The 72,089-nt window shown below is 44.5% G+C and overlaps 1 protein-coding gene across 1 annotated transcript; it reads right to left on the bottom strand.

Annotated features, from left to right (window-relative positions):
- Positions 1–12,288: 12,288 nt before the first annotated feature.
- LOC308308562 (actin, plasmodial isoform-like) lies at positions 12,289–52,155 on the bottom strand (the record flags this gene model as incomplete). The annotated part of the gene is made up of 11 exons (XM_080753979.1): positions 12,289–12,432; positions 18,154–18,335; positions 24,472–24,657; positions 24,907–25,059; positions 27,475–27,529; positions 29,343–29,394; positions 43,590–43,723; positions 44,016–44,147; positions 44,287–44,394; positions 45,878–45,994; positions 51,997–52,155. The coding sequence occupies 11 exons, from the start codon at positions 52,153–52,155 to the stop codon at positions 12,289–12,291; spliced, it is 1,422 nt and encodes a 473-aa protein (XP_080610105.1).
- Between the last annotated feature and the right edge of the window lie 19,934 nt (positions 52,156–72,089).

Raw genomic sequence — 72,089 nt, 5'->3', positions numbered from 1 at the left:
TCATTCTGGACTGAAATGACCATATATGGACGTGGGGGACACACATTTATGGACAGATAAAACCCGTTCATTCTGGACTGAAATGACCATATATGGACGTGGGGGACACACAAAGCCACTCCTTGGAAGCGGCTTTCACCGCTTCAAAAATGATTTAAACTAGTGAAAACAGCCGATCTACAAGCACACAACGCCTCGCGGTGCGAGGCGTTGTGTGCTTGTAGATCTGCTGTTTTTTTTTTCATGCATGAAATGGGGTTTCCGGTTGGCTGTGTTGGCTAATCATATTACGAGTTTCAAATAGTATTAATCTCACAGCTACGGGTACAAAAACAGTTTTTCGATTAAAGCCATCAGAGGGTGACCTCTAGTCTAGTCTATGGCAAATGTACGTCCGTCGGTGAGTCTGTGAGTCCATGAGTCAGTGTATACGTCCTTGAAATAACAGAGTGACGTCATTAATGGGGTGATGACGTCATCATCATCCACATCCACAACGGCCAATGAGGGACCAGCATTCTTGGTGACGTCACCATCAACAAGTGCGGCCTGATATCAATAACAAGGCGCACTCTGCTGGTGCATACAGTAAGTAGGCCATAAGGGGCCATACAAATCTACGTATGTCTGTGTGTGTGTGTCTGTGTTTATTCCCGTAGCCAATAAGCCTTATTCATGGCCCGCCCACTCAGCAAATTTCTCAGCATCCCCCGGGTGCTGACATCAATTTAGAAGGGGAAAATATAACAGAAATAGCTGGACTTAAAGCCAACAAATCATTATTTTGTACGGTAAAGTAAATTATAATGCTTTGTGCCTTTTACTATCTTGTGTTCTTGATCATGCTAGCCGTATTTTATACTTTACTATTCGGAAATTGCATTAAATTTGCGATTTCTGTGTTAACTCTATAGGCTATAGTAGGATTTTCCCCTTCAAAATGTGACTTCAGCACCCGGGGGATGCTGAGTGGGCGGGCCGTGAATAAGGCTAATCACAGGCTACGAGCCATGGGCCCGTAGCAAATTAGAGTATAAGGGTGATGGCATAATATCGGGGCATATCCCACTGAGCATTTTGAGGTATATTAGTTGCCTAATAGTGGTGTTTTTATCTTCAACACCACGCGTTGAAAATCAGTGTTGTAAAGGTCTAGATTTGATATTTTTTGCTAGTTGTTTAGTCGGCTATATTTACACGGGTTGCTACACTAGACCACTATTAGTCGGTTACAAAAAGTCTACATTTCGCCGTTAGCGGCCGTCGAAAGTAGTGAAAAGAAGGGCGACAGTGGGATTCGATCCAGCGATCTCTGACACTCAAGTCGGCGACGCTATCCACTCGGCCATCAATGCTGATATGATAGTAAAGACTTTCTGGCCGTATTAAAAGGTGACATTGCCCACCTGTGTTCATTTTAGGGTAGTGCGCATTGTTGAGGAAACTACATGTATTGGGCGCCTAATAATTATTTTGTTTAATCAATACGTATTGAATGATTTGGCGGAGGCGGCGCCGCGGCTGTGTTTGACTGTGTGTGTTGCTGTCAGAAATGTAATTCAGAGTAGCACGCTGTCTGGACGTTTCCACTTTACAGTGAGTGACCACACACAATCACGGTAATTAATTAACACTCTACCGGCTTACCGCGCCTTAGTACCAAGGATAACTTTTACATGGTCTAAAGATAGTCGTTGAAAAGCTGTATTTAAAACGACTACACCCAGACCGTCCAGACGTATACCTTATAGTGATGAATGGCTATTAAAATAATTTTACACCAATATTTGGCTATCAGTTCTGCAACGTGAAGTTGTTTTTGTAAAGAATGTTTATTGAAATATGGATTAAATCTAATTGTCTAAATTCGGTGTAAATATAAACGTTGATAAGGCGACTATAATTAGTTGGCTAAATCTCGGCTAGATCTAAACTATACTTAATAATGATCAACGGATATTATAATTATGTTAGTCCAATATTAGGAGATCAGTTAAGCACCTTACTGTTGTTTTTTTAATAAATTGTTATCGAATCATGGAATAAATTGCAAAGTATATTTTTGGTGTGAATATAACCGGAATCTAGCCGGGTGAAATTAAGGCTAAAAAAAAACTAGTCGTGTAAAAAACGACTATTGCTCAGTGGGATATATATAAGGGCCACGAGAGGGGCCGTCTATGCCCGTAGCAAATCAAATGGGCATAAACAGGAATATGTCCAAAGATCTTGAGGATTGGTGAATTGGTGAGCTAGTGTAGTCTAGGTCAGTTTTCCAAATGTCTTAACCCCAAAGGCAAATCGTGTTAATTCATTTAGTGCGCATCCCGCGATGTCTCGCGAAATATTAAAAGATGTCCGGAGTGCCCAACCTGGGATGTCGCGCGAAATATACTACAGTAAAGCTGGTGTGGGCTCACCTTCGGTCCGTCTGTCACTGTGGCACTGGTGAAGTCGTTTCCTTCGCACGTCCACGTGCACGCAATAGTGATCCCATCCCATAGAAAAAAACGGTCTTTCTCATCTTTACAGTCCATTTTCTCCAAAATAGACTTTTGATGCCAAGGATGGCATTGGATTCTCGCTAAAATAGCACAAGCATGAAGGCATCCATCTTAGATCTTTGTTTACGAACTAGTCACGGCTGAATCTTGAACATCGTCAAGTAGGAATTGTGAGCTCGATCTACTTCCGGCCTTCAAAATAAGAGAGTGGCCGCGAACGGGACAAAATGCGGGCACTCTGGACAACTTAACCCTTTCTTGTCCGGGCTTTAAATGAATTAATTCATGGCATACATGTTTCCTAGGGGTATTACGGCGCGCTAAATCCAAATCTGCTGTATATGCCCATCAGCACATAAATGGCCACTAAGCCTCAAAATGGACCAGTTAAAGTAGAGATGGGTTGATCAGTTTTTTTGGAACCGATCACCGATCACCTAAGTTTGATACCCGATACCGATCAACCATGTCACTGTCTTTCAATTATGTTCAATAACATTTCTGCTTACTTGGTTAATAGCATGTTTCTTTAAAAGTTGTTTAAGATTGTTTTTCACATTTTTTACACATTTGGGGTCCTTGCTCTTGGCATGAACATGTTTGAGAACCACTGCCCTTAAAGGAGTAGTTCACCCCCAAAAAGACTTTTTTTCTATTGATTACTCATGCCATGGAGACTAGAGTTCAATAATATTTTTTGGTTTTTGTCACATTCCTAAGACAAAAAATTGATTTGAGTAAATTTACCCCCATTGATTCCGGATGGTGACCCGTTTCGAAACGGGTCACCATCCGAAATGAATGGGGGTAAATTTATTGTTATCACATTTATGTCTTAGGAATGTGACAAAAAACTAAAAGTATTATTGAACTCTACTCTCCACTCCTTTAAACGATATTAGAGAATAACGTTTGACTGACCTTCCCCAGTTGCTTATTTTTTATAGACCTGTTTGCTTGTTGCTCTTGCAAAAAACAGAATCTGGCAACACGCTAGCTCATGTGCTGCTTTGCTAGCTCCAGTGGAATTCATCGTTTTGAACTCCATTAAAGGGAACAAAAAATGTTAACCTTAGATCGACAACAAGTGTTGTCCAAATCTACTCCAACTAGCCCTTACCCGTTCAAAGATATGAGCTCCGAAATGATGTGCAGTGTGTGGGTTATGGGATGTGCACTGTGCACACAGTATATGAGGGATGGAAAGTAACTTTAACTGGTGCTTAAATGATAATATGTAGGAGCATCAATGTAAGAAATACCCGTTTCGTTTAATGGCTACAGAGATACTGTGTTCCCGCCCGCCCGCCCGCCTGCACGCACACACACACACACACACACACACACACACACACACACACACACACACACACACACACACACACACACACACACACACACACACACACACAGAGAGAGCTGGTTAAACATGTTGCCTCATGCTAGATGCAGAATAGATATGCCTCATGCTAGATGCAGAATAGATAGTAGATACACCATAAAATGCTAAAATACAGCATATGATTTGTGAAAGTGACAAACGGGCTTCACAGTTATGTCAGGTGTGTTCATATGCTAATGGTGATGCGATTTCAGATCAATTGCTCCAGCCACTGAGGAGAAATGCTGTTTCAGACAGACAGAAACTCACTCACTCACTCACTCACTCAGACATTCCGAAAATTATATGTTTGATGGACTGCTTTGTTTGGAATTATCGTTTTTGTAACGAGGTTTAACAACAACGTCAACGTGAGTTATCTCTCACACGCGCACACACACACACACACACACACGCACGCATGCAAGCACCCACGCACACGCACGCATGCACGCACACACGCGCGCACGCACGCACACACAAACACACACACACACACACACACACACACACACACACACACACACAAACAAAGAAGTGGAGCGACACAGAGAGTCTCTCTCCTCTCTCGCTCTGACACACAGAGAAGTGGAGCGAGGTACAGCGCGACCATAACAAACCCTTGACTAGCGCAAGTATAATAAGTCATTGATCGGATCGGTGAATTTACCTTTTGATCGGAAACACCAATACCATAAATTACATCCATATCGAGCCGATCCATTGCCGATTATCGGCGGCATCTCTAATTTAAAGATGGCGGCCACCACTATGCTGGGGGAAAAAAAGTGTGCTGTCATTTTGTTCTGTTGCTGTTGGTAGTCATGGTTGCCAGTTCCCACCTGATGTCATGTGGCAGGTCAGACTTATCCAGACCATAATGAATAACTGATAGCTTGCATAACATCTTCAGGCTAGGACTTAAATCTAAGATGTACAGGTCACCAGTGATTGTGTAATATTCTTGTGGATATCGTCTATTGTATCCTCCAAAGATGATGATACAACCTCCCACCATGCAACAGCACATCCCATACATCCTACAGGGGTCTTTCCCCTTGGTCTCGACCTGCTTCCAGAAAAAGGCCTCCGGACTGAATTTCCACAGATCATTGAAGTTCTGTTTCCCATTCCAGCCACCGAATACATACAGCTCTCCATTATAGGAAAAGGCTGAATGACTTGATCGTTGTTCTGGGAGAAGCGGTGCAGAAAGTGTCTTCAGCCAGCAGTTGGTCTCTGTGTCAAACGCAGTGTTGTTGTTTAAGTTCCCATGTCTCCTCTTGCCCCCGAATACAAACATCTTTGTTCCAATGATGGTGGCAGAGTGACCTGCTGAAGCAGCTGGAGGAGTTCCTCTGGTGTTAATTAAAGACCAGACCATTATGGTGGTGTCCAACGTGTAGATGTCATTGGTGCGTCCAGTCAGCTGGGTTTTTCCTCCATGGACATACATGACCTTCTCCAGGACACAGGCTGAGTGGAGCCTCCTTGCTCCTGGCATAGTTCCAGAAATATTGGGTGTGAACCAGCTGTGGGAGTCAACATCAAAGGCATAAAGCACATTGCAGTAAGGATAGCATCCTCCCCAGATGTAGACTACTTCTTCTACCTGCACAGCTGTGTGGCCCCAGCGCCTGGAGGGAACCTCAATGGGCCTTTTTCCTCTTCCATTTGTCACTGGGGGCAACTTCCTCCAACGCAAAGACACTGTGTTGAAGATGTGGACTTCAATCTGATTGTCACTGTTGTTCTGGTAGCTGTATCCTCCAAATGAGTACAGCTTGAGTCCGACTACCACAGCAGCATGGTAGTACACTTTAGGTCCTCCTTTCAGACGTATCGTCCAGTGAATCATTTCACACTCCAGCACCAACGTGAATCAGTGCAACAGATTTTGAGGATTTGCTGTTAAAGGGCCGTTTAATTTGTTGGAATAGTTGTCGAATGACATTTGGTTTATTGAACGTTTACTTTTAAAGTACACTGGTTGTGATGACAATGTTGTGATGTGTGATGATGTAATTATGTAGTATTTGGAATTTCGTTCCATCCAGACTAGTACAGAGCCCTTGTGGATCCCTTTGATGAGATCACTGTCTGAACCAGCCACACAGATATGGCATTCCCATATGAAGTTAGATATAGCTTAATATTGATTACACCCCCACACATTGTGAAAATGTTGCAGCGTTGAAGTGACTTAACACCAGATTATGTCTTCTAAATCCAAACAGTTTTCTGAAAAACATAATTATGTTGCTATATGAGTGGTGCTCAAACCGAAATTTTAAATCTATATTTGGCAGTGGACCCCCATCTGAAAATGTTTGGTTCCATGGACCCCCAAGACCCCCAAGAGATATTTTTTTCACTTAAGAAAAAATACATATATTCAAAGATTTGCCCACATTTTCACGATTTGTCAAAAAATAGCAGACCTACAAGCTTATTTGTGGCACAAAATGACGCACTACGACATAGTGGCATAGGGCCACGTAGGAAATCGGACCAATTACCCGGCAGCTTGTTCTGACCAGCCATCTTCCGCTGTATCCCTTGCCTCTTCTGACTTATTTTCCAGCCGTAGTTTCTAGTCAGGGGCCTTAGGAAGATAGAATGGTATTTTCGTGCTAATCAGTCTAAAAGCGGCAAATTTTGCACAGATTTAGCCCAGGGCATGCTCTAATGATTTAGCTAGGGCGCCCGAGTCGGCGACCTTCGGGGTCGCCACAGCAGCCAAATCAAGTTGGGCTCCCATCGACTTTCTATACAGGAGGAAAATACCCAGAAATAAATCTGCTTTAAGTAGGATGTGAGGGGTTTAACTAGGGGTTTGTCATGATGCTGAATACATTGCAAGCATTTGTTTGGCACAGGGTTAGGGTTAGTGGACGTTTTCTGGGGCCATTTGTAGCCCAAGGGATGTTTTCTGTGCAAAACAAATGCTTGCAATGGATTCAGCATCATGACAAACCCCTAGTTAGACCCCTCACATCCTACTTAAATACCCAGAAAAAAAGAATTTGGCCGCTGTGGCGACCCCGGCCTCCGACTATTCCCTTTATCAGACAGAAAGGGATGTTGCACTGTTGAGGTGTTGTATTTTGTTTAAGAAGAAAACATATTATTTTTATTGAATGATACAAATTCTTTATTATTCATTTTGTGCCATGCAGTCATCCAGGACACATAAATCACAAAATACATTTAGACAAATCAAACAATACATCAGTGGTAGCCAACATTACATTGGCACAGCTAGGGGAGGGGATAACTGGCACACTGGCACAAGTATGAGAGAGAGGCTTTTTTCTGTTAAAATTCAATCATTTAAAGCTTCAACAGGAGGCCCGAGGGGGTCCCCAGAGTTACTACAGGGGGTCCTCCAAATCTTTGAGTGATAGAAACCTTTTTTCTCCTTTTTTATATTAACCACTTGAAGTGAACCCTAGCGTCCATATTCTGAGAACTTTAGCCAAAAATAGCCGATCTACAAGCTCACTTCGTTGTGAGCTTGTAGATCGGCTATTTTTGGCAAAGAGCTTTGTTGTAGAGGGGGAAAAGAGCAGACTAAGTACAGAGTGAAAGGTCAAGTTTATTAAGTATTGACGGTTCAAGTGGATGAATATCTGAAAACACAAATTGACATGAATCCAAAATACACTGATGAGTGCGTCAAACGATGAAACTATATGGAATCTATGAACAGGTTGTGGGGGTCCCTGCTTCATCTCTTTCTCAACTAAGGGGTCCTTGGCCTGAAAACCCTGAATTAAAGCATGTAGTCAATTAAATTAAAAGTCCCCTCACATCTTTATGCAAATGTCATCCTGCACACAATTCTACATTCTTTCACACTCTGAATTCTGACTGTGGATATACCGGTATATATATATAATATATATATATATATATATATGTATATATATATATATATATATATATATATATATATATATATATTATATATTATATATATATATATATATATATATATATATATATATATATAGGCTGGGACTTTAACTGATTAATTGCGATTAATTAATTACAGAAAATTAACGCGATTAAAAATATTAACGCATTTTAATCGCACTTAGTTTTTGCACCACAGAACCTTCAGTTTTGGGCATACCGATCATAGCGATGCACCAACCAAGAAGAGACAACAAACGCAAAGGGAGAAGTAGCCGATCAGAGTGCTTTGCTTGGCCCAGTGGATGCGAAATTTAGATTTAAAAAACGTGTCGATTCACTTGTACAACAAAATGTGTTTTATATATTGGTTCAAATATTGATGTGCGAATTAATCACAGAGCCTGTAATTAATTAGATAAAAAAAATTAATCGCATCCCAGCCCCAAAAGAGGCAACAACCCCCCCCCCCCCCCCCCCCCTTGTGACGCCCCTGCTGCTTACCAAAGGGGTAAGGGGTTATGTTGCCCCTCCCGTTTGTATGTGGTGCATGGTGAAACATTTCTGGGAACTTGGATTAGCGTTATGGTGGGAATTATAATGAGGGAACATAGACCCTGGGAACACTGTAATCCAGCAGTGGCTCAGGGGTAGAGAAACTGTCATTAGAACACGGAGGGTTCCCAGTTCGAATCCCCAGAGTTAGTGTCGAAGGGTCCTTGGGCAAGACTCTGAACCCCTAATTGCTCCTGGTGAGCAGGTTGGTGCCTTGCATGGTTTCTTCCAGTGGTGGAAAAAAGTACTCACATTTTGTACTTACGTAAAAGTATCAGTACTCTGTGTTATAAGTAAAAGTGTGGAATTCTAAATGTATACATACTTGAGTAAAAGTACGAAAGTATTGGCATCAAAATGTACTTAAAGTACCAAAAGTAAAAGTACAAAATGTTTGAAAATAGCAAATCTACAAGCTCCCAACACGTCGCGATGCGAGGCGCTGCGACGCGCTGCGACGCGCTGCGACGCGCTGCGACGCGCTGTGAGCTTGTAGATCGGCTATATTCAATTAGCCAAAAATAGGGCTAAAGTGCATTAAAGTATGTTTAATAATATAATAATTTATATCTGCAAAGTAACTAGTAACTAAAGTTTTCAGATAATTGTATTGGAGTAAAAGAACAATATTTGGAACCGAGATGTAGTGGAGTAGAAGTAAAAGTATTGCAAACTGGAAATACTCAAGTAAAGTACAAATACCTCAAACAGCCGGGGAGCCACTGTGCCAAAATGAGAGAAGACCTGTGATGACATGACATACTCCAAATTTTAGTTTTTCCTATTAATTTCGTCAATAAGGTACACAGAATGAGAGGCCTGCTCTGCCGGAAACACTGCGAAAAAAAGTTTCCCATTGACTTCACTATAGGCTACTGGAAAAAAACACACCAAAAAAAGTAGCATGTGAGGGGTCAAACTAGGGGTTCTTGATGATTCTGAATCCATTGCAAGCATTTGTTTTGCATGAAAAACATTCCTTGGGCTAGATTTCAGCCTCTCAAACCTGTGAAAAGTGATGAGTCATCACTTTTCACCGTTATTGTGGGCCGTTTTCTAGCCCAAGGAATGTTTTTCATGCAAAACAAATGCTTGCAATGGATTCAGAATCACCAAGAACCCCTAGTTTGACCCCTCACATGCTACTTAAAGCATATTTATTTTTGGTGTGTTTCTTTCCTGTATAGTGAAGTCGATGGAGTGAATATACAAATGATATATAAATGACCATAACTTTTTTTCGCAGAGTTTCCGGCAGAGCAGGCCTCTCATTCTGTGTACCTTAACACATTTACTGCCATTTAAATATGCCTTCTTTGGGATCTCCCTGCCATAAGTCTCCATAGACTTCCATGTAATTTATAGTGCACAGATCATGCACGCCCATGCAGAGATCATGCACCATGTTTGTGCAGGCTGTTCACAGCTTTCAAACAAAAAAAAACAGATTGGAAATCCGTTCAGGCATTCTTGAGAAAATAGCCATTATGTTTTACATGTTATGTAAGCAAAGATGGCTGCCCTGTATGAAAGATGAGGTTGTATGGGGGTGGAACATGCAAAATCGCGATTGAAATCATGTTTACTAGATTTAATGGGGTCCAAAAATAATTTTTCATAAGTAAAAGTTGATTAAAGTCGCTTGGCAGGGAAGTCCATAGTGAGATAGTTGATCTGAAGTCGTTTGGCACTAAGTGAGTTAATGACCAAATGAATAGAAAAAAATAAAATAAAAAGTATGTCATGACGTCACAGGTAAAACCCTATTCTTAGAGCATTTGGGCCTGTGGCTTCCCGGCTATAAATGTGCTTAGTTACTTGGCAGGTGGCAGGTTTCTTCTGCCATCGGTGTGTGAATGTGTGTGTGAATGGATGAATGTAATGCACAATCTATGTAAAGCGCCTTGGATAAAGGTGCTATATAAATGCACCATTCACCAAGTAGAGGTTGCAGAGACCTTTGTTTTAATTTACGGTTGAAGATGAGGTGGCTTTTCATAGCGCCACCATGAGGCCGATTTGAGGAAGAGGTTTTTCCTACAGTAACTTCCTTCCGTTATGTACACAGATGCCAGGTTAGTTTTAATTGTATGTGATGAATAAAGTGTGTTTGTTTGATTGATTGATTATAGATTTCCAACCTATAGTGTGCATAGTTTCTATGTGCAGATTATTTATTTTATTTTATTTTATTTTATAATATAATATAATATAATATAATATAATATAATATAATATAATATAATATAATATACTGATGATAGGTTATTGGTTTACTTGGGTCCTGGATTACTATTTCTAAGCATCTGATGTATTTATTACCTTGTGTTTACCTGTAAGAGAGCGTCTCTAAATGCCTAAACTGTAAATTCACACACACATTCATTGTGATCCCTTTTAAAGCCAACCAGTTCCACCATACCAGTTACAGTGACCACAGTGCACATTGAGGGGGAAACTAAAACAAACATGATTCTTACAGTACCGGTACATGCAATATTTTTTCATTGCTCCCCTTTTAGTTTTATAGTCAACTATACTAATTATAAAAAAATACAAATAAAAGTTGTTTTCCCGCCACCACTTTACAACTGCTTACAATAGTAGAGCAAGTAGATATCCCCCTAAACATGAACAATAATAACAATTGGAAAATAATATAATGAATAGATGATGATCTTGCTCGCTTACCAGCAAGCTCACTAATTACTTTTTTATCATTAGTTTGTTGTTGTTGTATTCTGGTATTTGCGTTGTTCTGGGTTGCTAATCAATAACCCTTATCCCTAAACGTCTTTCTTTTACAATTAAAAAAAGAATCGACATGTTGTGAGCTTCTAGATCAGCTCCTTGAACTATTTAACAATATTCTTTTCAAAATAGTAAAAAAAAAAGGCAAAAAGTTTTGGGATAAGGAGCTGGTTGCACACTGCACTGCGTTTTTTCGTTGCGTTTTGGAAATCCGAAATCCTCGAAAGCATTTTTCAGACCAAGGAGAGAGAGAGAGAAGAGAGAGAGAGAGAGCAAAGGACCCAGTGGTGACAGTTGCGAAAATCGTAAAAAAATCAACCCCGGTCCGAAAATAAATACGAAGCGGGCGGCAGTGTACAAACGTCATTGAAATAACGTGAGGGTTATTATTTTTTTTATCTACGCGCTCTGAAATTCACTCCGATATTCGGCCCGAAAAATGCAGCAGTGTGCAACGACCTTATAGGACCACCTCACCTCTGGGACAACCAGATCTTAGTTTATTGTTGTTTGGGACACGATCAACACAATCCTGAGTTATTTTTTTTGTGTTCAATCTGTGTTTTTAGATATTTTAGTATTTCAGCATGCTAAAACTGGTAGATGATGCAACATCATGCAACAAAGCATCATATGACCAGTTGTAAAAAAAATAACTCAGGATTGTGTTGATCGTGTCCCAAACAACAATAAAATAAGATCTGGTTGTCCCAGAGGTGAAGTGGTCCTTTAAAGCAGTGGTTCTCAACCTGTGGGTCGGGACCCCCAGGGGGGTCCCCAAATTATTGTGCGGGGTCCCCAGATGATTCATTTAATATACAACATTGTTTTCTCACTCAATAGTAAACAAATCGGCATAAAGTTTAAGTGTATAGAGGGTATCTGCATGTTTCTAAAGTGACAATTTAAGGACTTTTTAATACCTCTAAAATGACAAATTAAACATTGGCCAAATTGTCAAATATTAGAGGCAGAAATTGAGAAAATTGCCGATCTACATGTAGATCTGCTATTTTTACAATAGAACCGTGGTATACAAAATGTAATTCCTCAACTCTTAGTGCTCGTCAGGGTAGGGGGGGGTCCCCAGTTAAAATATAATTATTTTGGGGGTCGCGGCCTGAAAAGGTTGAGAACCACTGCTTTAAAGCATGGGCGAAGATAGGGCCCTTTGTCTCTCTAAAAACACTTGCGGTGGACAACAGAGGGACCGGACTCCTTATACTCCTGCTTGCTGATCCAACTCTGCTGGAAGGTGGAGAGATCAGCCAGGATGGAACCACCGATCCACACACCGTATTTCCTCTCAGGAGGAGCAATGACCTGGAGAGAAAGGGAGAGGAAGACAACTATCTGTTCAGAAGGAAGAAACCAAATGAATGAAATGCACTATGACAATTTTGTCAACAGAAAGATGAAAGCATTTGATTGCGACCGCAGGGAGCAGTTTAGTGTGAAAACCTGCAGCAGTTGTGTCACACTGTCACTCTAAGATGTTACCCTTGCCTGTCACACTGTGTCACGCTAAGCTGTTACTCTAGCCTGTCACAGCCACACACTATGCTCTTGTACACCTCCTACAGGCGCTTGCTGTAACTAGACCTGCAATCAGTGTTAATAAAACATGATTATCTACTATTATGATTATACTAGGAGGAAGAATGTTTCCAAAAAAGTGTACAGAAAGAGCTAAAAACCCAAATAAAAAGAGAATGCATAATTGCTCATAACAGCCACACCAGGGGGTCTAATGAAGTACTGTCAACCTCCTAGACACATGAAAACCAGAAAAAGTACAAAACTATGGCACCACCTCTTTAAGCCTGTTCAGTTAGGTAGATCAGCTCAATTGATGTCCAGCACACCTGAAACTCTGATCAGTTTGGTGTCTCAAAGTGTTCAGATCTGCTCTGCCCTTTTCCTCCTCACTGTGCTTTGAAGAGCCTTTGCTTGTAAGTTTACATGCAATTATGCTCGCCTGCACGCAATATTTATCATCAATTAATGTCCGCCCCCACCATGTCTCATATGCATTATGTATATATATATATATATATATATATATATATATATATATATATATATATATATATATGTTGACGTGTTTCTTTTTTGCATTTTTCTTAATCTTTAGGTAAGTCTAAATAGTCAAATTAGCTGTACTCACTGCGATCGCTACTCGACATTAGGGAGTGTTACTTGTAATGTATCGTGCATGAACCAATACTAACAATAGGCCAGATTCGTCAAGCACTTTACGGTCGAATTACACCCATATATACCGGCATTTAGGACAATTCCCAAGTTAGGGTCAGATTCAGCAATGTTTTTTTGTCTGGGTTCTTGAAGGGATTTTGTAAAACAGAAAGACACTTTATTTACACTATATTCACGACCAGATTGATGAATCGGTCCCAATGTGTGTAAACATTATTTCTTGACCAGGGGTGGGAAGTAACAGATTACATGTAACGCCGTTATCAGTCTGTCATGGCAAGTGTCCTCTTTTTTTGGAATAACCTGCTGGGGTGGCAACAACAGAGCCGGTGACACCTTTAAGCTAAACAGACTGGTGAAGAAAGCGGGCTCTGTCGTTGGGTCCTCTTTGCAGGGGGTGGAGGAAGTAGCCAGACTGCGAACGGCTAAGAAGCTAGACTCCATCTTGAAGAACTCCTCCCACCCCCTCCATCTTGAGATCTTCAGTTACTGGAGTGAGATAGGAAATGTCCGTTTTGCCTACCCAGAACAGAGATGCGAGAGACTAGGAAAGTATTTTGTACCAGCTGCTCTCAAGCTGTACAACGAGACACACAATGGTCGATTGAAGAGGACTACCTTCCTAACCTAGGACGACGGTAGCCTTTCTTACTGGAACTTTAGTTGCACTGACTCTGACCTCTAAGGACCTTCCAGGGAGGGTGCTCTTGTGCGTCTTGCTGCGTCACCCTCTCTTGTTTCTTTCTTTCTAGTTGTTTTTATATAGCACTGACCTTTGGACACTGCACTATTAGGTTGTGTTAGTAGTTTTTGAGTATTTTTGCTTGTGTTTGACATGATGGTGAGATACTTGTTGCACTAACTAGCATTGACTGTTATGGTCACTTTGATTTGGGGGCACTGTACTATATTGATAGTTATATATATTGATAGTTATATATATATATAATTCGTTCCCTTTCTTGACGTACCTTGTTCTTACTGTATTCTGTTCTTGTTTTTTTTATTTTATTAATCTTTTTTTCTTACTTCTCTGTAACTTTGTAAATAACCTTATACTGCTGTGCTGCCTCTGGGCAACTGATTTTTTATTGGGATAATAAAGGTATCTATCTATCTATCTATCTATCTATCTATGTTATGCAGATCTACAAGCTCACAACGCGTCTATCCGCGATGCATTGTGAATTTGTAGGTCTGCTGACACCATTTCCGCCCTGAACCTCTCACAGCCAATCGGTGACTATTGTTTCTCGTATCCCTTTCTGTGAGGTGGTTTGGCTTTGGGTTCAACACGTTGTTGTTGTTTTTTACTGTCTGCTGCTAAAATAGTGGGCATTTATTACGTTTCTGTTGGGAAATAAAAGCTAATAATGTGATTTAGGAACAATGTATCTAACTTTGATTACAATGGCAGCACTGCTAAGTTGAACATCAACAAAGAGGTGCAGTGGCGATTTTTGGACTATACTTTACAAAGGAAAACTGCACGTAAAGAAGGGAGAAGGAGATTATGATGAAGGCTTACACAAGCTGTTTTTGCAACGGTAAGCACAATGCAGTCCTTTTAAATTTTCCCATAGCATCTGGCTAGTTGCGACCGTAGGTCGCATTTACTACCAAAACCTCCCCGGGCTGTCTGTCTGTCAGTGAGTGAGTGAGTCAGTGAGTCACACTTTTGCCCTGCTCATATCTCCACAACCGTTGCCTCCATCCATGCCAAATTTTGCACACACACTCCTTGACTGCCAAACTACAACCTCCAAGGACCCCCGGAGCCCCAGGGACCCCCAGGTCCCTGGGGGACCCCCAGATGTAAAAAATGACCAAATGTGCTCACACGTCACACGTCACACTTTTTCCCTGCTTATATCTCCGCACCCGTTGACCCGATCCATGCCAGATTTTACACACACACTCCTTGCCTGCCAAACTACAACCTCCAAGGACCCCCGGAGCCCCAGGGACCCCCAGGTCCCTGGGGGACCCCCAGATGTAAAAAATGACCAAATGTGCAAAAATGACCAAATGACCACCCCAACGGGGCTGCTCACGGGGAATTCCCGGGGACCACCGACTCCTGGTGCTCCAGAACGGATGCAAAAGTGGTGGCGCCCCCAGTGGAGGACCCCCTGCCACTGCAGCGCACATAAAATGCCGTACCTCGGGCTAGGAGCGTCCGGGAGAGCCGGGGCCGGTACCTATTCGTCCGCCAAGGCAACGCGGAGACCCCACCCCTCATTTCTCACATGGCCCTATTCTAGCGCCACCTTCAGGCCGATTTTTAAAACACATTTTTGGACACTGCTCCTACAGTTTTTGCCCTAAAATCACGAATATCACTACACAGCATGTCTACACTCATGTCATCAACATGGATCAGGAAGATTTGGGCAAAACAAATTTTTGCCCTATTTGTGGAGATAAGCCACCTACGGTCGCTTATCTCCCGATTAGGGAGTCTTACTGGTGTTATAGCTTCAGTCCCCAGCTAAATGATAGTTAGGAACCAAATGGACCCTTATACACCAACACGGAGCTAGAAAGGAACGCCCATAAACGTCACATCCGCTTTTGCCGTGGGGGAAAACAATGCACTTTTCTCCATGTAGTTAATACAGCGTACACAGTATACTATCGTTTTAATCACGTTCAGAGCGATTTTTTTGGACGATAAAACACTCGACAGCCAAGAAAAATCCATCAGAAGGACTTCTGGAACGCAATCGTTCACTCGCCGTCGTAAAGTTCACTTATTATTAAGATAACAAGCCTATTATGAATGACTTGATTGATTGATTGAACAGACCGCTGTGCTGCACGGAGCTACTTTACCTCGCCACCTCGTCTAAACTACTACTCCTCCCTCTTCAAAACCTCTGGAATAAAACGGGACACAATTTTACTCTTTACGTTGACCACATATTCAGTCTACTACACCAAATCTATTTTTGCCAATCTATGCAGTGCTGGCATATAGGATATGGAAGTCGGAGTTCAAGTGGTTTGTAATCAGAGTCAGAATAATATTCCCCGCAAATTACACAAGCACTGACTGAGATGGAGATCTGTCGTTTCTGGAGGCTCCACGTTACACAAGCATGAGATGAGATCGGAGATCTGTTTTTCTACTTTTATCTACTCTACTCCCTGTGTTACAAAAAACATGTTTGCACATGCAGTGTTCAATCCTGGTAGAGACACTAATATTAAATTAAACGTGCCACAATATAAAACCAACAGCCAGGCCCATTAGTCGTCAATAGATTTGAAACGTGAATATGGATTTGCCTGTGCTATATTATGTAGGCTAAATCCATTCCCATTGCCTAATACACTTACAATGGCATTGTTTTTTAATATTGTGATAAGTGTAATTGATCATGTTCATGAAAATGTCAAAGTGTGTCTCTTACCAGGTGATTAAATCAGTCAGATAACCATGGCATTGATCCGACCAGTCCTATAAGGACAATAATTAATCCCGATGCTACTGCAGATAGTTTTTGGTCCATTTGCAGTAAGGAATCAATGTAATTAAGTGGTTTATAATGATCAGACTCAGATTATCCCCCGTGCATGCGTCAAAGTTGCACAATACGCACCCGCGTGGGTCCCCCTCTTCCCTCTATGCTACAAAACCTGTTTACATTATGTCTTTAATCACCTAGTAGAGACACAATTACAATATATGATCAATTAAACTTACTATAATATCAAAAAACAACAGTCGTTAAGTCGTCAGTGATGTTTATAGAACACGTCGTAGTGAGTTCAAGTAGGATAGAGACCTGATCTTTGAATATATGGCAGGATCGACGCCAGTTTAAAAGTATTTTCTGCAGGTTTGAAATTAGGATAGAATTGTGTTGTGTTGTGTCGTGTCAGTGTGTAAATCCTTGCATGATAACAAGCTGTTAATGGCTGTAGACAACTGGAATTAATTTAATGTGCCATCATTGATTAATTAATTAATGCTTTTCGTTTTTTGATATGATAAGTTTAATTTATCATATAGAAAATGTAACGGTGTCTAATACCAGACGGATAGTCTAGATAACCCATGGTCTTTGATGATGCGACCAGTCCTTAATAATATCAGACAATATTTAATCCCAATGCTGTTTAATTTTAAATGCATCATTTTTTGTCCATTGGCAACCAAGGAATCAATGTAAGACATTGCAATTAATTAAAACATCGCTATACTATTAAAAAATCGGATTTGAAAACACGGAAATACCCATTCTACTAATTGGGGTTGGTGCTCTGTTTCCCCCACGCTTGACTCCGCCCCCAGCTATGACGCGCTGATGACAGAACGCCGTGTTGGTGTATGGGTCTAAACCAAATGGACCCCAAGCTAAAAGATAGTTTGGAGACAAATGGACACTTATGGGTCTGTAACTCTGACAGTGTACAATTGGAACCATAACAGGTCCATTTGTACACTGTCAGAGTTAAAATTAACATTGATTTTACAATATAAATTGGGGTCTCAGAGATAGAAATGCCATTAAATGGGGGTCCGTAGCCTAATGCATGTCAAACTGGGGTACTAAAATGGTTGAGAATCACTGCTAGAGCCATAAAAATCTCCTCTTATATCGGCGTCCCTGGCATGGCATATCTTTTCAAATGGGGGTCCACAGGCTGATAAGTATCAATTTGCGGGTCAGAGCACCTGGCTCATATCAATTCGGATTGCTTGATTTTGTGCTGTATCCAACAGCCATGTAAACAAGAGGGAGGCTTGCAACTCACTTTTGAATGCTTGTGTACAGTATGTACAGTATGCATACAGTTGAATAAAGGCTGTTCTTGTACCTTGACGTTCATCCCAGAAGGAGCCAGAGCAGTCATCTCCTTCTGCATGCGTTCAGTAAAGCCTGGTAACATGGTGGTTCCTCCACTCAGCACTATGTTTTCATACAGGTCATTATGGAAGTCCACGTCACACTTCATTATGCTGTTGTAGGTCATCTCATGGATCCCCACAGACCCCATATCTGAGTAGGAAGGACAGAGGCACAGAGTATTATAACCTGTATCTAAACATTAGATACAGTAGATGCCTGCTTTGCTGGCTGCACACCATAGAGGTATGATATAAAGTAGAGGGCGAACTGCCCCACTTCAAGCTCTTCATTTCAATGAACGTTGCCCAGTGGTGTTTGAAGCACCCAGAAGTCAGCAGGAAGTACCTCGATTGGCCTCGATATGTAGGCCAACTTGACGAAGTCCTGAGCACCGAGCAGGCGCACTATGGGTATACAATATCATTAGCATATTAGGGCGGGTCATAGTTTTTTTTGTTGAAAATCTAAAATATTTGGTGTCTATTTTATGTGTTTTTTGATGGGGAATTCAAATATGACATTATTTCTGTGATAGGACAACTCTAACCTACATCAATTTGCATTTTTAAATTGCTAATCGTACCAGTTCTATCTCATTTATAAGATATTAAAATCCAATTGAAATCTTAACATGTGGGGTGTCTACACTATGTGTTTCTTGATGGGGAATTCAAATATGGATTATTATTTTCTGGATAGAATAACTCTAACCTGCCTAATTCTCAACTTTAAAAAGGGAGAAATGTGCGATTTTGACCTTGTTTTAGGATATTATAAGGAAAATGATGTATAATGATAAAGCCAAATCAAATGTACATATTTATTAAGCATTTAAGTGCATAACAGTGAATGCAATTATTGATATCAAATATCACTTCCTGAATGTTGTTAAGTTGAACAAGTCCTGCTTTGGTCAGCCTTGGACATCAGCTGCTGGTCTCCTGATCCCTGATACCTCCATCCCTCTTTTCCTGGGAGAAGAACAGTATCTGGAGGAAGCTTCAGTCACCATTTTGACAACCCTCTCAATACTTTGGGTGTGGCATGGCCAGTGGGGTACCTCCATGGGGGTGTTGATAACGTTCTTCAACTCTGAGGTGTTTATTGTACAGGTGAGAGGTGGCTCTGACAGCTAACCAGCTAATCAATCAGCAATGCTGGAAGCATCATCATTGATCTCAGGTGTCTTTCTGCTTCTTACTGAGGAGTAGTTGCTGCCAGGCTCACTGGCATCACTACAGTGTTGCCAGGGAGCTTGGCAGCACTATCTGTTCCATTTTACCCCAGAAAAGGGGACTAAAGAGGAGCCAGACCTTAACCCTTTCCAAGCCACGGGGAGCCCCTTAATATTAAAACCGGAATATACCGGACATCTGAGCAAGGAGTCTCAGCCGCATCGTCTTTTATCGTACTGGGTCATTAAAAACGAAATAAATGATTTTTATCCGAAAATCGGCGATCGTCTAACCTTCCCTAGTCACCGCTCGTCCATCGATAGCTCATGGCTGCTCTGAGATGAGGCAGAAGTGACGTCAGCTCCTTTCCTTCTTCAGCCTTCCTTGCAACCGTCCGTTTGCTGTTTAGACGATTACATTAGCATAGCAGGAGTACTAAGGGCTAAGCTAGCCAAAAGAGACCGTTCAGTCATACCTGGACCATATGCTTGGATTATATGCACACGGATCGTGCACGCGATATGCACAGGGAGACAATGCCTTGGCCAAAACCTCCACTTTATCCCAATGGAGATCCAGATATTCAAGGTGAGCAAACCCCGTGGGATTGAAAAAAAAGAATGCCGCGGTCCAAAAAGGAGGGGTGGCGCCGTGGCGGGCTCATGTTTATAAACATAATATTATGTCTCAGATCATAATACAATAATAGAAATGTCACGGCTAATTTACCAACAACCATTCTATTTCGGCTGGCAAACTGTTAAGGACCATTGGAGGGGACTCAACAAATGTTGGGGCTGGTCTGATTGGTGTGCAACCTATCTACTTATACAATTGCCTTAGAGAGGCCACGCCCACTTCAAGCATAGGCACAGGGCAGTCACGGACATGTCCCTCACACAGGCACTGAGAGAGAGAGAGAGACAGAGAGAGACGGGAAGGGGAGAGGAGCGGGGCAGTGTATCGAATTACATTTACAACAGAGAGGGAGGGCTGTGTGTGTGTGTGTGTGTGTGTGTGTGTGTGTGTGTGTGTGTGTGTGTGTGTGTGTGTGTGTGTGTGTGTGTGTGTGACACAGCCCTGACAGAGAGAGAGAGAGAGAGAGAGAGAGAGAGAGAGAGAGAGAGATCCTACAAATCATAACAATAACAATAGTAATAATAATAATAATAATTAATATACTATAGAGAGGCACAGATAGATAGATACAGTACATGCATCTATCAATATAGACAGAGGGAGATAGATAGAAATATAGAGAGATAGATATTAATAATGAATAATAGTAGATGAGGATTTGGAAATGCACACGTTGACTACACTGGACACCTTACACAATCCTGAGTTATTGGTGTCCAACCAAGTGTGCCTTTTCGTTCATGATAGATATTGACAATAAGGTATTGAAAACATTTTAATCTGACTTAAAACCTAAACCTTGATCAACATAAGGATGTTGATCAAATATAGTCCTGCCTGATTGCCCGCAGGGCGCGACGCACAGCGGCCGCGAATTTCTAGTAGCTACACACTGGTGAACTTCCCCTCCGCTGGCTCATTGTTGAACTCGATGGTCCTACTCTGTCAGACAACGCATTTTCTGGACCAATAGTTAAGCTCCTTGATTGAGCTACATAGTTGGATATCAATCCAGAATTCACCCCAATCTTTAGCCCTCCACTGATTGAGCAGCCTGCCAAAGTCATTGAAGTGAAGCCATCCTCCAAACACTGCTGTGCTCCAGTGATCAGAAGGAAATGATTGAGGGGGTGGACAGTCAGAATCCTGGCCATCAGGGGAGAAGGAAACGCAGACATTCAGCTGGGGGACTCCTCAGTAAGAAGCAGAAAGACACCTGAGATCAATGATGATGCCTCCAGCATTGCTGATTGATTAGCTGGTCAGAAGATGTGTCAGAGCCACCTCTCACCTGTACAATAAACACCTCAGAGTTGAAGAACGTTATCAACACACCCATGGAGGTACCCCACTGGCCATGCCACACCCAAAGTATTGAGAGGGTTGTCAAAATGGTGACTGAAGCTTCCTCCAGATACTGTTCTTCTCCCAGGAAAAGAGGGATGGAGGTATCAGGGATCAGGAGACCAGCAGGAGGCTGATGTCCAAGGCTGACCAAAGCAGGACAACATTTAGGAAGTGATATTTGACATCAATAATTGTATTCATGCACTGTGTTATGCACTTAAATGCTTAATAAATATGTACATTTGATTTGGCTTTATCATTATGAATCATTTTCCTTATAATATCCTAAAACGAGGTCAAAATCGCACATTTCTCCCTTTTTAAAGTTGAAAATTAGGCAGGTTAGAGTTATTCTATCCAAAAAAGAATTCCAATTTGAATTCCCCATCAAGAGACACATAGTTTAGACACCCCACATGTTAAGATTTCATTTGGATTTTAATATCTTATAAATGAGATAGAACTGGTACAATTAGCAATTTAAAAATGCAAATTGATGTAGGTTAGAGTTGTCCTATCACAGAAATAATGTCATATTTGAATTCCCCATCAAAAAACACATAAAATAGACGCCAAATATTTTAGATTTTCAACAAAAAAAAAGTATGACCTGCCCTATTAGCATATACACGTGTTTCAACTGCTAACTTCACTGGGTCCTAGGGCGGCTTGCACCAACACGGATTAAGCCTTAACCTGGTTTAAATCAAGGTTTATCTTTTAATCCAATTGCACCAAACTTTAAACCTAGTTTTCATTAATCAGGTTTAGTTTTAAACCATCCTTTTAATCATGGTTTTACTTTTCATTCTAAACCTGGATTAATGTTAATCCTGTTGCACCACTACTTTAAACTTCGATTTAAACATCAATAAGGGATTAATTTTAAACTTGCTGTAGAGGTGGTTTAAATGCAAACATGCCATTGAGATGAATGGGGGTCCCCCTCCTGCGAGGGAAGCCTCACAGCAAGCCCTACAGGCTTGCAACTGCAAGCTGAAGCTGCGGACAGCGTTTCACAGTTGAAAACAAAAATCTCATCATATTGTTGTCTTCCTTGTACATCGGCTATTTTAAAATAGCGAACACAAATATTTACAGGGACATAATACAGTCAGTTGTCATGGAAGTGGACTTGCCAACCAATATGCAGACGTTTTAATGTTCGAAATCGCTTCATAATTGACAAAACTATCAAACTGTGGTGTATTTCTTTGCTTCCTAGTTCCTAGATAGCCTCGCATCGCCGCGCCGCACCGCGCTGTAGCGAGCGTCACCGTAGTATGATGGAGCGTTATAAAATTAAATATGTTTTGGCTACAGGCGCTCTTCTTAACATAGGTGATAGGCCTGCCCACATTCTCCCCGAAGTAAATATATAAGTAACGTTAATGATATTAGGCTCAAGAGAATAGTTTATTCCAGTGTGTTTACATGAAATCCAAGATGGAGGACATTTAATCCATGAATTAATCGCAGGTTATAGTTATCACAGGTTAAGGGTTTAATCACAGATTTGTTAAGCAATGCTTAAATTTAAGTGGTGCAACACACCTCGATTTAAAATAAATCATAGATCAACAAAACCATGATTAACCCTAAACTAAGATTTATTTAATCCCTCTTGGTGCAAGCCGCCCCTAGAGTCTTAGGGCGGCTTGCACCAACACGGTTTAAGCCTTAAACTGGTTTAAATCAAGGTTTATCTTTTAATCAGCTTGCACCAAACCTTAAATCTAGTTTTCATTAATCAGGTTTAGTTTTAAACCATACTTTTAATCTTGGTTTGAATTTTCACTGTAAACCTGGATTACTGTTAATCCTGTTGCACCACTACTTTAAACTTTGATTTAAACATCAGTAAGGGATTCATTTTAAACCTGCTGTAGAGGTGCTTTAAATGCAAACATGCCATTGAGATGAATGGGGGTCCCCCTCCTGTGAGGGAAGCCCCACAGCAAGTAAGCTGCAGACAACGTTTCACAGCTGAATTAAACAAACATCTCATCACATCCTTGTAGTACTGTCAGGGCCGGTTCTACGAGGGTGCTGAGGCCTGCTTTGCACCCTCATTTTGGCCAGGGAGCACCCCCACCTCAGTAATCCCCGAAATTTACATTATAATACAGTAGATTAGCATTGGCTGGCCACAATCGGTTTGGCACACACTCCCATTGGTATGCAAATTTAGCCTTTTGTTTTCACCTGGCCGATTTGAGTTGGGTATCCTTCACTTAAAGCATAGCACCCTCAGCCATTGTGGGCTGCCGCCGGCCCTGAGTACTGTACATCGGCTATTTTAAATTAGCGAACATTTAAATATTTACAGGGACATACAGACATTTGTCATGGAAGCTTGTGGACTTCCCAAGCAACATGGAGACGTTTTAATTTTCGAAATCGCTTCATAATTGAATCAAATGTGAATGTGATCAAAACTGTGGTCTTTTCTTGCTTCTAGCCGCGCATCGCCGTGCCGCACCGCACTGTAGCGTCTGAGCGTCACCGTCGTATGACGGGGAGCGTTATATTTTTGTTTAGTTTTGTTTTGGCTGCAGGCGCTCTTCTTAACATAGGCCTGCCCACATTCTCCTAGAAGTGAATAAAAGAGTAACGCTAATGATTAGGCTCAAGAGAATAGCATATTCCAGTTTGTTTATATCGAAATCCAAGATGGAGGACATTTAATCCATGAATTAATCACAGTTTATGGTTTTAATCACATGTTAAGGGTTTAATCACAGATTTGTTAAGCAATGCTTAAATTTAAGTGGTGCAACACACCTCGATTTAAAATAAAACCTAGATCAACAAACCCTTGATTAACCCTAAACTAAGATTTATTTAATCCCTCTTGGTGCAAGCCGCCCCTAGGCTTGTAATATAAAATGTAGCCTATAAATGTATTGCTCGAGCCCGACCCGAAATCATACAAATATGTGACGAATTCCTTTCATTGTCATTGTATAAAGCACTTAGCAAATGTAATGTAATGGCTGGAAATAGGGTTAGGGTTAGGTTATTGTTACATGTTAAATTGGTTGTTTTTAGTGATGTAGAACTACAATCCTGTTACTATTATTCATATACTGTGTATCATTGGGACTATACTGTACTGTACTAACCAATGATAGAGGGCTGGAAGAGGATCTCAGGGCAGCGGAACCTCTCGTTGTCAATGGTGACCACCTGTCCATCAGGGAGCTCATAGCTCTTCTCCAGTGAGGAAGAAACAGCAGTGGTCTGCATCTCCTGGTCCAGCGCCACATAGGACAGTTCCTCCTTCATGGCATACACAGTCTTATCGTTCCCTTTAGAGGAAGGGATTACACAAATATTAGAGTGATCCATGGAAACATGGAGGTAGTTTGGACAGTCTCAGGATGTCTGCACACACACATGCGCGCAAGCACACGCACGTACGCACGCACGCACGCACGCACGCATGCACGCGCACACACACACACACACACACACACACAGAGAGAGGGAGGGAGGGAGAGAGAGAGAGACAGAGAGAGACACAAATGGAGCATCAGTTGAGTCAGAATGATACATACCAATAGTGATGCCTCTATCATTGAGCATCTGCATCATATAATCAGTGATTCTCCTGCCTGCCAGGTCCAGTCTTTGGACGGCAGGAGGAACAGCACAACCCTCCTTGATGGGCACAGCGTGGCTCACACCATGACCACAGTCAACCACAATACCTGGAGAAACAGAGGTTGATTTAGACCATACATGAGCAACTGGCGGCCCGAGGGCCACATGCCGCCCCCATCTTCACTTAATGTGGCCCGCAGGTTATTGGAGTACTGATATAATATTGATTTCAGCTGTTATGCCTCATTCACACTACAGATATATTTGAACGTTTTGCTTGGTAATTCAATGTAATCTCAATGGAAACCAGCTTTAAAGGCTGGGTATGTCGGCTGTCCTTGGAATCCAGCCTTTAAAGCTCGTTTCCATTGAGATTACATTGAATTACCAAGCAAAACGTTCAACTATATATCTGTAGTGTGAATGAGGCATTAGTCTATACTGTACTTTAGTCTATATTAGTAGCTAAATGACTAGTTGCGACCGTCAGGTCACATTTACTACCAAAACCTCCACCGGCTGTCTGTCAGTCAGTCAGTCAGTCTGTCAGTCAGTCTGTCAGTCAGTCAGTCTGTCAGTCAGTCTGTCCCTCATGTCACACTTTTCCCCAACTCATATCTCTGCCATCGTTACCCCAATCCATGCCAAACTTTGCACACACACTCCTTGCCTGCCAACCCACAACCTCCACCCCACCAGGGACCCCCGGAGCTCCAGGGACCCCCAGGGACCCCCTTCCACCGCCGCCAAAAAGTGCAAAAATGACCAAATGACCACCCAAACAGGGCTGTTCACGGGGAATTCCTGGGGACCACCGACTCCTGGTTCTCCAGAATGGATGCCCCTAGTGGAGGACCCCCGCCACTGCAGCACACATAAAAGGCCGTAACTCGGGCTAGGAGCGACCGGGAGAGCCGGGGCCGGTACCCACGCGTCCGCCTCGGCGGCGCCAAGAGAGACGTCAACATGAATCTGTCCCATGTAGCGCCACTATCAGGCCCATTTTTTCAAACACATTTTTGGACACTGCTCCTACAGATTTTGCCCTAAAATCACGCAAATCGGTACACAGTATGTCTACACTCATGTCATCAACATGGATCTGTCCCATATAGCGCCACCATCAGGCCGATTTTTTCAAAAACATTTTTGGACACTGCACCTACAGATTTTGCCCTAAAATCACGCAAATCGGTACACAGTATGTCTACACTCATGTCATCAACATGGATCTGTCCCATATAGCGCCACCATCAGGCCGATTTTTTCAAACACATTTTTGGACACTGCTCCTACACATTTAAAATCACGATGCGACCTGACGGTCGCTTATCTCCCGATTAGGGAGTCTTACTGGTGTAAGTAAATAAATGCGACTGTCAGGTCGCAGTTACTGTCAAAACCTCGACCAGCTGTCCGTCAGTCCGTCAGTCACACGTCACACGTTACACTTTTGCCCTGCTCATATCGCCACAACCGTTGCCCCGATCCATGCCAAATTTGGCACACACACTCCTTGCCTGCCAAACCACAACCTCCACCCATCAATTCTCACATGCCCCTCTTCTAGCGCCACCATGAGGCCGATTCTCACACCTGACAAACACCCCATATTACATAAAAGACTAAAACTAAGACTAAAACTAAGACTAAAACTAATCAAAACTAAACTAAAACTAAGCATTTTCAAAAAATACAAACGAAACAAAAATAGCAACCCTTTAAAAAACTAATAAAAACTAAACTGTAATTGAAAACAAAACCTCAAAACTAATAAAAATAAAAACTAATGAAAAAAATCCAAAACTATTATATAACCTTGTTCCTGACCCATTTCACAAGCAGAATCAAGTGCATGTTTCAAGAAATGTGGGAGAGAGGACTCTCCTGGGATGAAGAGTTACCACCTGTCCTGACCCGAGAATGGCAACAGTGGTGTTCAGAACTACCGCAGATACACCAGCTTGCCATACCAAGGTGGTATCAAACAGACATCCAGCCAGAAGTGAAAGAGCCTACAGTGCGGCAGCTTACCTGCAAAGTGAATCACCGGATGGAGAACCTACAATGAGCCTAGTCGCATCCAAATCTAGGGTGGCCCCTCTCAAGAAAATGACACTGCCACGCCTGGAGCTCATGGGAGCAGTGATTGGAGCGAGACGAGCCAACAACTTGATAAATACACTAAAACTGGAACCAAACCAGATAAGAATGTGGACAGATTCTATACCCTGCATTGGATCTGTGGTCTCACATCAGAGGAAAGGTCAATCCAGCTGACCTCCCCACAAGAGGACAACGTGTTGAGAGCCTGATACAGAACCAGCTATGATGGATAAGGAGATTCATAGCCAATGCTCAAAGCAAAACAAAGACAAGAGGAGAACTAACTGCTGACGAGCTCTTCGAGGCAGAACAATACTGGATCAAGACAACACAGAAACAGAGCTTCAGCCAAGAAATAAAACAACTGGAGACGGGAAAGGCCCTGCACAATGACTGTAAAATCAAAGAACTCAAACCTTTCCTGGATGAGCACGAGCTGCTCAGTGTGGGAGGAAGGCTGCAGCATTCCGACTTCACATACAGAGAGCAGCACCCATGGATTATGCCCAATAAACACAGATACTCAGAAATGCTGATACAGAGCTGTCATGAAAAAGTGATGTACTCAGGAGTGAGAGACACTCTCGTACAAGTGAGAGAGAGATACTGGATCCTGCGTGCCAGGCAGCTAGTCAAGAGAACTGTGGCCGGATGCACAGTATGTAAAAGATTCAAGGCAAAAGCTGCACAGCAGATTACTGCGCCCTTGCCCAAAGACAGAATAACTGAATCCCCACCATTCGAAGTCACAGGTGTGGATTTTGCAGGGCCGCTTTATGTGAAGGGAGATGACTCTGTGAAGAAGGCATACATTGCACTATTCACCTGTGCTGTAACCAGAGTAGTACACCTAGAACTGGTCTCAGATCAGTCAACAAAAAAGGTAGAAAAGGTAATGGAATCTTTCACCAGAGGAGGGAGCCATAGGAAAGGTAAAAAATTACCCTTCCTTGGGTAAACACAGAATGCAGAGGCTTAATGAAGACCAGAGATATATTGCTTAAAAAGGCATTAAAATCTGGCCTAACAACGGACAGTTATTCAATCGTGCTAGAAACGTAGTTACAAATTTCTTAAAGATGATACACCATGCATTTAAAAAGTATTTATGTCATATTGTTTATGTCCCAAAAACGTTTTTCAAAAGGTTTGAGGCTAAATTACCACTCCTGAAGGCTCTCTCATTTTTGAATGGCTCTCAGAGCATTTTCAGCTGCAGTACCCCCCCAAAGAAAAATCTTAAAAAAAAAAAAAAAAAAGAAATCTGGCTAATCTGGACAGCCTGTTTTGAGAACCCGTGGGATGCTTTTAAACTCCGCCTTCCCAAAACCAGAGAAAGACACAACGGTCAAAAATGGGACTTTGTGAGGATAGAAGGTGCTAGTGGGACCCCAAAAAAGGTTTTAAAATAGGAAAAGTGACATTTCATGGTGTTAAGAAAGGCCAAAGCTAGATTCTATATCTCCATCATAGAGAGTGCCAGAGGAAATGGAAAAAAAAGTATGGGAATACATAAATAAACTGACAGGGAAATACTAAGCAGGATAATAACAACTTAGAACTCAAAATAGACAATGTCTTGGTGAAAGATCCCCACACGCTTGCTAGCAACCTAATCCTGTTTTTCCTAAACTCGGTGCATGAAATCACACAGGTGTTTCCACGCCCTATTCAAAATGATCTCCCCATTTTTAACTTGGAGGAAATCACAGAGAACGAGGTGACAAACATTGTCAGATCACTGAAAGCATCCAAAACTTCCTTAAAACAAATATTGATTCTCTGGTGGCACCAATCACACACTTGGTAAACCTGTCCATAAGACAATGCACTGTCCCAACTCAGTGGAAAGTGCCTGTAATAACACCAATATTTAAATCTGGCACCAAAACGGATATATCAAACTACAGACGTCTGAGCAGAGCGGAGCTAAAAATGAGCTGAGCTTTTTTTTAACTATTTCCATGGACATTTTTTATATACTTTTTAATTTTTCTTGTTGTTTTACTGGCCAACCTATGGGCTACCAAACGTTTTTAATGATCGGATTTACCGATTGTTAGTTTTTAAGATCCAAACCCACTCGCTCCGACTGAAAAGCCGGCAACATGCTGTTGGGTAGCGCAAGCTCAAGCTAGCAGCAAACAGCAAAACACCACAGCTACAAACACCACCAGCTACAGAAAGGAGTCCAACACCAACGGGACTGTCGGAGGCTGATCCAACTCAGTAGGCCCAGTCTTTGGGCCTACGCCGAAACCACCAACATGAAACCAGAACTTACCTCGCCACCTGGATGTGACAGCTGTCTTCGCTTGTCCAGGAAGGTGTCCGAACTGGAGGCGAGAATATCCAGGTTATACCAAATCAGAGATGATGAAGCGACCATCGACTCCTTTATTTCCACATCATGCCATGAGGACACCACTTCAGCCCCCGGTCCTGATACCTCGGCTCCTGAGGTAGTCGTGGGTCAACCCATGGCAACAAAGTCTGATGCACCCGAGCTGGACGAGACGGTCCCTGCAGTGTATGCGGAACGCGCAGGGTCCCCTTCGGCTGAGCGAGAGTTGGACTCCACTGTCCTCATGCAGGAGGCGGCTGAACACTTTATTAAACAAGGTGCAAAGCCCAAAATCCGTCGTCAAGTTAGCTCCACTCCCATCACATGGAGGAAATCCATTCGGGGCAAACATAGTATGAAACGCCGAGTCCATTCTTTCTTACCTCAAGTCCCCCCAGTCAGCACAAGCAATAAATATTCCGTTTTGGACATGCAGGATTTCCCCCCACTCCCCGAACCGGAGAACCCGGGGCCCCCAGTGGCCCGAGCGCCTAACCGTTCTCACCCTGCCCCCCTGTCCAAAACGCGTGGCCCGGCTCCTGAAAGCCTCCAGCAAAAAACGACCCCTTCGTCCCAGGCCCGTCGTAGATTGCTGAAGCAGGCTGTAAGCAGTCGGTCCGGGGTCCGTATTCCACCCCCAGCCATTAGTTCTTCATCACAGGAGGAGAAGGCTTCCACAGCAAGCCACACGACCACCAGGACTGGCCCTCCAAAATTGCCTTCCCCTCGTAATCCCTCCATATTGATAGTCGGAGATTCGATTGTGAGAAACATTAGTTTTCCAAATGCGATCACACGCTGCTTACCAGGAGCCAAAATCTCCGACATTACAAACAAGCTCCCCGGTCTGTTGTCTTCTCTCCCGGCAACCGTGAACAAAACTATTGTCCACATAGGCTGTAATGATATTTCCCAAGAACAGTCAGAAATCACAAAAGCTGACTATATCCACTTGGTCGATCAGCTTAAGAGCACCGGGAAATCGATCCTCATCTCCGGCCTGATTCCCACACTGGGCCGTGGAGTGGGGCGCTTCTCCCGTACCCTTAGTTTACATTCCTGGCTTATGTCCTACTGTAGCGCCAACAAACGTGTTTTTATAGACAATTTTAACCTTTTTTGGAACCACTCGTCCTTTTACCTGCGCGATGGAATTCATCCAAGCAGCATAAGGAGTAGCATGTTGGCCGACAACATGCAACAAGCTGCAAAACTTTAACCCACATGCGAAAGTATCGCCGCACGTGAAAGTAGTTGACTGTTACAGCAAAGCGAGCCCAACCACAGATATAAAGAGCTAGATGCCTCGTTCGCCTCTGCAGTTAATTGGAGCGATGTGCAAAAGTTCTAGACCGGACTTCCTAAAAAAACCAAGGGAACGCTGTCAGTCAAAGTGACTACTGGCCAATCACAGCGTGTCTTTTCCGTGACTTATCCAAGGACCACAATTCAATTCAACAGAGCCAGTTCCGATGTTGCGCTGCTCAGCTTATAGGCTGCATACGTAAAGACCAGCCCCCACCTGCCTCTGATTGGCTTACTGACTTCCGTATGTGTGACGCACGCGGAAGCAATGAACACGGAAGTGACGAAGATTCCCTTGGTTGCTAGATGCATACGCCCCCTAGCCGAAGGAGGCGTCTAGCTTTATATGTCTGTGAGCCCAACCCCCTCTTGCTCTGTTGTTTCACAACCAATACAACCCTATGTTTCTAGCTCCCCTAGTGGCCCGGATGCCAAATTGCACCAACAGCCCGCTATTAATGATCAAATTACTGATACAAATAACCAATTAAGTTCCACTGAATCTGACATTCAGGACCTTAACAGGATATTTTCAGCTAAAGGACTGCATATAGCTCACCTCAACATTAGAAGTCTTTATCCCAGAATCGCACAAATTAACCCTTAAGTTCTGTTCAGATTCACTACACCTTCGTTCTGTTCGGGTCATTTTGACCCGGTGGATATTTGGTTTAAAAAAAACAACACTAATATAAATTTTAACTTAACAAATCATCATGATACATTGACTTTGACTCAATACCAAACAATTCATATGATATATATGGTAAATGTTTGCATTTCTGCTTTGCTATATCACATTAAACACTGAAAGAGCTAGGCGTTTTTACTGATTTAGCTGGAATCCATGTAAAAAAAACTACTTCATTTAATACTGGGCAATATTGCTCATGCTTATAGGAAGGGGGGGAGGGTTCAGAATGGGGCTTCGGAAGGGGGGTGTTAGAAGTGGGGGTGACTGTGTATCTGTGTTTTGGCAATATACAGTGTATTTCTGTGCTTCCGGGTCAAAATGACCCGAACAGCACTTAAGGTTCAAAAAATATGAGGGGGGTGTAGCATGGGTGTAGTGGAAAAATATTTTTTTTTACATGTTCATCTCAGAAGAATCTTTAAGGCCAGTGAGTTTCAAGTGGAAACATTTTCAACTTCTACCTTTTTTTTCCAAATGAAAATGTAAAACGGGTCAAAATGACCCGAACAGCACTTAAGGGTTAAATTATTGTTTATACAACAAAGGGTTGGAATTTTATGCTTTACCGAAACAATGCTAGATTCTTCCATCAGTAACACAGAAATAGAAATAGAAAATTATACAGTAATTCGAAAAGACAGAAATCGTAACAGAGGAGGAGTCTGTGTCTACCTTAGGGCAGATATAGCTTTTAACATTAGACCAGACCTTGACCATGAGTTGATTGAGGCTGTGTGGCTAGATATTTTGTTACCACACTCTAAACCTATTTTAATTGGAGCCTGCTACAGACCCCCTGACCAAAATAATTGTTATGACCTCTTAGAAGAGATATGCACAAACTCAGTAGATTTTATCAACTCTGAGGTTCTGATTCTTGGTGACGTAAATACCAATATTTTAAATAAACATTGCACAACTTACAAAGCTTTTAGAATTTTTTGCCACCTATTCAGCTTTCATCAACACATTGACAAGTGCACTAGGGTTAGTACCACCACCATTATTGATTTAATTCTAACAACAGATAATTCAAAAATGTCAAAAAGTGGAGTTATACACTGTGGAATAAGCGATCACTCGATTATATACTGTACACATAAGCTTCACAAATTAGTATTAAATTATCATAATACAATTACTATTAGATCTCAAAAGCATTACAGTAGTGAGGCTCTATCCTCCTCTCTGGGGAACCTGGACTGGTCTCTGGTTCTTAAATGTACAGAAGTGGACAAGGCCCTGGACCGTTTCAAAACAACCTTTTTATCGATTATTGACAAACATGCTCCGGTAAAAACTGTAAGGATTAAAGCTAGAACTGAGCCATGGTTTAATACAGATATTTTAAAAGTCATAAAATCAAGAGATGCGACATTTAGAAAATACAGGAAATCCAAGGATGAGACCCTGTTTGTTGAATATAAAAAACATAGAAACGAGGTCCAACAAAAATACTTTTTCAACCAACAGATTACAGAAAACAAAAATAACCCTCAGAAATTATGGAAATCATTGGGACAGTTAGGATGTAATAAGACATTAAAAACCAAAATGCACAATCTAAACCTGGACATAGGAGGAAGAATTATATCTGATAAAATGGAGGTAGCCAATAGTCTAAACACCTACTTTACAACTATAGCCGATTCACTAGTCAGCGCACTGCCAGCCCAGTCAGGGTGCTACAGTGAGGCTCATATTAAGAGTTTTTATAAAGAAAAGGGAGTTAAGCAGGAAGCCTTCTCCCTCAGGGAAGTAACAGGGGGAGAAGTGCTGCAAAAGCTAAAAACCCTAAATCCTTCCAAAGCAACAGGTCACGACAATATCCCAGCTAGATATTTAAGAGACGCAGCAGAAGTCATCACTTCCTGCATAACCCATATAATAAACCTGTCCATTAATCAAGGTCTTTTCCCACAGGAATTCAAATCGGCAACAATAACTCCATTGTACAAAAAGGGAAGCAAATTACTGCCAGGTAACTACCGCCCTGTTTCCATCCTATGCACACTATCAAAGGTATTTGAAAAACTAATTTACAAACAAATAGAAAATTATTCAACATCACACAAGTTACTATACGAATTTCAATCCGGTTTCAGGAAATCGCATTCAACAGACACCTGTCTATTATATCTTACAGATTATATAAAAAAAGAAGTGGATTTGGGTAAGTACTGTGGCATGGTCATGCTGGACTTACAGAAAGCGTTCGATACTGTAAACCACAGCATTCTACTGAGAAAGCTTGGGGCTTTAGGCTTCAACACCACAGCTATCAAATGGGTAAGGTCTTACCTGGAAAATAGAGATCAAGTGGTTAGAGTAAATGGCACAGTGTCCTCACCACAACTATTAACATGCGGGGTCCCGCAAGGCAGCATTCTAGGCCCTCTCTTTTTTTCTGTTATATATAAATGACATGAAGTCTGCCTGCGACTGTAATCCGTTCGTTTTCGCGGATGATTCAGCCCTCTTAGTCTCACACAAAGATAAATTAATGGTAGAAAGGAAACTAAGTACGGAACTAACCAAAGTCAGTACCTGGTTAGAAGACAACAGACTGTCACTCCACTTAGGCAAAACAGAGGCAATCCTTTTTGGGTTCAGACCTAATTTAAATAAATCTCCTGGGCTCAAGATAGCTGTTGGTAACACTATAATCACAGATAAGCAAGAAGTTACTTATTTAGGATGTATCCTGAACAACAGTTTATCTGGAGAGAGCATGGCACTGAAAGTTATCCTGAAAGTAAATCAGAGGATAACATTTCTTGCCCGAATATCACCCTTCATAGACAGAAATGCGTTAATAATATTGGCAGGGGCATTGGTGCAATGTCACTTTGACTATGCATGCACATCCTGGTACTCTAACATCCCAATGATCCTCAAGAAAAAGCTTCAGACCTCGCAAAACAAATTAGTTAAATTGATCCTCAAATTACATCCCAGAACACATCTTTTACCGGCCCATTTTAACAGCCTTAAATAAAAATGTGTATGGTGCATAGGATTGTAAATAATGCTGCACCTAAATACCTACACAAATATTTTCTCAAGGTCAGTACAGTACACAGGTACTCAACTAGAAGAAGCTCCAAGAGGACCATGATGGAAATAAGCTTTTAGCTTTCTTGTGTCTATCCTTTTGATGTTTTATTTGTACACTGCTTTGTTTTGTGCATATATTTGTCAATAAATAAATCAATCAATCAATCAAAAGACCCATAAGCATATTACCTGTCAAAGTGGCTGAAAAGTGGATCGTCAAGTCTATTGTTAAACACCTAGACAAAGGCCACACCCCTCTGCATCCTATGCAGTTTGGGTTTCGAGCTTTCCACTCCACTGAAACAGCAAATTGCTTATTCATCGAAAAGTTAAAGTGTGCCTTGGACAAAGCCCCCTGCGCAATGGCAGTTTTTTAGACTTTAAGAAGACATTTTACTCCGTTAGCCATCAAGTCCTCTTGTCCAAACTAACACACTTTAACTTTTCCCCAGAGGCCATCAAATGGTTCACATCATACCTATCAAGTAGAAAACAGTGTGTAAGTATAAACGGTATTAAGTCTCCTTATCACACTTGCTCGGTTGGTGTCCCCCAGGGATCAATACTAGGACCAATTCTGTTTTCTCTGTTTATAAACGACCTACCTGATGTTTGTAAAGATGTACACATACTGTACAGATGTATGCAGACGATGCTGTCATACTAACCCATGGCAAAAGCTTTGCAGAGGTGTCAGTGGTTTTAACTTCTGTTCTGACTAGCGTTCAGGGCTGACTTACAGATTCATGCCTGCTCCTGAACGCTAAAAAGAACGTCTGCATGGCTTTTTCCAAAAGACCAGTCGTGATGGAGTCATCAAATGTGCTTCTGGGTGTGGAGGAACTTGAACTTGTGTCAGAGTTCAAGTACCTCGGGGTCATACTAGACTCAACCCTAACCTTTAAAAAACATGTAAAAAAGGTTGCAAACACAATTAAGTTCAACCTTCAAAACTTTAAACAAATCAGATCCTTCTTGACAGCTAGTGCTGCTAAAACATATCTCCAATGCATGATTTTATCACAATTTGAGTACTGCTTAACAAAATGGTCTTGCACAGGTATAACAACTCTTAAACCCATTGAACAACTATATAAGAGTGCACTCAAGGTGTTCGCTAGGAAACCCTACTCATATCACCATTGTAATATTCTTCAGAGGTACCGTTTCTTGAGTTTTGCTAATTTTAAGGTACTAGAAGCTGGGCCGCCCGAAGGGCGGCCCAGCGTCTAGTCGGCGACCTGGCCAACTCGGAACAATGTAAATAGGGAATGAATGCCCCGCCCTTTAGGACCCGTTTTGACCATCTGTCTGCCTGTGTCCATTTATGCCCATATATGGAGATATCTGTATCTGTCTGTCTGTCTGTCGGCGTCCATTTTATGTCCATATATGGAGATCACTGCAGTTATGGAGATATCTGTCTATCTGCGTCCATTTTATGCCCATATATGGAGTATCTGTCTGTGCCTCCAACTGTGTTGCAGACACAGTGCCGGTTCCCCCTTTAATGCAAACCTCATTATACCTGTTGTCATAGGACCCGTTTTGAACATCTGTTTGCCTGTGTCCATTTATGCCCATATATGGAGATATCTGTATCTGTCTGTCTGCGTCCATTTTATGCCCATATATGGAGATCTTTGACCATCTGTTTGCCTCTGTCCATTTATGTCCATATATGGAGATATCTGTATCTGTCTGTCTGCAATCCATTTTATGCCCATATATGGGGGCATTCATTTTATGCCCATATATGGAGAACGCGCGTGCCCGTGGGACGAACGGTTCTCGAGATACGCGGATTACATACATACATACACACTCACAAAGATTTTTTGTTGACTCATGTGGCGTACGTGATGTCAGAGCCTTTTATGAAGTGATGTCACAATGAGTCAGAGCTTTCGCCGATTTCCTCCGGAACAGCCTGATGTCAACAATCAACCCCGCATAAGGAGATTCCGAACGTTTCTCGCCGGTTCGGGAAAACCGCGCGTCGGGTCGGGTCGAGACCCGGCACTGCACTCCGTGCCGCGGCGGGGAACGCGCGTGCCGAATCTGAAGCCGGTGGGACGAACGGTTCTCGAGATACGCGGATTACAGACAGACAGACAGATACACACGCAGAGACTTCTCGCATTTATAGATAGATTTAAACAGGCTAGTAACATATACAGTATAAGACCCTAAATGGCCTATGCCCACCTCTAATTCATCAAAAGGAAGCCCGATAGAGGACTCAATACAAGGGCAATCGCGAGAGGAGACTGCGAAGTGCCACATCGGGCAACCACTTTTGGAAAAAACACCCTTTCAGTCCAGGGCTGTTCAATCTGGAATGACCTACCTTTATTAATAAGAGACTGTCATTTCCATCCTTCAAGTTTAACCTAAAAAAATGGTTACTTGACAATCAATCGTGTGACCACGTATAGTCTAAATAGTCTTAATAGTATAGCACATGTATGTATAGTATAGATTTTAATCAGTTTTTTTTTTACGAATGTAGAGTTCTTACTGATGAAATAGTATAGTGCTTATATGTATGTGTTTTAGGGGTTTTCTCTTGATGTAAGTTTGTTGTTGTTGGTATATGTTTTGTTTTGTGTTTCATGTGGGGACTATGGATTGAATTTAGCATTCTTGCTAAGTCCGGTATATTTACATTGCTTTATGTAGTGTCCATTAACACATTGCCTGCCCCACGTTTTTTATTAAACTCTTCCAAAACATGTCAGGGTTTTGGAGCATTTTGACTCATTTGTAATGTAATATTTTGAAAATTTGTTTCTATGTCTATGAACAAATTGAGTATACCGATGGAAAGATTAAAATCTATACTTTATAAAAAAAAATAAACAAGAGTTTTATGTTCCATGATGATTTTTCAATGAATTTATTAGCGACTACTGCAGCAAGAGCCGCTGATACAAACGACCTACGGCCTGGTCGCGACTTAGGCCACGACTTGGAGGTCGTAGGTCCCGGTTCTGGAGGTTTTGCGCGATCTCGGTCGTAATTCAGCGACCTGGGAAGTCCGCGATCGAAACTCTACGCTTGCTAAGGGAAGGGACGCGAGTTTAGAAACTCTACGCTTGCTAAGGGAAGGAGCGCCGCGATCGAAACTCTACGCTTGCTAAGGGAAGGGACGCGAGTTTAGAAACTCTACGCTTGCTAAGGGAAGGAGCGCTCGTTTTCAACAGCGTCGGCAGGTTAGCTACTCAGTGTCGGCAGGTTAGGGTTAGGGTTAGGGTTAGGGTTAGAGTTGGGGTTAGGGTTAAGGTTAGGGTTAGAGTTAGAGTTGGGGTTAGGGTTAAGGATAGGTTTTGGTGCACCTCGCGCGGTCCAAGTGACTACAATGGAGCGCTTCCTACCTCGGGTTCAGCCAATCACAAGCTTCAAAAGGTTGAATAGCGCTGCTGCTCTAGAATATTCTGCAAAAAGACCTTTTAAATACGACCGCGGACTTCCCAGGTCGCTGAACAACGGCCCGATCGCGCAACAACGGCCCGGGGACGACCGAGGTGGCGCAACCACGGCCGGGGGTCGCGAAACTAGACCGGCCGCGACCTAACAAGTATGTACCGCGAACTACGACCTCCAGAACCGGGACCTACGACCTCCAGGTCGTGGCCTAGGTCGCGACCAGGCCGTAGGTCGTTCGTATCAGCGGCTGTCTCTCGACTACTGCGCCTGCCCCAAATGGCCTAATTTGTTTAAAAAGGCTAGAAAAAAGGCTTTTTATGAAATAACATGAATAAGTCTCTTATTGGGTTGATTTTGTTGTTTCAAGCCAATAATTGGCACTGTGGCACTGTGTACTCAGTCTCAACACACACGCACACACTCACACACATGCATGCGCATGCACGCGCACGCGCGAACGTCACGAAGCACAAGGACCACCCTGAGCTCCTCCTATGACATTTCAGGCACACACACAAACACACGCGCACACACACACACACACACACACACACACACACACCCCACATGCGCGCGCACATCCACATGCGCGAGCACGCACGCGCCCCTGTGGAACACCTGTGTTCAGTGGCGTCAGTTCAGAACAAGCTAAGGTATGGCAACATGACTGGTGTCTTGCACGCGTGCCCTCGTGCAGGCACGATGAAAAGTACATTTTTATTATTTCCCCCTGTAGCCAAGGTATGGCATTGGCAGCTGCATACCCCTGCCATACCCAATTGACGCCCCTGCCTGTGTTATGTCACGTGATTTCTTAGCTAACGGAAACTCAGATCGATGCAGAGAAAAGTTTGCTGGACCATTGGATCATTTTCCTTACTGTTGTTTAGCCACATGGATTATAGTTTTACGAGCCAGCAGACTGTTTGTTTATCAATGGAATATCTTTACGAGCCAGGAGTGCACTGGGGGGGAGGAGGTGACAGTGTATCAGGTAGGACCCTGGTTTTTTCCGTTTTTTTCATTGTGTGTCGTGTCGTATGGATGGATGTTGTTTTGCTGCGTGTGGCCAGGGGTGTCGCACCAAAATCTGGGCCCTGGCCACAAGGATTCACTGCGGGACCCCCATGATTGTTCTTCATAGGGGGGATTTCAAAAATAGCAGATGTACAAGCTCGCAGAGTGCCGCGCTGTGAGCTTGTAGATCTGCTATTTTTCAATAGCTAAAGTATAAAATAATTATGTCCCCTCCACCTTGGGCCCTAGTAGTGTAGGGTTTCCACTCGCACTCCCCCCTTGTGACACCCCTGTGTGTGTGCGCGTTCTACACACTCACTCCTCCTCTCCCACTATAAATACAGAGTGTCTTCACCTAAATACACTCAAATCTAAACGAATTCTACTGTCATCTCTAGGCTATCAATCAACTATCTAAACTCTAACTCTAACTATAAATATCCTATATTCAAATCTCAACCGAGCCACCCAACCGATCTTTTTTTTTCTTTCTTTTTTCTCCTCAGCTGGCTAGCTGGCTAGCCTGGCTTGTCGCGTCTAAAACAGCTGCAGACTTTTCTCCCTCTCTCTCTCTTGTATTTGGATTGCCTGATAACATGTATTTCAATGCAGTTTTTTGACCTTTTTTCTTCATTCACGTGAATGACCTGGTTCCCTTTGATGTTGCCCTACTGTATTAAGTCACAGGCAGCACCGGAGCACCATCAATTGTAAAACAATGAAAAGACTATAGAACGTTTATAAACGGGCTGGGCGGTAAATAGCTGGGTAAAATAGAACGTTTATAAACGGGCTGGGCGGCAGATGTGTTAATATACACTGTCCCGTCCAAAAAAAACAAAAAAAAAAACAGAGACATTCCTGCTAGCGCTGAAAAGATTCATCGCGAGAAGAGGATTATGCAAAATAATCTACTCAGACAATGCCAGAACATTCAAGAGACTGATCAGGACCTCAAGGAGCTTTGGAAAGCTATTAAAGAACCCCAGCTACTAGAGTTCTTCTCAGAAAAGGGCATCACCTGGAAGTTCATCGCAGAGCGAGCAGCCTGGTGGGGTGGATTCTGGGAGAGACTTGTCCGATCAGTAAAAACCTGCCTGAAGAAAGTCCTTCGAAGAGCCTCACTCAACTTTGAAGAGATGTGCACAGTACTGACCGAAGCCCCTCCTTGATGCGTATTTTAATATCCGCCATTACTAAAGGTATTTTGCCTCATAACTCCTGAACCAAGCATTATAATACAAACTATGTGATGTCTACACCTATGTTGTGATGGCCAAGGATTACAATGATATCATGTACTCAGTGGCCTAGTGGTTTGAGTGTCTGCCCTGAGACTGGGAGATGCGGGTTCAAACCCCGGTCGGGTCATACCAAAGAAAAATGGGACCCAGTGCCTCCCTGCTTGGCACTCAGCATCAAGGGGTTGGATTGGGGGTAAGTCCCTGCGACATACTAGCGTCATGCTACAGAAACAGGAGATGGGCTCCTGCCCTATGAGCCTCATGGCTCGGCCCAGTCATATGGGCCTCATGGCTCTGCAAGGCTTACTTACTATGTACAACATCATAACCTTTCCAGGTGAGCAGTATTTTATGTCTGTTGCATATACAGTCTTTTTCATACATGTTGTGTAGAGGCCAATTTGTGCTTTTACCTATAACCACCGATTAGTGTAAAACTTTGTATGCCCACTTCCCAGAGGCCAAGGAAAAACATGTGCCCTGCATTTTTCACATCTGCCATTTATAGCACCACCAGAAGGCTGACTTACAGTATGTAAAACACATTCTTCGATATTACTCCTTCAGATTTTATCCGAAAATCACACAAATCGATTTTATCCGAAAATCACACAAATCAGTACACAGTATCTCTACAGTGATGTAATCATGACGGATTTGTCCGATATCATATTTTATCTAATTGGCTAACATTGAATTCCAAGGTTTGCAGGATTGCTCCTTTTTGAACAAAATGTCTCAAATCAAATCATGAACGCAGCCTGCTATGTGTGTGAGATTTTGCACACACATTCCCACTAGGCCAAGGAACAGATGACACCCTTCTCACATTGGCCTGTTATAGCGCCACCAGCGGGACAACTTTAGCAAAAAAAAATAAAAAATTGAACAAAATGCCTCAAATCCCGCATGCAGCGTCCGATTGCCGTGAAAGGCCCAAGAACACGTGGCACCCTTTTCACTTTGGCCTGGAGTCACCACTAGGGCCAAAAAAAAAACCAACCAAACCTGCCGGAGACCTGTTCGGAAGAACACTGCTTCTAGTTTTTCTTTGATTTCTTCTTTGCTTTCCCTTTATGCTTTTCTGCTTTCCTGCTTTTACTGCCTTGGCCACTTTATCGCTGCTTGCAGCTATATTTATTATTATTATTGTGGGCTCGCCGAAGGCGAGAACACTATGTTATCCTCATTATTTATAGAGTGAGTTCCGCTGCATATTTCCGCCGCAGACAGTTGGCATTTTTCACAGCAGACAGTAGAAAGGCAGAGCCACTAGCCAATGAGGTGGCATGATTGTATTTGAGTTCTGTCGCAGACAGTATAAAGGCAGGGCCCTTAGCCAATGAGGTGTAATTGAGGTGTGGAAAATCTGGGAGTGGTGTTAGCTGGAGTATTGGTTGAGCTTCATATGACAATTAACACGTCACCTTTTGGGGGAAATATATAATAGTTCTGCCGTATATTTTTGCCACATACTCCTAATATGTTGATATGATATGATGTCATAATGACATCAAACAAGAGTTTAAAATAAGTACTGTTTTAAATCTGCATTTATTATTGTTTTGTATAGTCGTAGTTACTAGCTATATATATATATATATATATATATATATATATATATATATGTATGTATGTATGTATGTATTATAATATATTCAACAATGGACCAGGAGATTTCAGAATCACCAAGTGTTGGTCAGGAGACCCCAGCACCACAGATTTCAGGCCAAGAGACACTGATCTTGGGCCAAGATACTGCTATGAACAGTGAGTTCATGGCAGAATCACATACTCTGAGCCACAAGACCACAAGACTATTTTATTTCTTTTTAAAACATTTTCTTTTACAAGTGAGCCCACACTGTTTCGGTGGAACAGTATCTCTCTCTCTTTTTTTTTTGTATATATATATTTTTCACCCAAGCCATCTGGGCCCCTTAACTTTGATTGGCTCTCCAGGATTTTCCCAGAGGACTTGGGTTTGAATTAATTGAGAGGTGATTCTAGACACCTATAAGAACACGTTGGTGAAGAAAGCTTGGTAGTAATTTTTTTTCACAGATGGTCCAAACAAAAATTCCCTAATTATCCAGGACCTTTCCCCATACACACCCATTGTAACTTCAAACTCCATTTTAACCATGATAGATTCATTAAAAACACCTATTATTCCTACACCTATTACTCATAATACCCTCCTAATACGTTAGCAGGCCGTGTTTTTTCAATAACTGTTTTCAATTATTTGTAATAGTTTTTTGGGGGAAAATGGAAAAAAAAATAATACAATAAAAAAACTTATTAAGAACACTTTGGTAGCCGCGGCAGAACCCCCTGAACAGAGGTACTGCCGAAGAAATAAGCTATTTATTTACAAACATGTTTTAAAAAAACAAAGCCCACATGATAACAACACGTAATGGAGTGCTCGGTACAGCGTGTATATTCATCCTGGAGAGGCCGACGTTCTTACTTTGAGGACGCGGCGGGGAGACCTCTTCCATTCGTTTCCGTGCGGCGAAGCAGGGAAAGGAGCGATAGGGAAGCAGCGCCCGAGCGTGATTGAGACCGCGATCCACGAACAGAAACATAAACGCTTGTAATCCAGCCATGTTGTTTCTGCTTCTTGTTGATTTTCAACACCGTGGAGTGGAGGAGTGGCTCCAGAGCCAACCATCCAGCTAGTTAGTAAGTGAACGGCGCGGCCTGCTGGATGCTACGAGTAGCACACCCACGTCCAGAAAATGATTGAGAGAGGATGTTAACCGTTTCAGATGGCTCCAAAAAGACACAGAGAAGAACGGCCGATCATTTTTTTTTTTTGATAATTATCATTTATATCAAAAGTCCGGGAATGTACGTGCTGGCGCACTGGGTGGTCCGGACAAGTACGGGCAAGTACGGCCAGGCTAACAAAGTAAGATAATTGAAAAAAGTTATGAAAAAACAGCCTGCTCACGTATTAGGGTGGCATTATGAGTCACCAGAAAAAATAATGGGTGTTTTTAATGAATCTATCATGGTTAAAATGGAGTTTGAAGTTACAATCGGTGTGTATGGGGAAAGGTCCTGGAGGAGGAGGGCCTGATAACATGTACATCAAATATCTAAATATTGAATAAAGCAAATTAAAATCTGTTCAGGTCAGGGTGTTCATAAAAGCCTGATTAGACGATAAAATGATCAAAAGTTTTTTTTTTTTTTTTTTTTTTTTTAAAGTGAAATATCCCTTTAATGTCACATCACAGGTTTACAGGTGTAAATCCGTGGGGGGAATCGGAATAAGGAAAAACTGAAAAGGATCTACACATAGCAAAATAAAAAAAAAGCAGCAGGTATGTACAGAAGGTTGTCAGAACGTGGAAAAGAACAGCAGGTTCAGTGCCAATGAGTTTATCTCATCTATGCAGGCAGACTCATCATTGGTGACAACCCCACCTGTTGTTTGCATACTCGATGATGAAGATGGAGTTGTGTGTAGCTGTGCAGTCATGTGTGTACAGGGAGTAGAGGAGAGGCCTGCTTGGGTGCAGCTCTGCAGCTTTGAGGTTTTCTCCCATGGTTTTCGGGGACTATGGTGTTGGATGCCACACTGAAGTCTATGAATAACATATCCGTATGTATTTGTGTGTGAGGACGGTGTGAAGAGCCATGGCTATTTCATAGCGAGTCAGTGGATCTGTTTAGACAACATGCAAAGTGCCACAGATCTAGCAAGGCAGGTAGCGTGGAGCCTATTTAGTCTCTCACAAGCCTCTCAAAGCACCTGCTGACTATCGGGGGTGAGAGTGACAGGTGTCCCCTGCTTGGAGGGGTTAAGCAGTCCAGTACTCAGTAAAAAGAGTGTACAGATGTGTAGCCTACTCTCTCTGAGTTAACGCTGAGGTTTAACAGAGTAGTCTTCCTCTTACCATTGGTCCGATTAAAAGCGTACAGAGCCAGCTGTTGCTGGATGGTAACAAACATGGCAGGGACGTTGAAGATCTCAAAAATGATCTGGATAATGAAAAACAAAAAAGAATTACCATTAATTGTACGGTCTGGGTCGGGCCATACAAATTACCATTAATTTCCATCCCCTGGAACCCCAAAAGACACCCATGTGTGAATGAAGGAGACAGTGTTTGACCCTCACCTCTGCCATTTTCTCCCTTTTGGCCTTCGGGTTGAAAGGAATGTCAGACAGCAGAACTGGATGATCCTCAGGGCAAACACGAAGCTCATTGAAGATGTGGTGCCAGATCTACACGGAGTAAAGAGGTTTCACACAGTAGGTGTAACTATTAAAAAAGCTACAATTGTATGTGTTTATGAGTTATAAATACTTGTTAAATATATGTTGTTAAGTGTTTGTTAAGGGGACTGCCCCATAGGTCGAACTCCCGTTGGGTCGAACAGCGTCGGCAGGTTAGCTACTCACCAGCGTCGGCAGGTTAGCTACTCACCAGCGTCACGGTTACTGAGGTTAGGGTTAGGGTTAGGTTTAGGCATAGTTTTACTGAGGTTAGGATTAGGGTTAAGGTTAGGGGGTAAGGTTAGACCAAAGGGTGTTCAACCTAAGGACATGTTACCTTTGTCAATAGTTTATCAATAACTTTCATTGCATCAAGTCATGCTGCCCACTACCCGTACTGGAAAATATATTATTCTAAAGTTGCAATTATTCCTAATTTTCTCATGAAATTTAATGACCCACCACGGTGGATTTGAATCCACAACATTCACAGTGGTGGGCAGACACTTTACCACTGCATCACGTGAGCACCCACCTGTTTCCCATAGGTTCATTTTGTTGGCTTATTAGTGACTCCTTTGTGTGGAAACTGCATATGTCTTTCCGGTTCTAATCTGCTACTGAGCCAATCAAAGGAAGAAATAGATTACAAATTTGGGTTGAGTTTTGGACAACCTTTATGCTGAAAAAACAAAATTTATCCTGAAAATCAACCAAAGAACAAGATTTTGGGGCAGGATCTCCTCATTTATCATCAGGAGTGCGATTCTGAGGAGAGTAGTACAGTACAGCAACTTGCAATGGATGTTGTCTTTAAGGTACTGTCAGACGACAAGTCGGGGGTTAAAAACGGAACGATCTGAGAGCGGAGTTTTGGGTGGGTAAGCTGATTCCCCTCTCCCCTCGCGTCACCGTGTGAACAACAGAAACACAAGAACGACAACACGTGATGTCATGCCTCGCATATGCTTGCATACAGCCTCGCTGCAGCCACGTTACCATGGTGAATGGTCAACAATGAAATAGAATCCTCTATCCGTGCGTGATGGTGGTGCTATACCAGGACAATGTGAATACTTTTGGATGGAGGTTCTTCCTTGGCCTACTAGGAGTTTGCGCTCACAATGTATTTGATGGGTCCGGCAATGCTTGTGGCATTATGTGTAAACAAACTATAAAAGTCATAGTAAAAAATCTAAAAATAAAGGAGTTAGAAAAATCTGACAGATGCATCTGGATGTCTATATAGAGATAATATGTACCAATTTCTTTGGGGTTTGGACAAAATTGGCAGGAGTAGCAGCAAAAACAAATGCACTTGGGTCATGCGTATGTATACGCTCTTCTGCAGAGCTCACTCCTAAAGTGTCCATTATGTTAATTTGGTAACAATTGATCCTCTACAGTCTACAGGATGTGTTGTGGTGTTGGTGGTTATAGTGACCAGCATCTAGTTGTTCTGGTTAGTCACCACATGTTTCAGTGCTCCTACCCTCTCCATGTCATCCCAGTTGGTGATGATGCCTTGTTTTATAGGATATTTGAGGTTGAGGATCCTCCTCTTTGCCTGGGCCTCGTCTCCTACGTAGCTGTGTTTCGCATGCCACCCCTAAGGAGAGAAACAAGGTAAACACCATCACAACTGGTGCGTGTGTGTGTGTGTGTGTGTGTGTGTGTGTGTGTGTGTGTGTGTGTGTGTGTGTGTGTGTGTGTGCGTGTGCGTGTGTGCGTGCGTGCGTGCAGGCGTGCGTTTGTGTGCATCCTTGCATGCGTGGCTGTGAACCTGATTTCTGGGTCGTCCAACGATGGAAGGGAAGACAGCACGAGGTTCATCTTGGCCAGCAAACCCTGCTTTGCACATCCTAGAGCCATTATCAATCACCACTGCAGCACCTTCATCAACACCATCATCACCATCACCAGCTTCTTCTATTACACACACACACACACACACACACACACACACACACACACACACACACACACACCACCACCAAAAACCAACCCACTTATTGACACTCCAGTACAGTCAACTGCCTGTGTCACTGCATGTTTTAACAAGATGTACACAGATGTTAATGTTTTATATTTCCACTAATGACATACAGTCTTTTTAGGTTGTACACACACTTACAGATATTGACAACTAATAGCTAATTTGTGGCTATTTCATTGTAAGCCTCCGTCATTGACGATTGTTTTTTCATGGGGATGCAGTCATCAAAACAATACTGTAGTGTTGTCAGTTGTATCTTTGTCTCCTCGATTTGAGTTGTTGCATTTTGGTCCTAGTCTCCATCTCAGTTTCATAACAAGAACTCATGAATGACACACTAAATGAGTCATCACAATCGGTTAGCCCTAAGCTTCTATCAGAATCTTAATAGCCTCGGAAACCCAGGCAAGACCTACTCCACACCTCCAAAGTGTGGTTTAATTATTAGGAAAAAACTCATCTCTGATCAATAAAACTGTATGCTAACAATTGTCCCCACCCCCAAACTGTTCTTAAATTAACTTTGTGGGATCTCAAACTTTGCCCTCATTTACAATGCCAGGATCTATTAATACCACTATGCCACGCATGCAGGAACAACTCTCATGAATTTGCTAATATGCCACATCCTTGATATCAACATGCACCCCCCCCCCCCCCCCCCAAAACATTAATAATAAGGGTAATAATAATAATAATAATAATAGATAAATAAATAATAATCCCGCTTAACTTACGTTATATTCTAGTGGAATTTCTGGAAAATGTGATTGTTAGAGGCATTTTGGGGTAAAAGTTGGGAACCAGCCTATTTTACACAATTCAAGGGTGCTGAATCTGAAAAAAATGGTTCCCAAGCAACATTTTGAGTTTTTGACCTACTAATTTGCATAACAAAATAGCTGCCGAAATGTCAATTTTAAACTATTTCTTCAAGGGATATTTCACTTTAAAAAAACCTTTAGTAATTTTATCGTCTAATCAAGCTTTTGGGACAGTTTTTGAGTTGTTTGATTCAGTTTTGATTTAGATATTTGATATTAATTTTATCAGACACGCCCCTTCCTATACAAACCCATTGTAACTTAAAACTTCATCTTAACCATGATAGATTTAATGAAAACACCTGTCCTTTTTTCTGGTGAGTCCTGACACCCTCCTAATACATTTTTCATTTATTTTTAATAATTTCTTAATTGTATTTTTTTTTTTCATTTTCCCAAATAATTATAGAAAATAAACTAAAAGGGTTATCGAAAGAACACTGCCTGTTCGTGTATTAGAAGGGCATCAGGAGTCACCAGAAAAAAGGATGGGTGTTTTCATTGAATCTATCATGGTTAAAATGTTTTATTTTTATTTAAAAGGGATATTTCACTTAACACTTATGTTGCAATGATTTTTTCTCTTCAATGTCTCGCGTTGCCATGGTTACCATAGACTTCCATGTAATTGTGCAATTGTGTAAAAAGTGCACGCCCATGCCTAGATGATGCACCACGTGTGTAGATGCTGTTCACAGCTTTCAAACAAAAAAATCCGCTTGGAAATCCGTTCAGGCATTCATGATTTATCAGCCATTATGTTTTCTTCAGATGTAAACAAACATGGCTGCCATGTTTGAAAGAATGAGTTGGTATGGGGGTTAAACATGCAATTTCGAGATCGCGATCATGCCTAATATACATTTCTGGAGGTCCAAAAAAAAAATTTGAAAAAAAAAAACTTTTTAAAAAAAAAAACGGCCCAAACTCGGGAAACTCGGGGTTGGCACAGCGGTAGTACCAATACAAACTCGGGAAACTCGGGGTTGGCACCATATGTGTTAAATACAAAAACATTTTAACCATGATAGATTCAATGAAAACACACATCCTTTTTTCTGGTGACTCCTGACGCCCTCCTAAAACACGGACAGGCAGTGTTTTTCGATAACTTGTTTTGTTTATTTTTAATAATTATTTGGGAAAATGAAAAATAAATAAATTGAAAATAAATGAAAGGAGTTATCGAAAGAACACGACCTGCTCACATATTAGGAGGGCGTCAGGAGTCACCGTAAAAAAAAGGACGGGTGTTTTCATTAAATCTATCATGGTTAAAATGGAGTTTGAAGTTACAATGGGTTTGTATAGGAAGGGGGCGTGTCTGATAAAATGAATATCAAATATCTAAATCTAAACTGAATCAAGCAACTCAAAAACTGCCAAAACCCTGATTATATGATAAAATGATGAAAAGTTTTTTGAAAGAGAAATATTGCTTGAATAAATAGTTCAAAATGTACAATTCGGCAGCCACTTTGTTCTGCCAATTAGAAGGTCAAAAACTCAAAATTCTGATTGGGAACCAGGTTTTTCAGTTTCTGCACCCTTGAATTATGTAAAATGGTCTGGTTCCTCACTTTTACCCCCAAATGGTCTGGTTCCTCACTTTTACCCCCAAATGCCTCTAACCTGCCTGACTATTAGTGCTCGTAAACACTCTACCTCTCCCGATCAGATGCTCAAGCACATCAGGTCGTTTAACATTCATATTTGATGTCATAAACAGATCACATTCTGTCTAGGGACATTCACTTTCAGTGAGCCTTCAGTCGGGAGGGCTCCTATAGCAGCAGGTGTCCGTGTTATACTTCTCTCTTTATGGAGGCTCCTGTGCTGCAGGGTCTGTCTGTCTGTCTGTCTGTCTGTCTGTCTGTCTGTCTGTCTGTCTGTCTGTCTGTCTGTCTGTCTGTCTGTCTGTCTGTATGTCTGTCTCACCTACCTTTATTGGGTGTGTTTGGTGTCGCCACGGTTGATTCCTGGTACAAACAGAAGGTGTTAACATTCAATCTCTTAAGGCTTTGGGTGTGAAGAAAGACATTTGTCAGTGTTTACAGTCTCAGTGAACATCTACAGTGCATTAGATCTTACGTTAATTTTGATAATCTGTTTCAAGTAAACATACCATGTTATGTGTTTTATGGTAGTTTTAGAGATCCACAGTGTCCACTAGATGGCAGACTTCAACCAACTGAGAGAAAGAGAGGGACATGAATATGAATAATAACATATCAATTCTCATTGATAATATTAAACCTCGCCTTTAATCTGATATGGTACTTTGTCCAGTAAGTACATGGACTCAAAGCATGCTGATTGACACCAACAACAGTCCAACAATTAATTTGAGGTAGATTTAACACATTTGTGGGGCAAAGTGATTCACATGAAGCAAAACAGAAAATTCCCAAATGGGGTAGTTTCAACATTGTTCTTAGCTCTACATGGTCTACGAGAAAGACCAAACAAGTACCTCATTCAATGCCACAACGTTGAAGTAACTTACCACCTGACCGTATGCCATCTTTTTTTTTTTCAAACAACAACTAAAAAAGTATTTAAAATATTTAAAACATGGTCTAAATATAGACGCTGAAATGCGGTATATTTGACCTCTCCATCTAGACGTCTAAATGTGGTTTAAATTTAAACGTCTAAATCTAAACTACCCTATATGGATCAATGGCTATTCTAATTAGTTTAGTCCAATATTTGGAAATGAGTTATCCAACTTACGGCTGTTACGGCAGCAATGAGAATGAAACACAGAGGTACCTTACCAGACACGAGGACCAAACCAACATGCAATATAAAATTAGTAGGGCTGGGACTTTAACTGATTAATTGCGATTAATTAATTACAGAAAATTTATGCGATTAAAAAAATGTACGCATTTTAATCGCACTTAGTTTTTGCACCACAGAACCTTCAGTTTCGGGCATACCGATCATAGCGATTCACCAACCAAGAAGAGACAACAAACGCAAATGGAGAAGTAGCCGATCAGAGCGCTTTGCTTGGCCCAGTGGATGCGAAATTTAGATTTAAAAAACTCACTTGGTGATTCACTCATACAACAAAATGTGTTTTACTTTAAAAAAAATGCTTCTCGGGTCAAATATTAATATGCGATTAAAATGCGATTAATTGCGATTAATTAATTACAAAGCCTGTAATTAATTCGATTAATTGTTTTAGTCGCATCCCAGCCCTAAAAATGTGTACAAATACATTTAGAATACTGAGCTGCATTGAATGAGTGAACATTGCTTCTTTTCTTAATTTAACATACTTACATTGTTACTGAAGCTCAATCTTGTGTGTGCTCTCGGTTTATGTATCTTAAATGTGCGTAACTCGTTTTCTAACCTGACTTCCCACCTCGTACTTTCCAACTACCGTCTGTCAGGTTGCCAAGTCCCGTTCATGGCCCGCCTCTCTCCCGCAGGCGAAATCTTCTCTGACAGTTGCTATTACATTGCTATTTAAGCCATTCAAATCTTCATCTAGACTTACTCGTATCAGGGCACAACCTTTTTTCATTTAATTACATTTTTTTCAAAAACTGGTCAAACACAGTTTCACACACACACACACACACACGCACACGCACACGCACACACACACACACACACGCACACGCACACGCACACACACACACACACACTTATCTTAGCTGTCCATCGTGTGCGATGATGACGCTTGCTGCAGGGAAGGGAGGGGGGGGGGGTCAGCGGGGTTGTCGTTGGTGCCACATGATGTGGCTGTCGAGGCCGATGCGTGAGCCGCACATTCGTCCGCAGGTTGTTGGAGGAACGCCGGCTCCCCTCTGATGTCGCTGGGCACGCCTTTCTGACCAACCTTTTGCTGGTTGTGGTCGCTTATCTGTGAGACTGCCCTGGCACAGGTGACCCGCCATGCTGAGTGGTCAAGTGCCAGAGTCTCAAGTTGGCAGTGCGGTTCAAAAGTTCTTTGGTGTAGTCCTTGTAGCGCCGTTTTTGTCCGCCGCCGGCACGCTTTGCGTTGTGTAGTTGGCCGTAGAGGACTTGATGGGGCAGGCGATGGTCAGGCATACGGATGGTGTGTCCTATCCACCGTAGGTGTTTTTTGGCCACGGCTGCTTCCATACAGCTGTTCAGAATCTCTGCATAAGGGACTCTGTCTTCCCAGGACAGGCCAAGAATCCTCTGAAGGCAGCATCTATGTGAAAGGCCTCCAGGTTTTGAAGTGCCGCTTGTATGGAGTCCATGTCTCTGACCCATAACCATAAAGCAATGTACTGCTACCTTGGTGCTGACCTTCAGGTTGCGGTTTTCAGGTTGATGAGGCTTTGTTGATGCGGGTGTGTATTTCAGTGTCAAGGGACCAGCATGAGGACAGTGTGGAGCCAAGGTAGGTGAAGTGATCCACTATTTTGATGGGGACACCGTTTATATGGAAGCTGGGGGTTGAAGAGGGTTGGGTTGTGAGTTGGGACATGACTTCAGTTTTCTTGATGTTGACCTGAAGACCAAAGGACTGGTACAGAGTGGAAACTGTGTTGAGGGCATGCTGCGTGGATTCTGGGCTGTGTACTAAGATTGCGCAATCATCGGCATACAGCAGCTCACAGATTTGGCAGGTCTTTGTCTTGGTATGGGCCTGGAGGCGTCGGATATTAAAAAGACTTATTGTAGTTGAACGCCGTCTTTGTTTCCCAGGGCACGGCGGAAGAAGGAGGTGACGGCAGAGAGGAAGAGATTGAATTGCACAGGTGTCAAGACACAGCCTTGCTTCACCCCAACGTTTACCTCAAAGAACTCTGACTGGAGTTCTCCTGTGAGGACTCTGGCTTTCATCCCATTGTGCAATTTGCTGGTATCAAAGGCTTTGCTGAGGTCAATGAAGGCTATGTGTAGATCTTTTCGCTGCTCTCTGCTCCTCTCCAGCTGTCTCAAGACAAAGACCATGTCATGACACACACACTTTTTTCACTTTTTTCATTTATTCATTTATTTCGAACATATTAAAATAAGAAAATAAATGGAAGAATTCGATTTTTTTTAAAAAGAACAGGGCCCAAAATGATCATATCATCATCCTTAAATTATAGTCCATATTTGGAAAAGGATAGGAAGACGTTTGTGCAACTTATTAGGTCCTATCCCTTCATTTTATAACATAAATATCTTAAATAGTTAAGTATTATTACACACACACACACACACACACACACACACACACATACACACACACACACACACACACACATACTGCGCTACACACACACACACACACACACCCACGCACACACACACACACACACACACACACACACACACACACACACACACACACACACACACACACACACACACACACACACACACACACACAGCGCTACACACACACACACCCACGCACGCACGCACGCACGCACGCACGCATGCACGCACGCACGCACGCACGCACACACACACACACACACACACACACACACACACACACCACACATACACACACTTGGCTTCGGAAAAAAACTGGTTGAGGCTACATTCCTTTCATTTCTCGACTGTCATGGCATCTCATTTACATGCATGCCACTGCTAAATGCTTGCACTGGGTTAGACAATCGAATGGCAAACGCCATAGGACAGTGCACCTGCTTCCCTATTTTATTTTATTTTGCTTTTGCATGAAGCCCTAAAGTGTGTTATTATTTCTCTTGCCTTGACTCTTTGAAATCGAAATTAATCGATTTGATTATTATTTTTCTACTTAGTTTCTGTTTTGTTTTTTTATGTAAGGTTTATCTTTTGTAAGTTGCTGCTATACCTGTACCCTAGCAGGTATGAGGACATACTGTACCTGATAGGGTACATGAAGGACATCTTGTGTGAATTCACATGTATGAAAAGAAAGAAAGAAAGAAAGAAAGAAAAAAAGAAAGAAAGAAAGAAAGAAAGAAAGAAAGAAAGAAAGAAAGAAAGAAATACATTTAGAGCCACATGGGTCTCCATATAATATTGTCTGTATACATGTCGACACAATAGGGCCTTCAGTGTGCCATTAGAGTTATGTATGCGACATAGCATACACGACAACTGCTTTAGAGTCATATATGCACAATGTAATAATAATAATGTATATGTTTTTGAATGTAAAGGTTAACATTGTTTCACTGGCGTATTTTTCCACAATAGCCATTTAACATAAATTGTGTTGTGTTGGACACTCCCACACAATGTCTCTTGTTGTGAGTGGCAGCCCCTTTTGTTCACATCCCTGGTCCCCTCCCTCCTTTTCACTTTTTCATCATGCATTTTGATATGTACAGTATGTTTAATATCGTTGTTTGTTGTACTGTTGTTTGTCTAGTTGTTTGACTGTTTATGGACCACGATGCAAGCCTTTATCCATTCAGCCTTTTTTTTTAAGCATAGATAGGCCTACTGTACTTTTGAATCAATCAAAGTGGGTGACAATGTAATAACACGAAAAAACGAAATGACCTACTTTGGTTGCATCCGTGACGCTAATCTATCTAAACTCATCACTTACAGAGAAATAACAATACACAGAAGACTAGTGGGTGCAATCATTCAGCCACTCTGTGACTATGGAGTCCACGTATGGTACCGCAACGCCCCAAAGGCCCTGAAAAGGCTCCAAACAGCCCAAAACAAACTAATTGGGGTCTTGCTTAACATTCCTCCTCAGACTCACCTCACCGCTATTTCACCAGTCTAGTGTGGGTTGGCTGGTGAATTTATGTATTTATCAGCACAATAATCAACATGTCAGCTTTCACATCAATGTAAATATGGCAGAGTTAGCCATAAGCTAATTTTCAACTGTAGTCCCTGAGCAGGCTGTACAAAGTTGAGATATGACCATCCATTAAACAATATGTACAAACTAGTAAGTGGTATATAGTAATATAGTAAATGGGAGAAAACAGAAATTATGAATTATGACACCAGTGTCAAATGGAGACAGTAATTACCCATGATTACACATTTGGTTGGCTTTAAGGCACCTCTTAAGGTGGGATTTGAAGGTAAGTGTTAGGGGCCCCGGAGCACCTGCTCGTGACCCCAAGGGTGTGGCACCCAGGTCCTTCAAACCATACTACAATGACCGGGACCACCGCGATGCCCGCCGCAAGGGAGACAACCGCCAGGAGAAGCGCAGAGGATCTGTGGGCTCAGACAGACAGCAGTCACCTGGACCCACTGCCACTGCGGATCGCCAAGCCATGCCACCACCGCCAACACCCCAACAACAACCTCTGCAGCAGATGCAAGCTCCGGTGGCACAGCTTGGGCCTCACATGGCCTTTTATCCCATGCAAAACCTGCAACCACTATACCCTGCACCAGCTCCAGTGCCGGCTCCAGCCCAGGCACCCACCACCCCTGTGACCTCTGCACCAAAGGAGAAGCAAGCAGGGAAGAGGAAGGAGAAACGCAACCACGTTCCTCGCCAGTGAGCTGGTGAAGAAATAATGTTATGGCCCAATATATTCTCCATATGTTAATCAACAAAAAGGGACATACATTTTATTAAGCAGTTAGTGTGATAGTACTGTAGATGCATATATACTGCAAATGTAGAAAAGCTTCCTTTAAGCATAGGCTGTTGATTTCTGATATACTGTATAATGTATGCTGTATTTCTGATATACTGTATGTGCATGCAAGAACTACATATATACGTGGTTTCTTCACTGACATGAGTAAAGGTTAAAAACTGAATGTACTCATAGTTCAGAACATGACATACTGTTTACACTAGCCGCTTCGTTGCCTGCACCTGCGAGGCACGGCCTTGGACTTGGGGTGAAAAAGGGGGGGTTGTAGATAGTGCCAGGCTGTATCATCGACTCCCCGACATTCCTGTACCGCGCTAACGAACCGTTATCTTCTTATTGCCAACATGAGATATCGCTTCTTGAGGGAGTAAAGGGCAACATGTCGACTTCTAACATGTGAACCGGAGAACTCCCCAAATTCACGTGGACTGGGGAGTTGGTCTGGCCTTGAACTGTCTCCATTGCGAAACATCGTGCATGTTCATGCATGTACGTGCACAAGCGCGTGCCAAAGGTGTGTGTGCTAAACTGAAGCTGTGTGTGTGTAACCCTATTGAGATGTTGTAGCGGAGCACCCTATAAAAGGCTGTGTATCCGTAGCTCCGGGCAGTTCCTGTCTATCTACTTAGAGAGTTTTGACTCTGTTTTTAGTTAAGTACACATACTGTACTTCTTTATAATTTTCATTGCCAATTATTGTATTGGTGATTTATAATTTGTAACTGTTTTCATTCACTAAAGTTTTATTATTCACTTTTATCTGGTGTTTGTCTGAAGTCATTTTCTAGAGTTTACAACTTTTAAGGTTTTGACTTTTTAACTTCCCTTCGGGGAAGTTCCGCTTCCATGGGAAAGAGGTGATAGCACCCCAGGGCACTCAAAGCAACTTCTGGCTGTTGGAGCTGAGTTAGACTTTTGGTAAGAATCAACAAGTATATTTTCTTAATCTAAAAGTCTTTCACCTTCTCAGTGACTGACACTGCGCGTGCAGGTGTCAGTTGGGTATGCTTGGCAGACAATAAAATACAAATTCCCAACCCTAACCGGACGGACAGTTTGTCCGCAGTGGGCTCTTTTGTATTAAATAAGTCAAGCTGCTTTTCTCCATAAAACAGTCCCTGGGAGAAAGCTACAAGGTAACAGTTTCACACTTTATATTGTCTTTGTGGTTTTGGCATTCTCCATCCAGACCTATGGTCTACATTTCTCAAGAGAGGTGCAATATTCTTGGTCTATAAAATAAAGTAGCTGTAGATAGTAATAATATTCACCAGTTAAAGAGGGTTTCATAGACAGTTCAGTCTTTATTCAGAGAAAGTTGTATTCGTACAGTAATAGGTGCATATACAGTAATAGTAGGTTTATACAAATGAGAAAGGTTATAACACCTGTTTGTGTTAACTTAAAGGTATAGTGTAGTGTTAGTGACAGTGTTTATTAAAAAGAGATCTGGTAACTTTGTGGGCCTAGCAAACCTACGGAGGGTTCCGGGCGGCTTAGAGGAGTGCTTAAAAAGGTGAAAGGGCATTCAGTAGCTCCAAGCTCATTACATGGCGTCCCTGGGTGGGCATTGATTGATTATTGATTATTGATTAGTAATTGATTAATTAAATTCGTGTCCACCGCCACATAAAGAATAGCCGAGAGACCCTTGGAATATAGTTATTACTACAGAAGTAAAGGATAGTTAATATTATCAAGGCTTAAGTGTTTTTATTCACAAAAACTCCCCGGAGCGTCGGAGATTTTGAACATAGTGAAGTGGAGGTCTGTGTGCGCAGCAGACGGCCAGTAAATCGGTAAAAACATCTCCATTAGGAACTAGATAAAATAGCAGTTGAGAACATCTAATAATATTATAACAACCTTTGCGACCAACCTAAAAAGTTTCAGGCATGGACTCTGCCTATCCCACCGCCACAGACAACGCTCCTGCGGGAGCGGTTGGCGGGGCGAGGCCTGCCTCCCCTACTCCCTCGACTGGCACCATGGCACCCCCATCGGTGGACTCGTGGGACGAGGACATTGACAGCAGTACCTACGACAGTATGGGCGTAATGGCCCCAGTAGTACTGCATAACACATGCGGAGGACAAGCGGCCCGCTACGAATCCAGTACGGGGAGCGCATATCCTGATCTCCAAACGTTGCTGAATTGGAATGCGGGAGCAACGCGAGCCGAAGCTACAGCCCCCCTTCCTTGGCTACATGGCCCCACAGGGACCGGTGGCCTAGAATGGGATCCCCAGACAAACGACGGGGAACAGGCTGAACCTGAGCTGCAGGGGAGACTTCCCCCGCCGCCTCAGGTGCTGGACACTTTCTCCTGGCAAATCCCCGCCAGGACACACACCATAACCCCCGAGAGAATGGTGAAACTAAAGATTTCCTCCGAAAGGTTCGAACAACTCGTGCCTGCAGGAAACAGGCCCTTTGTGGTGAATCCCGCAAATAGGTACCTAGACAACAATGCGGGCATGGCGGCAGCCATAGCACACGGTGCAGGTCGAAGCTACGCCACATGGTGCCGAAACATAGTGGAGTCTCGACCAAACCGAAAACTCGAGAATGGAGAAGTACTGGTATGTGCACCATACCAACTTGCCCATAAAGGATATCAAGGTATTATCAACATGGCTATGCAGAATGTTGCTAGAGGCACCAGGGAGGAAGACCAAAGGTCTACCCTTCTGGCATACTATGGCAAGCTCTTTGCTCAAGCCTATGACATGCAAGTTTATAACCTAGTTATGACCTTGTTTGGAACTGGTACGTGGGATTACGACCAGGCCCTCAGCATTTGGTGCTTTATGGAGATGTTCCAAGGCCTGCCCGACGACCGGCTAGAAATAACTTTGCTGGTCCCAGAGGCATGGCTGGCTAACACTCTCCGCCGAGCCCAGATGGAGGCCTGGCCGCCACACCAGAGGCACGGGTGGGGCGACACATTCGCAAACGCCCGAAGGACTAACGTGGTGCAAGATCTCATACAAAGGGTGGAGAGTCACCGCATAACGGCCAATCGAACTTGGCCCATGACAGGCGAACAAAACAATGGGATGAGAGGCCCTCCCCCGGAGGACCGGAATGCGTGGTTAACCACCTATCCCCCGGCAGGGCCTTCACAAAGCCCACTTCCCGCGGAGGAACCTAGGGGGCAGCCTCGAGAGGTGAGAGGTCCTGACCTCGAAACCACACCGCTCCAAACCCCCCAGGCCCCCGTTGGGGCACATAGACAGCTGCCGGCACCCGGTCCCCTATACCAGGATACAGGCCGGGTGCAGACACGGTCACAGAGAAGAGGGGACGCCCACAGGGATCCACCGCCCCTCTACCGGGGAACTATCCCTCTGGACCCCTCAAGGATTGTGGCGCCAGAACAGGCCCCGAGGTCATCACCTGACCTTGGGAGGCCTTTGGCCGCCTCAACACCGGGACAGGTTGAACAGTCCATACCTATGGAGCGAAATCCTGTCTCACCTACATCCCGACGACTCGAGGTGTCAGATCACGGGGCATTCCCCGGACCCTCCAATGAGGATCTGGGAGTGGTGCTGGAACCCCCTAGGAACACCCCCATGGAGATTGACGTTCAAAATGGGGACCTAGTGGAACACCCCACTCATGGCCTGTGGGCAATACTCACCTTTACAACCACGTCTTTGTCAACGACGGAAAAGTGGGAGACGTATCTCACAGGAAAAGGTGGTACTCCATACAGAAACCTCCGAAAGGACGTGATGGAGGCCAGAATACCATACAACCTGGATGCTGGTATACCTGTGGTGACTCCCTGCCTGGGAATCCTCCCGGGTGCCTCCAAAATAGTCCACCTGGCTCTTAGGGAATCCACGCTACAACTTAGAACCCTCAAAGACCAGGAGAAGGCTAAAATGGAGCGGGACATAAGGAAAGCACTGCTCGCACGGTCCTCTTTCGAGGGGACCGGAGCGCCAGGTAACCCCTACAGACTGGCGATCATGATGAAATGGGGTAGATTCAAGGTCCAAGGCTTGAGGAAGACATGGATGCAAGAGGCCATACTGGCCGCCATTTATTCCCTCAGAAACACACACAACATGTTCATTCGGTTGTTGGTGAACGATGGGGACTTCGAGGCAGTCTCGGCTCTGGTACGGGCCAGAGAGGCTGCCGAGGCTTCAGAGGCTGGATCCGTCAGGTCAACGGGCCGAAACAGCCAAAGAAGCAGCGCCGGTGCGGAGTCCCGATCTGGGGGCTCTGCTCCAGGCACCCCAAACCGCTCCTTCTCCGTCACGCGGAGAGAGCAGAACCAAAACCAACCCCCAAGGGGTAGACAAGCTACTAGAGGGACCCCTAGGGTGCGGTTCGACCCGCCACCGCAAGCCCCTCGTCCGCTTGAACCCCCAGGGATTTTAGTTCGCAACTCCCCCCGTGTCGAGGAGGAGGAAGAGAGCGAGGAAGACTCAGACCCGGACTACGAGCCGGAGGACGAGGAATCCCAGTCTAGGGCATCCTCAAGGGCCTCTTCGGTCTCTGAGTCAGAGTCTAGGTCAGGCTCTCGTTCCAGGTCCAGGGAAAGGCAAATATACCCTCGGGGCCCGCCTCCCAGAGCTAGGAACAAGAACGCCAAAGCCCGGCTACTGAGGCCTCTAAAAGTGGAATCTCCACTGAAAGGCAAGCACTTCCAAACCCGCAGTGGACTTAGCTGGACCACGGGTATCGAAGGTGTCCCCGAGGGGGACGAAGGAGAGTTTAGGGGAAACGAGTCAGGACAAATGTGCGAAGGATACCCTGTCGAGTGGGAAACCGCCAGAGCACTGGCGCGATCACCCTCGGCGGAGAGAGTCCTCTGGCAACATGGCCTGACCGGGTCCTTCAAGGATGCTTACCTGCACGCGGGTTATGAAGCGATGCGGGAACAGGTCATACTGAGGGATCAGGCAATGGCAGAGCCTGCAAGGAGGTTTGTACATTATAACAACACCCCCTCGGATCCCGGTATAACCATGAGGGAAGATTTCTCCCCATACCAAGCCAGGCGGGAATATTCATTTCCTTCCAGATTGGCACCCACCCCAATAACAAGCAGCACCAGAATCGGTGCTTCGTTTCGCCCGGAAGGGAACCGGCTCTCGGGCCAAGGCCACCTTTCAGGGGAAGAATCATACGTTAGCGACCTCCTTAGCAAGGCGCAGTTGATGAAGAATTTGACCACGGCGAGAGACCCGGGCGAGACGCAAGCAAACTACTTGCGGAGAACAATCCCTCTATTTGAGGGGTCTATACTCTATCACGATCCAGAGGCAGCCCGCATACTGGGCCATGTCAGGGGCTTGGACGTCCCCGGAGGGGCCTCCCTCGAGTCCCTGAGCTCAATGGACGTGAGAATTCCCGGGGTGAACCCTGGAGAGAGGATGGTGGAAGAATTAGCCACCCTGGTAGCGGAGGGGGAATTGAACTTGGCTGTTGCAGCCGATAAAATCTCCTGCTCCGTGCCTATCAACCAAGCTACCCTCCTGCTGGAGAAGTTGTTCTCTAAAATCCCAGGAGGACTAAACCTGGCCGTGGGCTGTGCCCACTGGACACAGGCGCAGCTACGGACTGAATGTATGAAGTACGATCAGACCAAGGCGCTGCTCTCATTGAAGAAAAAACATGGGAATCAAAAAGGGTCAGAGCAACCCAAGCCGCAAGGCAAGAAGGCCCCGAGGAAAGAAACCCAGCCTAAGGCTGAGACAACCGAGGCCAAGGATTCAAAAAACGGGGAGCGGGGAGCCACCAAGAAGGCTCCCCCGAAAAAGGCTCCGGCGCAGAAACAGGCAGGGAAGGGGGGACCGAAGGTCCCAACATTCCTGCCTGCAGAAGAATGGGCCGCCCTCCCACAGGAGGAGAAGGAGGCACGGATAGCTCTGAGAGCGGCGGCAAGAGCCGCGCGCGAGGCTCAAGAACAGGAGAAGGAACAGTGACCGAGCCTCCCTCAGCTATCATACACCTGACAATAGACCCCACCAAACGACCCCTGTTGAACGCTATAGCAAGCAAGACAAGGGAGTCAGATGGGAAACTTTTGTGTCAGTTAGGGACAGACCAGTATCGTTTAGATACCGGGGCTGAAATAACACTGCACACAGGTATTCCCATCACGGGATCCATGAAGGTGGAACTAGGTGATGGCTCAATCACCACTATGGGGACGGGGGACAAGCATGGAATACACGGGGTCGTCGGCCCCGTGGATGCAGAACCCTTGATAGCCCCCAAAGACCTGATCATGATCAACCTGGAGGAAATAACTTCAGATGACTATGAGAAGGAATTCCTTTTCCCCGGTCTTGATACCCCAGAGCCACCTAAGAACGTATGTATTAAATATAGCCTTAAATACATGCGTCCCATAGACGTGGCAAAGGAGATTGAAAAGATTGTGGAAGCGTCGGACGGCCAACAGAAAGACCGAATCAAAGAAATTCTTAAGAGAGGCCGTCATGCGACGCATAAGAATGACGCTGGCAGGGTCAACCCCAAGTATACATATACTATTAGGGGTCGAGTGCCAGACAGACAGCCCCAGCACCGAGTAGACCCTCGGTGCAAAGCTGAGCTTACAGCTACCATTGATGAGCTGGAGCAAGGCGGGCAACTGAAGCGACTGGACTCTGCCCTCACCAACACACCTATCCTAGGGGTTCCAAAACCAGGTGGGGAAGGATGGAGACTAGTACATAATCTCATTGCCCTGAACGCGAGGTCAACCTCGGATACCAGGTCAATGTTCAACATTGCGCAGACAACCAGGAACTTGCCAAATAAACGGTTCAAGTCCTGTCTGGATCTGAAGAATGGCTTCTGGTGTGTGCCAATAGACGAACTGTCCACCCAAAAAACTGCGTTCACCTGGAACGGAGTCTCCTATGGCTGGACCGTTTTACCACAGGGCTTTAAATCTAGCCCCTCGCACTTTCAGAGTGTCGTTGAGGACATCCTGAAAGGCCTGGATGTCACGGTATATGTGGACGACATTTACTGGACAAATGAGACTGAAGACGAGCACCTTGACCTGCTAGACCAGGTGGTCACCCGTCTGGCTTCCTCAGGGCTCAAGATTGGCCTCAAGAAATGCGAAATCGCAAAATACTCTTTGAGGTATCTGGGTTTCAACATAACAGACACTGGGAAATCGGTCAGCAAAGAGTACCTAGAACAAATCGCTGCCCTTCCCCAGCCTACCTTGTTGGCTCACCTGGATCATGCCCTGGGAAAGTGTGGTCACATAATGAACCACGTCCCGGGGTACGCTGCCAAGGCAGCACCCCTACATAGACTCAAGGGAAAGGCACTTCAGGGTAAGAACCCCCGCAACCGGAACATACCGATAGCGGACGCCAAACCCCACTGGTCTATATTCCAAACCCATGTGCTGGAACATTGCACCGATTTGGAGAAAAGAGACCCCGGGAAGCACTTGGAGGTTTTCCCTTGCCTGGAAGGTGAGGGAATAACTCTCAGGTGCATGAACCGTTTGGGCAAAGCCCCATGTCTCTTTTTGTCCATGCAATTCTCCAGCCCAGAGCAGAGATATCCCGACCAAGAGCGAATTCTCTGCGGAGTATTCAAGTTCTTGAACGGACTGAAAGACCTCGCTCAAGACCGAGACGTGATAGTCACCACGGAGTACCCCGCACTGCAGTGCGCATCCAAGGGGACTATCTCAGGGTCACGAGCCATGTCGCAGAGGTGGGGACACTGGGCCGGAATGCTTACTGACCCTCGGGTTAAGTTTATAACCACCGGCACCAAATGCCCCATCGAAGCAAAGCCTAAGCCCCAGGCCCCCGTGGAGGAACCCCCCTGGGTCCTGTACACTGATGGGAGCCAGCAGAAGGCCGACGGTGACCGGGCCAAATGGGCATTTGTCCTTAAACACAAGGACAAGACCGTGAAATCATCCTCAGGATGGATTGACGGTTCGGCCCAGATGGCCGAGGTGACTGCCATACTAGAGGGAATTATCACAGCTAGGGGTAAACATATCCAGAAGCTGTTGATCGTGACCGATAGTGACTACTGCTACCAAGGTGGGGCTGAGAATCTAGAGTTCTGGGAAGCCAAAGGCTATGAGACAAGCTCAGGCCGCCCCATGGCTCATGGTGAACTCTGGGCTCTTATAGTAGAGCAATCCAAAAACATGAGGCTCTCGTGGAAATGGATTAAGAGCCATACGGATGGAGAAGGCATCCACTTCACCGGGAACCGGGAGGTGGATGCCCTGGCCCAGCGCAGACAGCTGGCCAATGCAGTTGGGCTGAAACGCCTGCGCCTAGCCCTGCCGATGGCGTGGGGCAAAGGCAAGGTGGTGGAAGTGCCCGAAGACGAGGCCGACCACATAATCCGGACGATTCATGTGGGTCTTGGTCACGTGGGCAGCCAAAGGCTACTCAAGTACCTGCGGACGCAGGATTTGCTGATCCCAAAAGCTAGGCAAAGAGCTATCACAGTGCGTAAGGCATGTGAACGCTGTGCCCTAGTCAGGGGCACAAAACCGGAATTTGTACCTCCAGGGCAAATTGCGGTGCCCATAGCGGGCACGAATTTTTCTGCCGATGTGTTTGGGCCTATGTCCCAGACAACGCGGAAAGGACACAAACACGGGCTGGTTATCGCTGATAACGGGCCTGGTGCCATAAGGGTGTATCCTATTAAGACACCTACTGCGGCGATCATTTGCCACTGTATATCCCAATTCCTACGGGAAGAGAACGGGGTACAGTCCCTGCGAATGGACAATGCGACTTATTTTACGCACACTAGCGTTAAGTCTTTGCTGGAGGATGAGGGTATTCAGGTGGAATACTCAGTTCCGTACCATGCTAAGACTAACGGAGTTGCGGAGAGGGCTGTTCGCTCAGTGAAGGAACAGATAATTAAAGAGGGCATGGAGAGCTCTTGGGATGAGCCTTCTCCTCTTCTCAAAATTCACCAATCGGTCAACCTTGGGAGAGAGGAGAAGAGATGTGTGTCCAAAGATAACACGGGTGTCTCTTGTCCTTTCTCCACAGGTGAAGCTGTTTGGGTGCTGAGAAAACCCCTGCCAGGAAACCCCAGCAAGAAGTGTGAATCAAAAGACACCGTTGCTGAGATCCTTGGCCCACATAGGCTTAGGTTGGAGAACTCGGGCATAGTTCATATAGACCAAGTTCGCAAGACCAGGTGAGCACTGAGAAATGGCCGAAGCTTCGGGTAGTACACCCTTAGTTAGGGATGGAGAGGTTGCGCCAGGCATGGGGCAGGTAACTGTTGGTTCTCGTAAGGAGATGCCCTTTGCTTTGGAGTGCGCCAGACAAAAAGTGTTGATCTGTGTAGCGCCAGGACGGTCCCCAGTCTCTGGGGACAGTGGAGTTGGAAAGAGTGCCAGCGCCTGGTTAGGCGTATCCGATGGAGCGGTGAAGTTGGCCAGGGAAGGCTTCATGCCGACGGTGAGGTCAGTGGTGCATAATCCGAGCCTAGACATGGCAGAGGATGGATGGTTACCTAAACCAGAGTACGTGGCGGGGCCTGCGGGCCACCCCATTCTCTGGCAAAGGTATGGACACAGTCTGGGGAAGTGCATGCTATGCCTGATCCCAGTGACCAACCTGCTGTGGCAGGGTCCATCTCGCAACCGCCCGCCCCAAGTGCCGCATGATAGCAAGCCTCTCCTTCGCCCTGGTGGCGAGGCCTTTACCTTTGGGCCTAAAGAAGGACCCAGGGGATGTAGAGCGTTGGTATGCCCGGGGTGCTACGTCCTGTACGGACCGCGCATTGCTCTGGCTGCCTATCCTGTCATGACCGCTGAAACAGCGGCCAGTTGCTCATGCACATGGCTAGGTTTCGCCCTGGCCAAATGCAAATACCATGAGGGAGTGAAGTTGAACTCAGGTATCCATCTGACCAAGGGCGGTGGTTTCCTGCAAGCCGGTGACGCACCGGTTCGCAAAGGAGCCCACGGCCGTGGAGGTATCACCTTCAAAGGCAGCATGGAGAATCTGGACAGTCTGATGGAAACCTCCCTCGAGCGAACTCTCAGCCTCTCTTTCCCCAGGGCTATGCCCTCCAGGGGATCCAGGTTGTATTCAAACCGTGGTCCGGATACTTTCTGGGTGAAGGACACGGAGGAGCGAGCCAAGCTTTTCCCCAAATATCAGTTGCCTAGCGAAGCTAGCAATATCAAGGGGATGGACCTGCTGCTTGACTGTGCTAGTCTGTTTCGTATGATGCTGGCGGCCAGGGCCCTTCTGGCGATCCCTGGCCTGGTGGCAGTGTCGTTCCAAACAGATATGCCTAAAGATGGCGATACACCTGACTGGTTTACCACAGTCAGCGGGGAGTTAAATGATAAAGGTTTCAGAGAGACCTTATCAATCAAACTCCTGGTGAGGAATGGCCCCGTTGTGACCCGCAAGGGGTCAGGAGGTGAGCCTATCGCTGTGGGGTCTACTATCCGGCCTGCCGGAGGGGGAGAGTACCAATTCGTGGTTTTCTCAATCACTCTGGAGGTGGGGGCTATGCCACATCCCATTAGAGGGATCTCTGTGGACATAACCCCTGGTACCGAGAATCCAGTGGTGGGAGACCCATTAAGGGTCTCACGGATCAAACCACGCAGGGTGCACTTCCAGGGCAGTGCAGGGTTGGGGCCTAAGGGGGATACCCTATGGAAGTTTTTGGCTGGCCTTTCCCTTAAAAAGGAGAGAAGGTCAAAGGATTCCGAGTAATTGATGCTGTTCCACGGCGGGCCCCTAACCTTGTTGCTCTCTCTTTCAGGTAATCCTGCCGGTAAGAGAGAGTGAGAGGGGGGGGAGCCGAGATGGATGCCCGCCTGGTCCGTATAGCCCTGTTGGAGGCTCCTGGAATGGGTAGGACAATCACCTTGGCCCGCTCAACGCATCTTGAGGAGTCGAGAGAGGGCCTGATATCCTCGACAGAAGAGGAAACCGTGCAGTCTGGGGAACCAGTAACAGAGCCCGAGGGAATTGCACCTAGTATGGCTCGCAAGCCCAAGGTTTCCATCACCAACCTAATCACCAGGCACATTATGAAGGGGACCCTTCTGATAATGGCAGTGGTGATGGTGCTGGGATTCGTAAGGGCCCTCAAGTACCCCAAGACTCGCACGGAATGGGAATTCAGAGACCCAACTATCAGAGAGCATGAGGGGGTGCCGGTAGTATACGCACGTATAACCAGCCCTATCCCCTGTGTTCCTGAAAATCTCACTGACCGGTGGTTGGCCTATAATAATTATAAGGCCACAGCACTGGGCAGTAGCCCGCCCGCAGGCGGCTGGGGTGAGCCCCCAGAATGTTCAGTAGCCAGCACGGAACCTGAGTGTTGGGTGCTTGAACCTAGACATGGTTGTAACGGTCATATCACATGGCAGGATCTCAGTGACCAAGTAGACGAGGTATCCCAGGGGGCAGAGGGGGCGGTAGTACTGAGAGTCTACCCATCCGACCCTGTCGGTGAGATATCTACAAGCGTCAAACTGGCCAAAGGGATTCAAAAAGTATACCAATGTACCACGGTCACTGCCCGATCTCGCTACAGCAGTGAGAAGGAATGGGGACTGTGGGAAGACATATCCAATTGCTCCGATGCCTCAGTGGATGGAGCCGAGGCGGTGGAACTAAGGATACATCGCAGAGAGTTAGCCTTGGAAGGGGATATAGCCGCTGAAAAAGTGACTTTGCTCACTGTTTGGCCACCGTCCCCTGAGAGGGAACTCCAAGCGCTGCTGAGCTACGTGTCACCACTGAGGAATAATTCCTCTTCCCCGAGAGCAAGGAGGGCTACGCCCGGCTACAAGCCACCACCGGTCACCGACCAAGCGGGTGGCTGTCCCCACAGAATCACTACCAAATGGTTTAAGTGGATTGTGGGGATAACCAAGCCAGGCAAGAAGATGTACTCCTACCCACCCGGCTTGCTGTGGATGAAAAATCGGCCGCTCGCTGGTGGGAAAACTCTATACTACATGGACACTCCGGTGTTATCAGCTGACCAGGTTGGGGCAATAGAGGGTCCATGGGGAACCAAGGTGGTTGATTCATTGCTCACGTGTGTAGCAGCCAAGCTCGACCCCACCGACCTCCCATGGAGGGGACTTACGGTGGAGAAAGTCATCAAACGCCTAGCGAACAAGATGGGGGAACTAATACCCATCTGTCGTGAAGGAAAACGGATGGGAATCCCACGTGACTCCCTAACTGTCCGCACGAATGGGACTATAATCCCTGGTCAATCCTCATGCAGAGTAGACTTCAGAACTATGCTGAGGAGGTTTAGGGTGTTCCCTGACTTGACAGCCTCACAGACCTCGTGGGGTAAATGGGATCATGAAGGGCCTTTAAACAACATAAAAAACTATGCGGGTTTGGGCCTGACGAACGAAGAAGTGAAACTCCTCGATAAGTGCTGGGTTAGACCTGGGAACACAGAGGAGGAAAGGCTGAAGATGTTCCTTCATCAACAGTTTGCGGCCCAAGTTTTGGGATTCCAACTGTATTCATGGCGCCAATTAATCGGGCGGGGTGAAGGGACATCAGGGGCCAACCCTACTCTTTACCCGGGCTCTTTCATGGTCACTCTGGGGGGAAATAACAAAGATCCTCCAGAAGAGACCAGGCCGAACCCTAATATCAATCCGGACAAGACTGAAAGGCCTGTTCGGGAATGGATATTGGATTGGAAGAGGGAAGACCCCCAAAAGCCGTTCTCTAGACTACCAGAAGATGATCGGAATCAAGGAAAAATCTCTCTTCCCCCACCCCTCATATTGGCGAAGAAAACCGACACTGGTTTTATCCTGCGCTGGGGGTTGGAACCTACGTACAAGGCCACGGGAGCCCAGGTAGGAGCGTATCCTCAGACTACATACGGTATCAGGGGAAAGCAGTATTGTACCTTGGAAGATCAAAGCCAGTGTACAACCCAAGACACTCATCCAGCAACCCATGTGGATGAGGCAACTTCTGCCATGGTGGATATAGCTTCCACCAGAACCATAACCCACGTGACCGAGGGCAATGGTCATGAGGTCGCATGGATCAATTGGGGTCCCCTTAAAAGGGACCAAGCTGCCGAAATAGGTTGTGACGCTAAGAAAATGGTGGCACGATATTATGTCACACGCAATCCTCCTCCCCAGGAGCATGCATGGAACAACATGCACTGGTATGACTCTCCTGTGTTGGAGAAAAAATACGATTCCTGGAGGTGGAGGCCTGTGATAGGAAGACAAGAAAGTGAGTTTGGCAACCCAACAGAGGGAGTAGGGGCACCGGCAATGTTGGTACGTTGCTACCAGGCCTCCCCTACGTCTCCACTAGGACCGAAGCAGGACACCCTAGACTGGGCAGGGCGGACTGAACGGTGTGGACCCCTTGACTCTGTGTCAGCTAGGCTCTTGGACAAGGGGTTTCCTTACTTCTGGCCGCCTGATGCGTACCTACTGAAACGTTGGGGATTTGCCAACGGTCCATTTTGTAACAACAACGGCAAAGGCAATTGCCATTGTTATGGCACCTGTGGACAGGCTGGTTGGGTGGGAGCCCTTTTAGGGCCATGTGATTCAGTGTTCATGGACTTCGGCACACCATGGGCTCCCCCATCTGATTACCTAGTCTCAGGGAGGCCATCATTGAATCCGGGAATCGGATGGACGGCCCGAACATTCTCCATGCAGGCCGTGTACCCCAAAACTCATGCAGTCAACATGACTAATGGTACGTGTCACCCTAACCGATGGCCTGAGGCGGATTACAGGAAAAGGCCTAGGACCGGCTGGGGTGATTTCAAGTCGGCCACATTTCTGTTAACCTCAATAGTAGGTTACGCGGCTATCGACATAGGAGAGTCCGTAAAGGAAGGGACTATAGAAGCGTTCGAAGAAGTCACATCTGTATTTCAGACCTCCTGGAGAGTTGTAGCAGGTGTGCTCAAATGGGCTATCCCTTGTTTGATGTTACTGGGATGGCTTATCTTGTTCTCAGTACTGTACCGCCTGGGCCTCTTAGGGGGCGTGGGCAGAGCTCTCAAGGACATGCTGAAATGGATGTGTGCAAAGAGAGGAGGAGCTCAGAGGGAGGGGCGTCCCCTCCCATGAGGAGGAGCCGTGGCCTGAGGCGCTGCATAAAAGGAGCCCCTCAGGCTAGCTCTTGTCATAACTCCCGTTGGCTGTTATATGGACGTTGCTCAGGCACTTAATATTCTGCGTGAAGAATTTAAACCCATCTACGACCTAGCCATGGCCGGCGAGAGACAAGAGCAGATCATCAGCCTGGATGACATGGACGATGACAATCTTCTTGCCATGGATCCTGAGGAAAATGACTTACTTTCCGAGGGACAACCGGAGGAGGACCGGAGTGGAGCAACCACTCCGGCTCCAATGGATGAACACTCTGAGCCTTCTGGGCTCGAAGGAGGGGCAGTCTGGAGGGTGGTGATTCCTCCTCCTGCCGATACCCAAGACGACGAGGACGAGGAGGCTGGGATGCCCAGAATGCAGCTGTATAATACTAAAGGTGCTAAAATCGCCGATGACAGCCTGAAAATCCCCCAGGTCTGGGAGGACATCGTGGGCATCCGCAGAGGGCATATGTCCAACAAAGATCCGTTCCTGACACCCACCTGGGAGACCTACGTGCTGCTGAAAACTGTTTCCATCAAGCGGTCGGTGATCTACAGCCGCTTGGTGGGAAACAACTGGCGCTCCATCGTTCCTGTGTGCGTGACCACCTACAGGGTCATGCAAAACAACCTACGCTACCAGTCTGGCGAAGTGTGGGCAACTATCGAGACCCAGGCAGCAGGGCGAAACCGCTTCGGCATCCTGGAAACCATCCTGGGCCCCAGGATGATCCGGGGAAAATGGGAGAAAAATTCCCAGGGGATTCGAGAGGTTACTCGAGACCCCAAAGTGTGGCCATCCGATGATGTTGTGGCTGCACTCGAGAAGAACCATGGTGCCAGAGGGGGTGTTAGGGGCCCCGGAGCACCTGCTCGTGACCCCAAGGGTGTGGCACCCAGGTCCTTCAAACCATACTACAATGACCGGGACCACCGCGATGCCCGCCGCAAGGGAGACAACCGCCAGGAGAAGCGCAGAGGATCTGTGGGCTCAGACAGACAGCAGTCACCTGGACCCACTGCCACTGCGGATCGCCAAGCCATGCCACCACCGCCAACACCCCAACAACAACCTCTGCAGCAGATGCAAGCTCCGGTGGCACAGCTTGGGCCTCACATGGCCTTTTATCCCATGCAAAACCTGCAACCACTATACCCTGCACCAGCTCCAGTGCCGGCTCCAGCCCAGGCACCCACCACCCCTGTGACCTCTGCACCAAAGGAGAAGCAAGCAGGGAAGAGGAAGGAGAAACGCAACCACGTTCCTCGCCAGTGAGCTGGTGAAGAAATAATGTTATGGCCCAATATATTCTCCATATGTTAATCAACAAAAAGGGACATACATTTTATTAAGCAGTTAGTGTGATAGTACTGTAGATGCATATATACTGCAAATGTAGAAAAGCTTCCTTTAAGCATAGGCTGTTGATTTCTGATATACTGTATAATGTATGCTGTATTTCTGATATACTGTATGTGCATGCAAGAACTACATATATACGTGGTTTCTTCACTGACATGAGTAAAGGTTAAAAACTGAATGTACTCATAGTTCAGAACATGACATACTGTTTACACTAGCCGCTTCGTTGCCTGCACCTGCGAGGCACGGCCTTGGACTTGGGGTGAAAAAGGGGGGGTTGTAGATAGTGCCAGGCTGTATCATCGACTCCCCGACATTCCTGTACCGCGCTAACGAACCGTTATCTTCTTATTGCCAACATGAGATATCGCTTCTTGAGGGAGTAAAGGGCAACATGTCGACTTCTAACATGTGAACCGGAGAACTCCCCAAATTCACGTGGACTGGGGAGTTGGTCTGGCCTTGAACTGTCTCCATTGCGAAACATCGTGCATGTTCATGCATGTACGTGCACAAGCGCGTGCCAAAGGTGTGTGTGCTAAACTGAAGCTGTGTGTGTGTAACCCTATTGAGATGTTGTAGCGGAGCACCCTATAAAAGGCTGTGTATCCGTAGCTCCGGGCAGTTCCTGTCTATCTACTTAGAGAGTTTTGACTCTGTTTTTAGTTAAGTACACATACTGTACTTCTTTATAATTTTCATTGCCAATTATTGTATTGGTGATTTATAATTTGTAACTGTTTTCATTCACTAAAGTTTTATTATTCACTTTTATCTGGTGTTTGTCTGAAGTCATTTTCTAGAGTTTACAACTTTTAAGGTTTTGACTTTTTAACTTCCCTTCGGGGAAGTTCCGCTTCCATGGGAAAGAGGTGATAGCACCCCAGGGCACTCAAAGCAACTTCTGGCTGTTGGAGCTGAGTTAGACTTTTGGTAAGAATCAACAAGTATATTTTCTTAATCTAAAAGTCTTTCACCTTCTCAGTGACTGACACTGCGCGTGCAGGTGTCAGTTGGGTATGCTTGGCAGACAATAAAATACAAATTCCCAACCCTAACCGGACGGACAGTTTGTCCGCAGTGGGCTCTTTTGTATTAAATAAGTCAAGCTGCTTTTCTCCATAAAACAGTCCCTGGGAGAAAGCTACAAGGTAACAGTTTCACACTTTATATTGTCTTTGTGGTTTTGGCATTCTCCATCCAGACCTATGGTCTACATTTCTCAAGAGAGGTGCAATATTCTTGGTCTATAAAATAAAGTAGCTGTAGATAGTAATAATATTCACCAGTTAAAGAGGGTTTCATAGACAGTTCAGTCTTTATTCAGAGAAAGTTGTATTCGTACAGTAATAGGTGCATATACAGTAATAGTAGGTTTATACAAATGAGAAAGGTTATAACACCTGTTTGTGTTAACTTAAAGGTATAGTGTAGTGTTAGTGACAGTGTTTATTAAAAAGAGATCTGGTAACTTTGTGGGCCTAGCAAACCTACGGAGGGTTCCGGGCGGCTTAGAGGAGTGCTTAAAAAGGTGAAAGGGCATTCAGTAGCTCCAAGCTCATTACAGTAAGGTAGTTGGAGGTCTCTCTTTCTTCAATAGGGAGACTGTTCCATTGATGGGAGGCTCTAACAGAGAGGACTTGTTCCCCCCAAACACACTCTGTCTGAATGGTACCTCACAGTCCCCTCTGCTAGTTGCCCTTGTTGTTCTGCCACCACTTTCACTTCGCTTTATGAACTGCTTCAATGGCGGTGGTGCAAGTCCATTGAGCACCTTAAAAACAAGACAAGAATCAGAA

The sequence above is a fragment of the Nannobrachium achirus genome (genome assembly GCF_963921795.1).
Source record: "Nannobrachium achirus genome assembly, chromosome: 2".
NCBI lineage: Eukaryota > Metazoa > Chordata > Actinopteri > Myctophiformes > Myctophidae > Nannobrachium > Nannobrachium achirus.
The sequence above is the reverse complement of the archived record's forward strand: the minus strand, read 5'-3'. Positions and strand labels throughout refer to the sequence as shown.